The sequence below is a fragment of the Nansenia antarctica genome (assembly GCF_963989245.1).
Source record: "Nansenia antarctica genome assembly, chromosome: 5".
Classification (NCBI taxonomy): Eukaryota; Metazoa; Chordata; class Actinopteri; order Argentiniformes; family Microstomatidae; genus Nansenia; species Nansenia antarctica.
In genome coordinates, this window is record NC_137690.1 from 33835100 (window position 1) to 33907188 (window position 72089).

Genomic DNA, 72089 nt, shown 5'->3' on the forward strand with positions numbered 1-72089 from the left:
GTAGCAGTAACAGTGGATGCCATTAGGTGGTGACCGTGGGTACCAAGAGACACAACAACAACATGTCACAGCAGAGAAATTCTGATGATCATGGAAGATAACCTCAATTCAATCATGCTATTAGGATTCCCATGTGTGCCTTTTTCAGATCAAGTCCCAGTTGAATTGTTGGCACACAATTGTTCAGGCTCATGAATGTGAATCGTTAATTACACATTAGCGTGGTGATCACAGCGTATGAAACAGGGGGCGTGGCTGTTAACAACACAGCCATCAGTTTCTATCCAAAGTCATTTAAAATGAACTCTTCTCTGGTCAGAAAAGCACTTCAGTTGCACTCTTGGAGGACATTCAACTTGGAAAAGACCTCCTGGGAAAACAAGCATCATGATATAACCAGTAAGTGGCCATGTTAGAATCTGGAAAATGCAGCAATCTCTTTACTTCACAATTGGTACCCTAACCTTAGCATGGACTTGATCTTATAATGCAGTAAGTGCTACATGTTGGGGTAGTTTTAAGTGATTAATTCAACTACTACTCTTCAGAAGAGACTCTGTTTGTTGTTAGCTATGTCTCTGCAAGCAAACATGGTTTTTTAGAACACCTAGAAGTATACTTCAACTTTAGCACCTCTCTTGTATCTGGTTAAAGAAAGTGCTATCAAGTTGGGGTATGACTCTGGATGGAATGACCACAATGCTTTCAAAGCCCAACAATTACCTGTGGCAAACATCATTATGAGATGTCGTACCAGGACAGCAACTTTAACAGAAGCATTCACCAGTTGTTTGACAGTAAGTGCTTTTTGTTGGGGTAGCTGTAACTGGAATATACAACAACCATTTTTGTTTTCTTTCTTTTTTAAAGAAAAAAAACCATTTAAACAGTGTCAGTCGACCTAGCTTCACATTACAGTTACCTCAAATGGTTGCATTCATTTCTATCAATAAAGTAAGTGCTACTCTTTGGGGTAGCAGTAACAGTGGATGCCATTAGGTGGTGACCGTGGGTACCAAGAGACACAACAACAACATGTCACAGCAGAGAAATTCTGATGATCATGGAAGATAACCTCAATTCAATCATGCTATTAGGATTCCTATGTGTGCCTTTTTTCAGATCAAGTTGAATTGTTGGCACACAATTGTTCAGGCTCATGAATGTGAATCGTTAATTACACATTAGCGTGGTGATCACAGCGTATGAAACAGGGGGCGTGGCTGTTAACAACACAGCCATCAGTTTCTATCCAAAGTCATTTAAAATGAACTCTTCTCTGGTCAGAAAAGCACTTCAGTTGCACTCTTGGAGGACATTCAACTTGGAAAAGACCTCCTGGGAAAACAAGCATCATGATATAACCAGTAAGTGGCCATGTTAGAATCTGGAAAATGCAGCAATCTCTTTACTTCACAATTGGTACCCTAACCTTAGCATGGACTTGATCTTATAATGCAGTAAGTGCTACATGTTGGGGTAGTTTTAAGTGATTAATTCAACTACTACTCTTCAGAAGAGACTCTGTTTGTTGTTAGCTATGTCTCTGCAAGCAAACATGCTTTTTTAGAACACCTAGAAGTATACTTCAACTTTAGCACCTCTCTTGTATCTGGTTAAAGTAAGTGCTATCAAGTTGGGGTATGACTCTGGATGGAATGACCACAATGCTTTCAAAGCCCAACAATTACCTGTGGCAAACATCATTATGAGATGTCGTACCAGGACAGCAACTTTAACAGAAGCATTCACCAGTTGTTTGACAGTAAGTGCTTTTTGTTGGGGTAGCTGTAACTGGAATATACAACAACCATTCTTGTTTTCTTTCTTTTTTAAAGAAAAAAACCAATTTAAACAGTGTCAGTCCACCTAGCTTCACATTACAGTTACCTCAAATGGTTGCATTCATTTCTATCAATAAATTAAGTGCTACTCTTTGGGGTAGCAGTAACAGTGGATGCCATTAGGTGGTGACCGTGGGTACCAAGAGACACAACAACAACATGTCACAGCAGAGAAATTCTGATGATCATGGAAGATAACCTCAATTCAATCATGCTATTAGGATTCCCATGTGTGCCTTTTTCAGATCAAGTCCCAGTTGAATTGTTGGCACACAATTGTTCAGGCTCATGAATGTGAATCGTTAATTACACATTAGCGTGGTGATCACAGCGTATGAAACAGGGGGCGTGGCTGTTAACAACACAGCCATCAGTTTCTATCCAAAGTCATTTAAAATGAACTCTTCTCTGGTCAGAAAAGCACTTCAGTTGCACTCTTGGAGGACATTCAACTTGGAAAAGACCTCCTGGGAAAACAAGCATCATGATATAACCAGTAAGTGGCCATGTTAGAATCTGGAAAATGCAGCAATCTCTTTACTTCACAATTGGTACCCTAACCTTAGCATGGACTTGATCTTATAATGCAGTAAGTGCTACATGTTGGGGTAGTTTTAAGTGATTAATTCAACTACTACTCTTCAGAAGAGACTCTGTTTGTTGTTAGCTATGTCTCTGCAAGCAAACATGGTTTTTTAGAACACCTAGAAGTATACTTCAACTTTAGCACCTCTCTTGTATCTGGTTAAAGAAAGTGCTATCAAGTTGGGGTATGACTCTGGATGGAATGACCACAATGCTTTCAAAGCCCAACAATTACCTGTGGCAAACATCATTATGAGATGTCGTACCAGGACAGCAACTTTAACAGAAGCATTCACCAGTTGTTTGACAGTAAGTGCTTTTTGTTGGGGTAGCTGTAACTGGAATATACAACAACCATTCTTGTTTTCTTTCTTTTTTAAAGAAAAAAAACCATTTAAACAGTGTCAGTCCACCTAGCTTCACATTACAGTTACCTCAAATGGTTGCATTCATTTCTATCAATAAAGTAAGTGCTACTCTTTGGGGTAGCAGTAACAGTGGATGCCACTAGGTGGTGACCGTGGGTACCAAGAGACACAACAACAACATGTCACAGCAGAGAAATTCTGATGATCATGGAAGATAACCTCAATTCAATCATGCTATTAGGATTCCCATGTGTGCCTTTTTCAGATCAAGTTGAATTGTTGGCACACAATTGTTCAGGCTCATGAATGTGAATCGTTAATTACACATTAGCGTGGTGATCACAGCGTATGAAACAGGGGGCGTGGCTGTTAACAACACAGCCATCAGTTTCTATCCAAAGTCATTTAAAATGAACTCTTCTCTGGTCAGAAAAGCACTTCAGTTGCACTCTTGGAGGACATTCAACTTGGAAAAGACCTCCTGGGAAAACAAGCATCATGATATAACCAATAAGTGGCCATGTTAGAATCTGGAAAATGCAGCAATCTCTTTACTTCACAATTGGTACCCTAACCTTAGCATTGACTTGATCTTATAATGCAGTAAGTGCTACATGTTGGGGTAGTTTTAAGTGATTAATTCAACTACTACTCTTCAGAAGAGACTCTGTTTGTTGTTAGCTATGTCTCTGCAAGCAAACATGCTTTTTTAGAACATCTAGAAGTATACTTCAACTTTAGCAGCTCTCTTGTATCTGGTTAAAGAAAGTGCTATCAAGTTGGGGTATGACTCTGGATGGAATTACCACAATGCTTTCAAAGCCCAACAATTACCTGTGGCAAACATCATTATGAGATGTCGTACCAGGACAGCAACTTTAACAGAAGCATTCACCAGTTGTTTGACAGTAAGTGCTTTTTGTTGGGGTAGCTGTAACTGGAATATACAACAACCATTTTTGTTTTCTTTCTTTTTTAAAGAAAAAAAACCATTTAAACAGTGTCAGTCGACCTAGCTTCACATTACAGTTACCTCAAATGGTTGCATTCATTTCTATCAATAAAGTAAGTGCTACTCTTTGGGGTAGCAGTAACAGTGGATGCCATTAGGTGGTGACCGTGGGTACCAAGAGACACAACAACAACATGTCACAGCAGAGAAATTCTGATGATCATGGAAGATAACCTCAATTCAATCATGCTATTAGGATTCCTATGTGTGCCTTTTTTCAGATCAAGTTGAATTGTTGGCACACAATTGTTCAGGCTCATGAATGTGAATCGTTAATTACACATTAGCGTGGTGATCACAGCGTATGAAACAGGGGGCGTGGCTGTTAACAACACAGCCATCAGTTTCTATCCAAAGTCATTTAAAATGAACTCTTCTCTGGTCAGAAAAGCACTTCAGTTGCACTCTTGGAGGACATTCAACTTGGAAAAGACCTCCTGGGAAAACAAGCATCATGATATAACCAGTAAGTGGCCATGTTAGAATCTGGAAAATGCAGCAATCTCTTTACTTCACAATTGGTACCCTAACCTTAGCATTGACTTGATCTTATAATGCAGTAAGTGCTACATGTTGGGGTAGTTTTAAGTGATTAATTCAACTACTACTCTTCAGAAGAGACTCTGTTTGTTGTTAGCTATGTCTCTGCAAGCAAACATGCTTTTTTAGAACATCTAGAAGTATACTTCAACTTTAGCAGCTCTCTTGTATCTGGTTAAAGAAAGTGCTATCAAGTTGGGGTATGACTCTGGATGGAATGACCACAATGCTTTCAAAGCCCAACAATTACCTGTGGCAAACATCATTATGAGATGTCGTACCAGGACAGCAACTTTAACAGAAGCATTCACTAGTTGTTTGACAGTAAGTGCTTTTTGTTGGGGTAGCTGTAACTGGAATATACAACAACCATTCTTGTTTTCTTTCTTTTTTAAAGAAAAAAACCAATTTAAACAGTGTCAGTCCACCTAGCTTCACATTACAGTTACCTCAAATGGTTGCATTCATTTCTATCAATAAATTAAGTGCTACTCTTTGGGGTAGCAGTAACAGTGGATGCCATTAGGTGGTGACCGTGGGTACCAAGAGACACAACAACAACATGTCACAGCAGAGAAATTCTGATGATCATGGAAGATAACCTCAATTCAATCATGCTATTAGGATTCCCATGTGTGCCTTTTTCAGATCAAGTCCCAGTTGAATTGTTGGCACACAATTGTTCAGGCTCATGAATGTGAATCGTTAATTACACATTAGCGTGGTGATCACAGCGTATGAAACAGGGGGCGTGGCTGTTAACAACACAGCCATCAGTTTCTATCCAAAGTCATTTAAAATGAACTCTTCTCTGGTCAGAAAAGCACTTCAGTTGCACTCTTGGAGGACATTCAACTTGGAAAAGACCTCCTGGGAAAACAAGCATCATGATATAACCAGTAAGTGGCCATGTTAGAATCTGGAAAATGCAGCAATCTCTTTACTTCACAATTGGTACCCTAACCTTAGCATTGACTTGATCTTATAATGCAGTAAGTGCTACATGTTGGGGTAGTTTTAAGTGATTAATTCAACTACTACTCTTCAGAAGAGACTCTGTTTGTTGTTAGCTATGTCTCTGCAAGCAAACATGCTTTTTTAGAACATCTAGAAGTATACTTCAACTTTAGCAGCTCTCTTGTATCTGGTTAAAGAAAGTGCTATCAAGTTGGGGTATGACTCTGGATGGAATGACCACAATGCTTTCAAAGCCCAACAATTACCTGTGGCAAACATCATTATGAGATGTCGTACCAGGACAGCAACTTTAACAGAAGCATTCACCAGTTGTTTGACAGTAAGTGCTTTTTGTTGGGGTAGCTGTAACTGGAATATACAACAACCATTCTTGTTTTCTTTCTTTTTTAAAGAAAAAAACCAATTTAAACAGTGTCAGTCCACCTAGCTTCACATTACAGTTACCTCAAATGGTTGCATTCATTTCTATCAATAAATTAAGTGCTACTCTTTGGGGTAGCAGTAACAGTGGATGCCATTAGGTGGTGACCGTGGGTACCAAGAGACACAACAACAACATGTCACAGCAGAGAAATTCTGATGATCATGGAAGATAACCTCAATTCAATCATGCTATTAGGATTCCCATGTGTGCCTTTTTCAGATCAAGTCCCAGTTGAATTGTTGGCACACAATTGTTCAGGCTCATGAATGTGAATCGTTAATTACACATTAGCGTGGTGATCACAGCGTATGAAACAGGGGGCGTGGCTGTTAACAACACAGCCATCAGTTTCTATCCAAAGTCATTTAAAATGAACTCTTCTCTGGTCAGAAAAGCACTTCAGTTGCACTCTTGGAGGACATTCAACTTGGAAAAGACCTCCTGGGAAAACAAGCATCATGATATAACCAGTAAGTGGCCATGTTAGAATCTGGAAAATGCAGCAATCTCTTTACTTCACAATTGGTACCCTAACCTTAGCATGGACTTGATCTTATAATGCAGTAAGTGCTACATGTTGGGGTAGTTTTAAGTGATTAATTCAACTACTACTCTTCAGAAGAGACTCTGTTTGTTGTTAGCTATGTCTCTGCAAGCAAACATGGTTTTTTAGAACACCTAGAAGTATACTTCAACTTTAGCACCTCTCTTGTATCTGGTTAAAGAAAGTGCTATCAAGTTGGGGTATGACTCTGGATGGAATGACCACAATGCTTTCAAAGCCCAACAATTACCTGTGGCAAACATCATTATGAGATGTCGTACCAGGACAGCAACTTTAACAGAAGCATTCACCAGTTGTTTGACAGTAAGTGCTTTTTGTTGGGGTAGCTGTAACTGGAATATACAACAACCATTCTTGTTTTCTTTCTTTTTTAAAGAAAAAAAACCATTTAAACAGTGTCAGTCGACCTAGCTTCACATTACAGTTACCTCAAATGGTTGCATTCATTTCTATCAATAAAGTAAGTGCTACTCTTTGGGGTAGCAGTAACAGTGGATGCCACTAGGTGGTGACCGTGGGTACCAAGAGACACAACAACAACATGTCACAGCAGAGAAATTCTGATGATCATGGAAGATAACCTCAATTCAATCATGCTATTAGGATTCCCATGTGTGCCTTTTTCAGATCAAGTTGAATTGTTGGCACACAATTGTTCAGGCTCATGAATGTGAATCGTTAATTACACATTAGCGTGGTGATCACAGCGTATGAAACAGGGGGCGTGGCTGTTAACAACACAGCCATCAGTTTCTATCCAAAGTCATTTAAAATGAACTCTTCTCTGGTCAGAAAAGCACTTCAGTTGCACTCTTGGAGGACATTCAACTTGGAAAAGACCTCCTGGGAAAACAAGCATCATGATATAACCAATAAGTGGCCATGTTAGAATCTGGAAAATGCAGCAATCTCTTTACTTCACAATTGGTACCCTAACCTTAGCATTGACTTGATCTTATAATGCAGTAAGTGCTACATGTTGGGGTAGTTTTAAGTGATTAATTCAACTACTACTCTTCAGAAGAGACTCTGTTTGTTGTTAGCTATGTCTCTGCAAGCAAACATGCTTTTTTAGAACATCTAGAAGTATACTTCAACTTTAGCAGCTCTCTTGTATCTGGTTAAAGAAAGTGCTATCAAGTTGGGGTATGACTCTGGATGGAATTACCACAATGCTTTCAAAGCCCAACAATTACCTGTGGCAAACATCATTATGAGATGTCGTACCAGGACAGCAACTTTAACAGAAGCATTCACCAGTTGTTTGACAGTAAGTGCTTTTTGTTGGGGTAGCTGTAACTGGAATATACAACAACCATTTTTGTTTTCTTTCTTTTTTAAAGAAAAAAAACCATTTAAACAGTGTCAGTCGACCTAGCTTCACATTACAGTTACCTCAAATGGTTGCATTCATTTCTATCAATAAAGTAAGTGCTACTCTTTGGGGTAGCAGTAACAGTGGATGCCATTAGGTGGTGACCGTGGGTACCAAGAGACACAACAACAACATGTCACAGCAGAGAAATTCTGATGATCATGGAAGATAACCTCAATTCAATCATGCTATTAGGATTCCTATGTGTGCCTTTTTTCAGATCAAGTTGAATTGTTGGCACACAATTGTTCAGGCTCATGAATGTGAATCGTTAATTACACATTAGCGTGGTGATCACAGCGTATGAAACAGGGGGCGTGGCTGTTAACAACACAGCCATCAGTTTCTATCCAAAGTCATTTAAAATGAACTCTTCTCTGGTCAGAAAAGCACTTCAGTTGCACTCTTGGAGGACATTCAACTTGGAAAAGACCTCCTGGGAAAACAAGCATCATGATATAACCAGTAAGTGGCCATGTTAGAATCTGGAAAATGCAGCAATCTCTTTACTTCACAATTGGTACCCTAACCTTAGCATTGACTTGATCTTATAATGCAGTAAGTGCTACATGTTGGGGTAGTTTTAAGTGATTAATTCAACTACTACTCTTCAGAAGAGACTCTGTTTGTTGTTAGCTATGTCTCTGCAAGCAAACATGCTTTTTTAGAACATCTAGAAGTATACTTCAACTTTAGCAGCTCTCTTGTATCTGGTTAAAGAAAGTGCTATCAAGTTGGGGTATGACTCTGGATGGAATGACCACAATGCTTTCAAAGCCCAACAATTACCTGTGGCATACATCATTATGAGATGTCGTACCAGGACAGCAACTTTAACAGAAGCATTCACCAGTTGTTTGACAGTAAGTGCTTTTTGTTGGGGTAGCTGTAACTGGAATATACAACAACCATTCTTGTTTTCTTTCTTTTTTAAAGAAAAAAACCAATTTAAACAGTGTCAGTCCACCTAGCTTCACATTACAGTTACCTCAAATGGTTGCATTCATTTCTATCAATAAATTAAGTGCTACTCTTTGGGGTAGCAGTAACAGTGGATGCCATTAGGTGGTGACCGTGGGTACCAAGAGACACAACAACAACATGTCACAGCAGAGAAATTCTGATGATCATGGAAGATAACCTCAATTCAATCATGCTATTAGGATTCCCATGTGTGCCTTTTTCAGATCAAGTCCCAGTTGAATTGTTGGCACACAATTGTTCAGGCTCATGAATGTGAATCGTTAATTACACATTAGCGTGGTGATCACAGCGTATGAAACAGGGGGCGTGGCTGTTAACAACACAGCCATCAGTTTCTATCCAAAGTCATTTAAAATGAACTCTTCTCTGGTCAGAAAAGCACTTCAGTTGCACTCTTGGAGGACATTCAACTTGGAAAAGACCTCCTGGGAAAACAAGCATCATGATATAACCAGTAAGTGGCCATGTTAGAATCTGGAAAATGCAGCAATCTCTTTACTTCACAATTGGTACCCTAACCTTAGCATGGACTTGATCTTATAATGCAGTAAGTGCTACATGTTGGGGTAGTTTTAAGTGATTAATTCAACTACTACTCTTCAGAAGAGACTCTGTTTGTTGTTAGCTATGTCTCTGCAAGCAAACATGGTTTTTTAGAACACCTAGAAGTATACTTCAACTTTAGCACCTCTCTTGTATCTGGTTAAAGAAAGTGCTATCAAGTTGGGGTATGACTCTGGATGGAATGACCACAATGCTTTCAAAGCCCAACAATTACCTGTGGCAAACATCATTATGAGATGTCGTACCAGGACAGCAACTTTAACAGAAGCATTCACCAGTTGTTTGACAGTAAGTGCTTTTTGTTGGGGTAGCTGTAACTGGAATATACAACAACCATTCTTGTTTTCTTTCTTTTTTAAAGAAAAAACCCAATTTAAACAGTGTCAGTCCACCTAGCTTCACATTACAGTTACCTCAAATGGTTGCATTCATTTCTATCAATAAATTAAGTGCTACTCTTTGGGGTAGCAGTAACAGTGGATGCCATTAGGTGGTGACCGTGGGTACCAAGAGACACAACAACAACATGTCACAGCAGAGAAATTCTGATGATCATGGAAGATAACCTCAATTCAATCATGCTATTAGGATTCCCATGTGTGCCTTTTTCAGATCAAGTCCCAGTTGAATTGTTGGCACACAATTGTTCAGGCTCATGAATGTGAATCGTTAATTACACATTAGCGTGGTGATCACAGCGTATGAAACAGGGGGCGTGGCTGTTAACAACACAGCCATCAGTTTCTATCCAAAGTCATTTAAAATGAACTCTTCTCTGGTCAGAAAAGCACTTCAGTTGCACTCTTGGAGGACATTCAACTTGGAAAGACCTCCTGGGAAAACAAGCATCATGATATAACCAGTAAGTGGCCATGTTAGAATCTGGAAAATGCAGCAATCTCTTTACTTCACAATTGGTACCCTAACCTTAGCATTGACTTGATCTTATAATGCAGTAAGTGCTACATGTTGGGGTAGTTTTAAGTGATTAATGCAACTACTACTCTTCAGAAGAGACTCTGTTTGTTGTTAGCTATGTCTCTGCAAGCAAACATGCTTTTTTAGAACACCTAGAAGTATACTTCAACTTTAGCACCTCTCTTGTATCTGGTTAAAGAAAGTGCTATCAAGTTGGGGTATGACTCTGGATGGAATGACCACAATGCTTTCAAAGCCCAACAATTACCTGTGGCAAACATCATTATGAGATGTCGTACCAGGACAGCAACTTTAACAGAAGCATTCACCAGTTGTTTGACAGTAAGTGCTTTTTGTTGGGGTAGCTGTAACTGGAATATACAACAACCATTCTTGTTATTCTTTCTTTTTTAAAGAAAAAAACCCATTTAAACAGTGTCAGTCGACCTAGCTTCACATTACAGTTACCTCAAATGGTTGCATTCATTTCTATCAATAAAGTAAGTGCTATTCTTTGGGGTAGCAGTAACAGTGGATGCCATTAGGTGGTGACCGTGGGTACCAAGAGACACAACAACAACATGTCACAGCAGAGAAATTCTGATGATCATGGAAGATAACCTCAATTCAATCATGCTATTAGGATTCCTATGTGTGCCTTTTTTCAGATCAAGTTGAATTGTTGGCACACAATTGTTCAGGCTCATGAATGTGAATCGTTAATTACACATTAGCGTGGTGATCACAGCGTATGAAACAGGGGGCGTGGCTGTTAACAACACAGCCATCAGTTTCTATCCAAAGTCATTTAAAATGAACTCTTCTCTGGTCAGAAAAGCACTTCAGTTGCACTCTTGGAGGACATTCAACTTGGAAAAGACCTCCTGGGAAAACAAGCATCATGATATAACCAGTAAGTGGCCATGTTAGAATCTGGAAAATGCAGCAATCTCTTTACTTCACAATTGGTACCCTAACCTTAGCATTGACTTGATCTTATAATGCAGTAAGTGCTACATGTTGGGGTAGTTTTAAGTGATTAATGCAACTACTACTCTTCAGAAGAGACTCTGTTTGTTGTTAGCTATGTCTCTGCAAGCAAACATGCTTTTTTAGAACACCTAGAAGTATACTTCAACTTTAGCAGCTCTCTTGTATCTGGTTAAAGAAAGTGCTATCAAGTTGGGATATGACTCTGGATGGAATGACCACAATGCTTTCAAAGCCCAACAATTACCTGTGGCAAACATCATTATGAGATGTCGTACCAGGACAGCAACTTTAACAGAAGCATTCACCAGTTGTTTGACAGTAAGTGCTTTTTGTTGGGGTAGCTGTAACTGGAATATACAACAACCATTCTTGTTTTCTTTCTTTTTTAAAGAAAAAAACCAATTTAAACAGTGTCAGTCCACCTAGCTTCACATTACAGTTACCTCAAATGGTTGCATTCATTTCTATCAATAAAGTAAGTGCTACTCTTTGGGGTAGCAGTAACAGTGGATGCCATTAGGTGGTGACCGTGGGTACCAAGAGACACAACAACAACATGTCACAGCAGAGAAATTCTGATGATCATGGAAGATAACCTCAATTCAATCATGCTATTAGGATTCCCATGTGTGCCTTTTTCAGATCAAGTCCCAGTTGAATTGTTGGCACACAATTGTTCAGGCTCATGAATGTGAATCGTTAATTATACATTAGCGTGGTGATCACAGCGTATGAAACAGGGGGCGTGGCTGTTAACAACACAGCCATCAGTTTCTATCCAAAGTCATTTAAAATGAACTCTACTCTGATCAGAAAAGCACTTCAGTTGCACTCTTGGAGGACATTCAACTTGGAAAAGACCTCCTGGGAAAACAAGCATCATCATATAACCAGTAAGTGGCCATGTTAGAATCTGGAAAATGCAGCAATCTCTTTACTTCACAATTGGTACCCTAACCTTAGCATTGACTTGATCTTATAATGCAGTAAGTGCTACATGTTGGGGTAGTTTTAAGTGATTAATGCAACTACTACTCTTCAGAAGAGACTCTGTTTGTTGTTAGCTATGTCTCTGCAAGCAAACATGCTTTTTTAGAACACCTAGAAGTATACTTCAACTTTAGCACCTCTCTTGTATCTGGTTAAAGAAAGTGCTATCAAGTTGGGGTATGACTCTGGATGGAATGACCACAATGCTTTCAAAGCCCAACAATTACCTGTGGCAAACATCATTATGAGATGTCGTACCAGGACAGCAACTTTAACAGAAGCATTCACCAGTTGTTTGACAGTAAGTGCTTTTTGTTGGGGTAGCTGTAACTGGAATATACAACAACCATTCTTGTTTTCTTTCTTTTTTAAAGAAAAAAACCCATTTAAACAGTGTCAGTCCACCTAGCTTCACATTACAGTTACCTCAAATGGTTGCATTCATTTCTATCAATAAAGTAAGTGCTACTCTTTGGGGTAGCAGTAACAGTGGATGCCATTAGGTGGTGACCGTGGGTACCAAGAGACACAACAACAACATGTCACAGCAGAGAAATTCTGATGATCATGGAAGATAACCTCAATTCAATCATGCTATTAGGATTCCTATGTGTGCCTTTTTTCAGATCAAGTTGAATTGTTGGCACACAATTGTTCAGGCTCATGAATGTGAATCGTTAATTACACATTAGCGTGGTGATCACAGCGTATGAAACAGGGGGCGTGGCTGTTAACAACACAGCCATCAGTTTCTATCCAAAGTCATTTAAAATGAACTCTTCTCTGGTCAGAAAAGCACTTCAGTTGCACTCTTGGAGGACATTCAACTTGGAAAAGACCTCCTGGGAAAACAAGCATCATGATATAACCAGTAAGTGGCCATGTTAGAATCTGGAAAATGCAGCAATCTCTTTACTTCACAATTGGTACCCTAACCTTAGCATTGACTTGATCTTATAATGCAGTAAGTGCTACATGTTGGGGTAGTTTTAAGTGATTAATTCAACTACTACTCTTCAGAAGAGACTCTGTTTGTTGTTAGCTATGTCTCTGCAAGCAAACATGCTTTTTTAGAACATCTAGAAGTATACTTCAACTTTAGCAGCTCTCTTGTATCTGGTTAAAGAAAGTGCTATCAAGTTGGGGTATGACTCTGGATGGAATGACCACAATGCTTTCAAAGCCCAACAATTACCTGTGGCAAACATCATTATGAGATGTCGTACCAGGACAGCAACTTTAACAGAAGCATTCACCAGTTGTTTGACAGTAAGTGCTTTTTGTTGGGGTAGCTGTAACTGGAATATACAACAACCATTCTTGTTTTCTTTCTTTTTTAAAGAAAAAAACCAATTTAAACAGTGTCAGTCCACCTAGCTTCACATTACAGTTACCTCAAATGGTTGCATTCATTTCTATCAATAAATTAAGTGCTACTCTTTGGGGTAGCAGTAACAGTGGATGCCATTAGGTGGTGACCGTGGGTACCAAGAGACACAACAACAACATGTCACAGCAGAGAAATTCTGATGATCATGGAAGATAACCTCAATTCAATCATGCTATTAGGATTCCCATGTGTGCCTTTTTCAGATCAAGTCCCAGTTGAATTGTTGGCACACAATTGTTCAGGCTCATGAATGTGAATCGTTAATTACACATTAGCGTGGTGATCACAGCGTATGAAACAGGGGGCGTGGCTGTTAACAACACAGCCATCAGTTTCTATCCAAAGTCATTTAAAATGAACTCTTCTCTGGTCAGAAAAGCACTTCAGTTGCACTCTTGGAGGACATTCAACTTGGAAAAGACCTCCTGGGAAAACAAGCATCATGATATAACCAGTAAGTGGCCATGTTAGAATCTGGAAAATGCAGCAATCTCTTTACTTCACAATTGGTACCCTAACCTTAGCATGGACTTGATCTTATAATGCAGTAAGTGCTACATGTTGGGGTAGTTTTAAGTGATTAATTCAACTACTACTCTTCAGAAGAGACTCTGTTTGTTGTTAGCTATGTCTCTGCAAGCAAACATGGTTTTTTAGAACACCTAGAAGTATACTTCAACTTTAGCACCTCTCTTGTATCTGGTTAAAGAAAGTGCTATCAAGTTGGGGTATGACTCTGGATGGAATGACCACAATGCTTTCAAAGCCCAACAATTACCTGTGGCAAACATCATTATGAGATGTCGTACCAGGACAGCAACTTTAACAGAAGCATTCACCAGTTGTTTGACAGTAAGTGCTTTTTGTTGGGGTAGCTGTAACTGGAATATACAACAACCATTCTTGTTTTCTTTCTTTTTTAAAGAAAAAAAACCATTTAAACAGTGTCAGTCGACCTAGCTTCACATTACAGTTACCTCAAATGGTTGCATTCATTTCTATCAATAAAGTAAGTGCTACTCTTTGGGGTAGCAGTAACAGTGGATGCCACTAGGTGGTGACCGTGGGTACCAAGAGACACAACAACAACATGTCACAGCAGAGAAATTCTGATGATCATGGAAGATAACCTCAATTCAATCATGCTATTAGGATTCCCATGTGTGCCTTTTTCAGATCAAGTTGAATTGTTGGCACACAATTGTTCAGGCTCATGAATGTGAATCGTTAATTACACATTAGCGTGGTGATCACAGCGTATGAAACAGGGGGCGTGGCTGTTAACAACACAGCCATCAGTTTCTATCCAAAGTCATTTAAAATGAACTCTTCTCTGGTCAGAAAAGCACTTCAGTTGCACTCTTGGAGGACATTCAACTTGGAAAAGACCTCCTGGGAAAACAAGCATCATGATATAACCAGTAAGTGGCCATGTTAGAATCTGGAAAATGCAGCAATCTCTTTAATTCACAATTGGTACCCTAACCTTAGCATTGACTTGATCTTATAATACAGTAAGTGCTACATGTTAGGGTAGTTTTAAGTGATTAATGCAACTACTACTCTTCAGAAGAGACTCTGTTTGTTGTTAGCTATGTCTCTGCAAGCAAACATGCTTTTTTAGAACACCTAGAAGTATACTTCAACTTTAGCACCTCTCTTGTATCTGGTTAAAGAAAGTGCTATCAAGTTGGGGTATGACTCTGGATGGAATGACCACAATGCTTTCAAAGCCCAACAATTACCTGTGGCAAACATCATTATGAGATGTCGTACCAGGACAGCAACTTTAACAGAAGCATTCACCAGTTGTTTGACAGTAAGTGCTTTTTGTTGGGGTAGCTGTAACTGGAATATACAACAACCATTCTTGTTATTCTTTCTTTTTTAAAGAAAAAACCCCATTTAAACAGTGTCAGTCGACCTAGCTTCACATTACAGTTACCTCAAATGGTTGCATTCATTTCTATCAATAAAGTAAGTGCTACTCTTTGGGGTAGCAGTAACAGTGGATGCCATTAGGTGGTGACCGTGGGTACCAAGAGACACAACAACAACATGTCACAGCAGAGAAATTCTGATGATCATGGAAGATAACCTCAATTCAATCATGCTATTAGGATTCCTATGTGTGCCTTTTTTCAGATCAAGTTGAATTGTTGGCACACAATTGTTCAGGCTCATGAATGTGAATCGTTAATTACACATTAGCGTGGTGATCACAGCGTATGAAACAGGGGGCGTGGCTGTTAACAACACAGCCATCAGTTTCTATCCAAAGTCATTTAAAATGAACTCTTCTCTGGTCAGAAAAGCACTTCAGTTGCACTCTTGGAGGACATTCAACTTGGAAAAGACCTCCTGGGAAAACAAGCATCATGATATAACCAGTAAGTGGCCATGTTAGAATCTGGAAAATGCAGCAATCTCTTTACTTCACAATTGGTACCCTAACCTTAGCATTGACTTGATCTTATAATGCAGTAAGTGCTACATGTTGGGGTAGTTTTAAGTGATTAATTCAACTACTACTCTTCAGAAGAGACTCTGTTTGTTGTTAGCTATGTCTCTGCAAGCAAACATGCTTTTTTAGAACATCTAGAAGTATACTTCAACTTTAGCAGCTCTCTTGTATCTGGTTAAAGAAAGTGCTATCAAGTTGGGGTATGACTCTGGATGGAATGACCACAATGCTTTCAAAGCCCAACAATTACCTGTGGCAAACATCATTATGAGATGTCGTACCAGGACAGCAACTTTAACAGAAGCATTCACCAGTTGTTTGACAGTAAGTGCTTTTTGTTGGGGTAGCTGTAACTGGAATATACAACAACCATTCTTGTTTTCTTTCTTTTTTAAAGAAAAAAACCAATTTAAACAGTGTCAGTCCACCTAGCTTCACATTACAGTTACCTCAAATGGTTGCATTCATTTCTATCAATAAATTAAGTGCTACTCTTTGGGGTAGCAGTAACAGTGGATGCCATTAGGTGGTGACCGTGGGTACCAAGAGACACAACAACAACATGTCACAGCAGAGAAATTCTGATGATCATGGAAGATAACCTCAATTCAATCATGCTATTAGGATTCCCATGTGTGCCTTTTTCAGATCAAGTCCCAGTTGAATTGTTGGCACACAATTGTTCAGGCTCATGAATGTGAATCGTTAATTACACATTAGCGTGGTGATCACAGCGTATGAAACAGGGGGCGTGGCTGTTAACAACACAGCCATCAGTTTCTATCCAAAGTCATTTAAAATGAACTCTTCTCTGGTCAGAAAAGCACTTCAGTTGCACTCTTGGAGGACATTCAACTTGGAAAAGACCTCCTGGGAAAACAAGCATCATGATATAACCAGTAAGTGGCCATGTTAGAATCTGGAAAATGCAGCAATCTCTTTACTTCACAATTGGTACCCTAACCTTAGCATGGACTTGATCTTATAATGCAGTAAGTGCTACATGTTGGGGTAGTTTTAAGTGATTAATTCAACTACTACTCTTCAGAAGAGACTCTGTTTGTTGTTAGCTATTTCTCTGCAAGCAAACATTGTTTTTTAGAACACCTAGAAGTATACTTCAACTTTAGCACCTCTCTTGTATCTGGTTAAAGAAAGTGCTATCAAGTTGGGGTATGACTCTGGATGGAATGACCACAATGCTTTCAAAGCCCAACAATTACCTGTGGCAAACATCATTATGAGATGTCGTACCAGGACAGCAACTTTAACAGAAGCATTCACCAGTTGTTTGACAGTAAGTGCTTTTTGTTGGGGTAGCTGTAACTGGAATATACAACAACCATTCTTGTTATTCTTTCTTTTTTTAAAGAAAAAACCCCATTTAAACAGTGTCAGTCCACCTAGCTTCACATTACAGTTACCTCAAATGGTTGCATTCATTTCTATCAATAAAGTAAGTGCTACTCTTTGGGGTAGCAGTAACAGTGGATGCCATTAGGTGGTGACCGTGGGTACCAAGAGACACAACAACAACATGTCACAGCAGAGAAATTCTGATGATCATGGAAGATAACCTCAATTCAATCATGCTATTAGGATTCCCATGTGTGCCTTTTTCAGATCAAGTCCCAGTTGAATTGTTGGCACACAATTGTTCAGGCTCATGAATGTGAATCGTTAATTACACATTAGCGTGGTGATCACAGCGTATGAAACAGGGGGCGTGGCTGTTAACAACACAGCCATCAGTTTCTATCCAAAGTCATTTAAAATGAACTCTTCTCTGGTCAGAAAAGCACTTCAGTTGCACTCTTGGAGGACATTCAACTTGGAAAAGACCTCCTGGGAAAACAAGCATCATGATATAACCAGTAAGTGGCCATGTTAGAATCTGGAAAATGCAGCAATCTCTTTACTTCACAATTGGTACCCTAACCTTAGCATTGACTTGATCTTATAATGCAGTAAGTGCTACATGTTGGGGTAGTTTTAAGTGATTAATGCAACTACTACTCTTCAGAAGAGACTCTGTTTGTTGTTAGCTATGTCTCTGCAAGCAAACATGCTTTTTTAGAACACCTAGAAGTATACTTCAACTTTAGCACCTCTCTTGTATCTGGTTAAAGAAAGTGCTATCAAGTTGGGGTATGACTCTGGATGGAATGACCACAATGCTTTCAAAGCCCAACAATTACCTGTGGCAAACATCATTATGAGATGTCGTACCAGGACAGCAACTTTAACAGAAGCATTCACCAGTTGTTTGACAGTAAGTGCTTTTTGTTGGGGTAGCTGTAACTGGAATATACAACAACCATTCTTGTTTTCTTTCTTTTTTAAAGAAAAAAAACCATTTAAACAGTGTCAGTCGACCTAGCTTCACATTACAGTTACCTCAAATGGTTGCATTCATTTTTATCAATAAAGTAAGTGCTACTCTTTGGGGTAGCAGTAACAGTGGATGCCACTAGGTGGTGACCGTGGGTACCAAGAGACACAACAACAACATGTCACAGCAGAGAAATTCTGATGATCATGGAAGATAACCTCAATTCAATCATGCTATTAGGATTCCCATGTGTGCCTTTTTCAGATCAAGTTGAATTGTTGGCACACAATTGTTCAGGCTCATGAATGTGAATCGTTAATTACACATTAGCGTGGTGATCACAGCGTATGAAACAGGGGGCGTGGCTGTTAACAACACAGCCATCAGTTTCTATCCAAAGTCATTTAAAATGAACTCTTCTCTGGTCAGAAAAGCACTTCAGTTGCACTCTTGGAGGACATTCAACTTGGAAAAGACCTCCTGGGAAAACAAGCATCATGATATAACCAGTAAGTGGCCATGTTAGAATCTGGAAAATGCAGCAATCTCTTTAATTCACAATTGGTACCCTAACCTTAGCATTGACTTGATCTTATAATACAGTAAGTGCTACATGTTAGGGTAGTTTTAAGTGATTAATGCAACTACTACTCTTCAGAAGAGACTCTGTTTGTTGTTAGCTATGTCTCTGCAAGCAAACATGCTTTTTTAGAACACCTAGAAGTATACTTCAACTTTAGCACCTCTCTTGTATCTGGTTAAAGAAAGTGCTATCAAGTTGGGGTATGACTCTGGATGGAATGACCACAATGCTTTCAAAGCCCAACAATTACCTGTGGCAAACATCATTATGAGATGTCGTACCAGGACAGCAACTTTAACAGAAGCATTCACCAGTTGTTTGACAGTAAGTGCTTTTTGTTGGGGTAGCTGTAACTGGAATATACAACAACCATTCTTGTTATTCTTTCTTTTTTAAAGAAAAAACCCCATTTAAACAGTGTCAGTCGACCTAGCTTCACATTACAGTTACCTCAAATGGTTGCATTCATTTCTATCAATAAAGTAAGTGCTACTCTTTGGGGTAGCAGTAACAGTGGATGCCATTAGGTGGTGACCGTGGGTACCAAGAGACACAACAACAACATGTCACAGCAGAGAAATTCTGATGATCATGGAAGATAACCTCAATTCAATCATGCTATTAGGATTCCTATGTGTGCCTTTTTTCAGATCAAGTTGAATTGTTGGCACACAATTGTTCAGGCTCATGAATGTGAATCGTTAATTACACATTAGCGTGGTGATCACAGCGTATGAAACAGGGGGCGTGGCTGTTAACAACACAGCCATCAGTTTCTATCCAAAGTCATTTAAAATGAACTCTTCTCTGGTCAGAAAAGCACTTCAGTTGCACTCTTGGAGGACATTCAACTTGGAAAAGACCTCCTGGGAAAACAAGCATCATGATATAACCAGTAAGTGGCCATGTTAGAATCTGGAAAATGCAGCAATCTCTTTACTTCACAATTGGTACCCTAACCTTAGCATTGACTTGATCTTATAATGCAGTAAGTGCTACATGTTGGGGTAGTTTTAAGTGATTAATTCAACTACTACTCTTCAGAAGAGACTCTGTTTGTTGTTAGCTATGTCTCTGCAAGCAAACATGCTTTTTTAGAACATCTAGAAGTATACTTCAACTTTAGCAGCTCTCTTGTATCTGGTTAAAGAAAGTGCTATCAAGTTGGGGTATGACTCTGGATGGAATTACCACAATGCTTTCAAAGCCCAACAATTACCTGTGGCAAACATCATTATGAGATGTCGTACCAGGACAGCAACTTTAACAGAAGCATTCACCAGTTGTTTGACAGTAAGTGCTTTTTGTTGGGGTAGCTGTAACTGGAATATACAACAACCATTTTTGTTTTCTTTCTTTTTTAAAGAAAAAAAACCATTTAAACAGTGTCAGTCGACCTAGCTTCACATTACAGTTACCTCAAATGGTTGCATTCATTTCTATCAATAAAGTAAGTGCTACTCTTTGGGGTAGCAGTAACAGTGGATGCCATTAGGTGGTGACCGTGGGTACCAAGAGACACAACAACAACATGTCACAGCAGAGAAATTCTGATGATCATGGAAGATAACCTCAATTCAATCATGCTATTAGGATTCCCATGTGTGCCTTTTTCAGATCAAGTCCCAGTTGAATTGTTGGCACACAATTGTTCAGGCTCATGAATGTGAATCGTTAATTATACATTAGCGTGGTGATCACAGCGTATGAAACAGGGGGCGTGGCTGTTAACAACACAGCCATCAGTTTCTATCCAAAGTCATTTAAAATGAACTCTTCTCTGATCAGAAAAGCACTTCAGTTGCACTCTTGGAGGACATTCAACTTGGAAAAGACCTCCTGGGAAAACAAGCATCATCATATAACCAGTAAGTGGCCATGTTAGAATCTGGAAAATGCAGCAATCTCTTTACTTCACAATTGGTACCCTAACCTTAGCATTGACTTGATCTTATAATGCAGTAAGTGCTACATGTTGGGGTAGTTTTAAGTGATTAATGCAACTACTACTCTTCAGAAGAGACTCTGTTTGTTGTTAGCTATGTCTCTGCAAGCAAACATGCTTTTTTAGAACACCTAGAAGTATACTTCAACTTTAGCACCTCTCTTGTATCTGGTTAAAGAAAGTGCTATCAAGTTGGGGTATGACTCTGGATGGAATGACCACAATGCTTTCAAAGCCCAACAATTACCTGTGGCAAACATCATTATGAGATGTCGTACCAGGACAGCAACTTTAACAGAAGCATTCACCAGTTGTTTGACAGTAAGTGCTTTTTGTTGGGGTAGCTGTAACTGGAATATACAACAACCATTCTTGTTTTCTTTCTTTTTTAAAGAAAAAAAACCATTTAAACAGTGTCAGTCCACCTAGCTTCACATTACAGTTACCTCAAATGGTTGCATTCATTTCTATCAATAAAGTAAGTGCTACTCTTTGGGGTAGCAGTAACAGTGGATGCCATTAGGTGGTGACCGTGGGTACCAAGAGACACAACAACAACATGTCACAGCAGAGAAATTCTGATGATCATGGAAGATAACCTCAATTCAATCATGCTATTAGGATTCCCATGTGTGCCTTTTTCAGATCAAGTTGAATTGTTGGCACACAATTGTTCAGGCTCATGAATGTGAATCGTTAATTACACATTAGCGTGGTGATCACAGCGTATGAAACAGGGGGCGTGGCTGTTAACAACACAGCCATCAGTTTCTATCCAAAGTCATTTAAAATGAACTCTTCTCTGGTCAGAAAAGCACTTCAGTTGCACTCTTGGAGGACATTCAACTTGGAAAAGACCTCCTGGGAAAACAAGCATCATGATATAACCAGTAAGTGGCCATGTTAGAATCTGGAAAATGCAGCAATCTCTTTAATTCACAATTGGTACCCTAACCTTAGCATTGACTTGATCTTATAATGCAGTAAGTGCTACATGTTGGGGTAGTTTTAAGTGATTAATGCAACTACTACTCTTCAGAAGAGACTCTGTTTGTTGTTAGCTATGTCTCTGCAAGCAAACATGCTTTTTTAGAACACCTAGAAGTATACTTCAACTTTAGCACCTCTCTTGTATCTGGTTAAAGAAAGTGCTATCAAGTTGGGGTATGACTCTGGATGGAATGACCACAATGCTTTCAAAGCCCAACAATTACCTGTGGCAAACATCATTATGAGATGTCGTACCAGGACAGCAACTTTAACAGAAGCATTCACCAGTTGTTTGACAGTAAGTGCTTTTTGTTGGGGTAGCTGTAACTGGAATATACAACAACCATTCTTGTTATTCTTTCTTTTTTAAAGAAAAAAACCCATTTAAACAGTGTCAGTCGACCTAGCTTCACATTACAGTTACCTCAAATGGTTGCATTCATTTCTATCAATAAAGTAAGTGCTACTCTTTGGGGTAGCAGTAACAGTGGATGCCATTAGGTGGTGACCGTGGGTACCAAGAGACACAACAACAACATGTCACAGCAGAGAAATTCTGATGATCATGGAAGATAACCTCAATTCAATCATGCTATTAGGATTCCCATGTGTGCCTTTTTCAGATCAAGTCCCAGTTGAATTGTTGGCACACAATTGTTCAGGCTCATGAATGTGAATCGTTAATTACACATTAGCGTGGTGATCACAGCGTATGAAACAGGGGGCGTGGCTGTTAACAACACAGCCATCAGTTTCTATCCAAAGTCATTTAAAATGAACTCTTCTCTGGTCAGAAAAGCACTTCAGTTGCACTCTTGGAGGACATTCAACTTGGAAAAGACCTCCTGGGAAAACAAGCATCATGATATAACCAGTAAGTGGCCATGTTAGAATCTGGAAAATGCAGCAATCTCTTTACTTCACAATTGGTACCCTAACCTTAGCATTGACTTGATCTTATAATGCAGTAAGTGCTACATGTTGGGGTAGTTTTTAAGTGATTAATTCAACTACTACTCTTCAGAAGAGACTCTGTTTGTTGTTAGCTATGTCTCTGCAAGCAAACATGCTTTTTTAGAACACCTAGAAGTATACTTCAACTTTAGCACCTTTCTTGTATCTGGTTAAAGAAAGTGCTATCAAGTTGGGGTATGACTCTGGATGGAATGACCACAATGCTTTCAAAGCCCAACAATTACCTGTGGCAAACATCATTATGAGATGTCGTACCAGGACAGCAACTTTAACAGAAGCATTCACCAGTTGTTTGACAGTAAGTGCTTTTTGTTGGGGTAGCTGTAACTGGAATATACAACAACCATTCTTGTTTTCTTTCTTTTTTAAAGAAAAAACCCAATTTAAACAGTGTCAGTCCACCTAGCTTCACATTACAGTTACCTCAAATGGTTGCATTCATTTCTATCAATAAAGTAAGTGCTACTCTTTGGGGTAGCAGTAACAGTGGATGCCATTAGGTGGTGACCGTGGGTACCAAGAGACACAACAACAACATGTCACAGCAGAGAAATTCTGATGATCATGGAAGATAACCTCAATTCAATCATGCTATTAGGATTCCCATGTGTGCCTTTTTCAGATCAAGTCCCAGTTGAATTGTTGGCACACAATTGTTCAGGCTCATGAATGTGAATCGTTAATTATACATTAGCGTGGTGATCACAGCGTATGAAACAGGGGGCGTGGCTGTTAACAACACAGCCATCAGTTTCTATCCAAAGTCATTTAAAATGAACTCTTCTCTGATCAGAAAAGCACTTCAGTTGCACTCTTGGAGGACATTCAACTTGGAAAAGACCTCCTGGGAAAACAAGCATCATGATATAACCAGTAAGTGGCCATGTTAGAATCTGGAAAATGCAGCAATCTCTTTACTTCACAATTGGTACCCTAACCTTAGCATTGACTTGATCTTATAATGCAGTAAGTGCTACATGTTGGGGTAGTTTTAAGTGATTAATGCAACTACTACTCTTCAGAAGAGACTCTGTTTGTTGTTAGCTATGTCTCTGCAAGTAAACATGCTTTTTTAGAACACCTAGAAGTATACTTCAACTTTAGCACCTCTCTTGTATCTGGTTAAAGAAAGTGCTATCAAGTTGGGGTATGACTCTGGATGGAATGACCACAATGCTTTCAAAGCCCAACAATTACCTGTGGCAAACATCATTATGAGATGTCGTACCAGGACAGCAACTTTAACAGAAGCATTCACCAGTTGTTTGACAGTAAGTGCTTTTTGTTGGGGTAGCTGTAACTGGAATATACAACAACCATTCTTGTTTTCTTTCTTTTTTAAAGAAAAAAAACAATTTAAACAGTGTCAGTCGACCTAGCTTCACATTACAGTTACCTCAAATGGTTGCATTCATTTCTATCAATAAAGTAAGTGCTACTCTTTGGGGTAGCAGTAACAGTGGATGCCACTAGGTGGTGACCGTGGGTACCAAGAGACACAACAACAACATGTCACAGCAGAGAAATTCTGATGATCATGGAAGATAACCTCAATTCAATCATGCTATTAGGATTCCCATGTGTGCCTTTTTCAGATCAAGTTGAATTGTTGGCACACAATTGTTCAGGCTCATGAATGTGAATCGTTAATTACACATTAGCGTGGTGATCACAGCGTATGAAACAGGGGGCGTGGCTGTTAACAACACAGCCATCAGTTTCTATCCAAAGTCATTTAAAATGAACTCTTCTCTGGTCAGAAAAGCACTTCAGTTGCACTCTTGGAGGACATTCAACTTGGAAAAGACCTCCTGGGAAAACAAGCATCATGATATAACCAGTAAGTGGCCATGTTAGAATCTGGAAAATGCAGCAATCTCTTTAATTCACAATTGGTACCCTAACCTTAGCATTGACTTGATCTTATAATGCAGTAAGTGCTACATGTTGGGGTAGTTTTAAGTGATTAATGCAACTACTACTCTTCAGAAGAGACTCTGTTTGTTGTTAGCTATGTCTCTGCAAGCAAACATGCTTTTTTAGAACACCTAGAAGTATACTTCAACTTTAGCACCTCTCTTGTATCTGGTTAAAGAAAGTGCTATCAAGTTGGGGTATGACTCTGGATGGAATGACCACAATGCTTTCAAAGCCCAACAATTACCTGTGGCAAACATCATTATGAGATGTCGTACCAGGACAGCAACTTTAACAGAAGCATTCACCAGTTGTTTGACAGTAAGTGCTTTTTGTTGGGGTAGCTGTAACTGGAATATACAACAACCATTCTTGTTTTCTTTCTTTTTTAAAGAAAAAAACCCATTTAAACAGTGTCAGTCGACCTAGCTTCACATTACAGTTACCTCAAATGGTTGCATTCATTTCTATCAATAAAGTAAGTGCTACTCTTTGGGGTAGCAGTAACAGTGGATGCCATTAGGTGGTGACCGTGGGTACCAAGAGACACAACAACAACATGTCACAGCAGAGAAATTCTGATGATCATGGAAGATAACCTCAATTCAATCATGCTATTAGGATTCCTATGTGTGCCTTTTTTCAGATCAAGTTGAATTGTTGGCACACAATTGTTCAGGCTCATGAATGTGAATCGTTAATTACACATTAGCGTGGTGATCACAGCGTATGAAACAGGGGGCGTGGCTGTTAACAACACAGCCATCAGTTTCTATCCAAAGTCATTTAAAATGAACTCTTCTCTGGTCAGAAAAGCACTTCAGTTGCACTCTTGGAGGACATTCAACTTGGAAAAGACCTCCTGGGAAAACAAGCATCATGATATAACCAGTAAGTGGCCATGTTAGAATCTGGAAAATGCAGCAATCTCTTTACTTCACAATTGGTACCCTAACCTTAGCATTGACTTGATCTTATAATGCAGTAAGTGCTACATGTTGGGGTAGTTTTAAGTGATTAATTCAACTACTACTCTTCAGAAGAGACTCTGTTTGTTGTTAGCTATGTCTCTGCAAGCAAACATGCTTTTTTAGAACATCTAGAAGTATACTTCAACTTTAGCAGCTCTCTTGTATCTGGTTAAAGAAAGTGCTATCAAGTTGGGGTATGACTCTGGATGGAATGACCACAATGCTTTCAAAGCCCAACAATTACCTGTGGCAAACATCATTATGAGATGTCGTACCAGGACAGCAACTTTAACAGAAGCATTCACCAGTTGTTTGACAGTAAGTGCTTTTTGTTGGGGTAGCTGTAACTGGAATATACAACAACCATTCTTGTTATTCTTTCTTTTTTAAAGAAAAAACCCCATTTAAACAGTGTCAGTCGACCTAGCTTCACATTACAGTTACCTCAAATGGTTGCATTCATTTCTATCAATAAAGTAAGTGCTACTCTTTGGGGTAGCAGTAACAGTGGATGCCATTAGGTGGTGACCGTGGGTACCAAGAGACACAACAACAACATGTCACAGCAGAGAAATTCTGATGATCATGGAAGATAACCTCAATTCAATCATGCTATTAGGATTCCTATGTGTGCCTTTTTTCAGATCAAGTTGAATTGTTGGCACACAATTGTTCAGGCTCATGAATGTGAATCGTTAATTACACATTAGCGTGGTGATCACAGCGTATGAAACAGGGGGCGTGGCTGTTAACAACACAGCCATCAGTTTCTATCCAAAGTCATTTAAAATGAACTCTTCTCTGGTCAGAAAAGCACTTCAGTTGCACTCTTGGAGGACATTCAACTTGGAAAAGACCTCCTGGGAAAACAAGCATCATGATATAACCAGTAAGTGGCCATGTTAGAATCTGGAAAATGCAGCAATCTCTTTACTTCACAATTGGTACCCTAACCTTAGCATTGACTTGATCTTATAATGCAGTAAGTGCTACATGTTGGGGTAGTTTTAAGTGATTAATTCAACTACTACTCTTCAGAAGAGACTCTGTTTGTTGTTAGCTATGTCTCTGCAAGCAAACATGCTTTTTTAGAACATCTAGAAGTATACTTCAACTTTAGCAGCTCTCTTGTATCTGGTTAAAGAAAGTGCTATCAAGTTGGGGTATGACTCTGGATGGAATTACCACAATGCTTTCAAAGCCCAACAATTACCTGTGGCAAACATCATTATGAGATGTCGTACCAGGACAGCAACTTTAACAGAAGCATTCACCAGTTGTTTGACAGTAAGTGCTTTTTGTTGGGGTAGCTGTAACTGGAATATACAACAACCATTTTTGTTTTCTTTCTTTTTTAAAGAAAAAAAACCATTTAAACAGTGTCAGTCGACCTAGCTTCACATTACAGTTACCTCAAATGGTTGCATTCATTTCTATCAATAAAGTAAGTGCTACTCTTTGGGGTAGCAGTAACAGTGGATGCCATTAGGTGGTGACCGTGGGTACCAAGAGACACAACAACAACATGTCACAGCAGAGAAATTCTGATGATCATGGAAGATAACCTCAATTCAATCATGCTATTAGGATTCCCATGTGTGCCTTTTTCAGATCAAGTCCCAGTTGAATTGTTGGCACACAATTGTTCAGGCTCATGAATGTGAATCGTTAATTATACATTAGCGTGGTGATCACAGCGTATGAAACAGGGGGCGTGGCTGTTAACAACACAGCCATCAGTTTCTATCCAAAGTCATTTAAAATGAACTCTTCTCTGATCAGAAAAGCACTTCAGTTGCACTCTTGGAGGACATTCAACTTGGAAAAGACCTCCTGGGAAAACAAGCATCATCATATAACCAGTAAGTGGCCATGTTAGAATCTGGAAAATGCAGCAATCTCTTTACTTCACAATTGGTACCCTAACCTTAGCATTGACTTGATCTTATAATGCAGTAAGTGCTACATGTTGGGGTAGTTTTAAGTGATTAATGCAACTACTACTCTTCAGAAGAGACTCTGTTTGTTGTTAGCTATGTCTCTGCAAGCAAACATGCTTTTTTAGAACACCTAGAAGTATACTTCAACTTTAGCACCTCTCTTGTATCTGGTTAAAGAAAGTGCTATCAAGTTGGGGTATGACTCTGGATGGAATGACCACAATGCTTTCAAAGCCCAACAATTACCTGTGGCAAACATCATTATGAGATGTCGTACCAGGACAGCAACTTTAACAGAAGCATTCACCAGTTGTTTGACAGTAAGTGCTTTTTGTTGGGGTAGCTGTAACTGGAATATACAACAACCATTCTTGTTTTCTTTCTTTTTTAAAGAAAAAAAACCATTTAAACAGTGTCAGTCCACCTAGCTTCACATTACAGTTACCTCAAATGGTTGCATTCATTTCTATCAATAAAGTAAGTGCTACTCTTTGGGGTAGCAGTAACAGTGGATGCCATTAGGTGGTGACCGTGGGTACCAAGAGACACAACAACAACATGTCACAGCAGAGAAATTCTGATGATCATGGAAGATAACCTCAATTCAATCATGCTATTAGGATTCCCATGTGTGCCTTTTTCAGATCAAGTTGAATTGTTGGCACACAATTGTTCAGGCTCATGAATGTGAATCGTTAATTACACATTAGCGTGGTGATCACAGCGTATGAAACAGGGGGCGTGGCTGTTAACAACACAGCCATCAGTTTCTATCCAAAGTCATTTAAAATGAACTCTTCTCTGGTCAGAAAAGCACTTCAGTTGCACTCTTGGAGGACATTCAACTTGGAAAAGACCTCCTGGGAAAACAAGCATCATGATATAACCAGTAAGTGGCCATGTTAGAATCTGGAAAATGCAGCAATCTCTTTAATTCACAATTGGTACCCTAACCTTAGCATTGACTTGATCTTATAATGCAGTAAGTGCTACATGTTGGGGTAGTTTTAAGTGATTAATGCAACTACTACTCTTCAGAAGAGACTCTGTTTGTTGTTAGCTATGTCTCTGCAAGCAAACATGCTTTTTTAGAACACCTAGAAGTATACTTCAACTTTAGCACCTCTCTTGTATCTGGTTAAAGAAAGTGCTATCAAGTTGGGGTATGACTCTGGATGGAATGACCACAATGCTTTCAAAGCCCAACAATTACCTGTGGCAAACATCATTATGAGATGTCGTACCAGGACAGCAACTTTAACAGAAGCATTCACCAGTTGTTTGACAGTAAGTGCTTTTTGTTGGGGTAGCTGTAACTGGAATATACAACAACCATTCTTGTTATTCTTTCTTTTTTAAAGAAAAAAACCCATTTAAACAGTGTCAGTCGACCTAGCTTCACATTACAGTTACCTCAAATGGTTGCATTCATTTCTATCAATAAAGTAAGTGCTACTCTTTGGGGTAGCAGTAACAGTGGATGCCATTAGGTGGTGACCGTGGGTACCAAGAGACACAACAACAACATGTCACAGCAGAGAAATTCTGATGATCATGGAAGATAACCTCAATTCAATCATGCTATTAGGATTCCCATGTGTGCCTTTTTCAGATCAAGTCCCAGTTGAATTGTTGGCACACAATTGTTCAGGCTCATGAATGTGAATCGTTAATTATACATTAGCGTGGTGATCACAGCGTATGAAACAGGGGGCGTGGCTGTTAACAACACAGCCATCAGTTTCTATCCAAAGTCATTTAAAATGAACTCTTCTCTGATCAGAAAAGCACTTCAGTTGCACTCTTGGAGGACATTCAACTTGGAAAAGACCTCCTGGGAAAACAAGCATCATGATATAACCAGTAAGTGGCCATGTTAGAATCTGGAAAATGCAGCAATCTCTTTACTTCACAATTGGTACCCTAACCTTAGCATTGACTTGATCTTATAATGCAGTAAGTGCTACATGTTGGGGTAGTTTTAAGTGATTAATTCAACTACTACTCTTCAGAAGAGACTCTGTTTGTTGTTAGCTATGTCTCTGCAAGCAAACATGCTTTTTTAGAACACCTAGAAGTATACTTCAACTTTAGCACCTCTCTTGTATCTGATTAAAGAAAGTGCTATCAAGTTGGGGTATGACTCTGGATGGAATGACCACAATGCTTTCAAAGCCCAACAATTACCTGTGGCAAACATCATTATGAGATGTCGTACCAGGACAGAAACTTTAACAGAAGCATTCACCAGTTGTTTGACAGTAAGTGCTTTTTGTTGGGGTAGCTGTAACTGGAATATACAACAACCATTCTTGTTTTCTTTCTTTTTTAAAGAAAAAAACCAATTTAAACAGTGTCAGTCCACCTAGCTTCACATTACAGTTACCTCAAATGGTTGCATTCATTTCTATCAATAAATTAAGTGCTACTCTTTGGGGTAGCAGTAACAGTGGATGCCATTAGGTGGTGACCGTGGGTACCAAGAGACACAACAACAACATGTCACAGCAGAGAAATTCTGATGATCATGGAAGATAACCTCAATTCAATCATGCTATTAGGATTCCCATGTGTGCCTTTTTCAGATCAAGTCCCAGTTGAATTGTTGGCACACAATTGTTCAGGCTCATGAATGTGAATCGTTAATTACACATTAGCGTGGTGATCACAGCGTATGAAACAGGGGGCGTGGCTGTTAACAACACAGCCATCAGTTTCTATCCAAAGTCATTTAAAATGAACTCTTCTCTGGTCAGAAAAGCACTTCAGTTGCACTCTTGGAGGACATTCAACTTGGAAAAGACCTCCTGGGAAAACAAGCATCATGATATAACCAGTAAGTGGCCATGTTAGAATCTGGAAAATGCAGCAATCTCTTTACTTCACAATTGGTACCCTAACCTTAGCATTGACTTGATCTTATAATGCAGTAAGTGCTACATGTTGGGGTAGTTTTTAAGTGATTAATTCAACTACTACTCTTCAGAAGAGACTCTGTTTGTTGTTAGCTATGTCTCTGCAAGCAAACATGCTTTTTTAGAACACCTAGAAGTATACTTCAACTTTAGCACCTCTCTTGTATCTGGTTAAAGAAAGTGCTATCAAGTTGGGGTATGACTCTGGATGGAATGACCACAATGCTTTCAAAGCCCAACAATTACCTGTGGCAAACATCATTATGAGATGTCGTACCAGGACAGCAACTTTAACAGAAGCATTCACCAGTTGTTTGACAGTAAGTGCTTTTTGTTGGGGTAGCTGTAACTGGAATATACAACAACCATTCTTGTTTTCTTTCTTTTTTAAAGAAAAAACCCAATTTAAACAGTGTCAGTCCACCTAGCTTCACATTACAGTTACCTCAAATGGTTGCATTCATTTCTATCAATAAAGTAAGTGCTACTCTTTGGGGTAGCAGTAACAGTGGATGCCATTAGGTGGTGACCGTGGGTACCAAGAGACACAACAACAACATGTCACAGCAGAGAAATTCTGATGATCATGGAAGATAACCTCAATTCAATCATGCTATTAGGATTCCCATGTGTGCCTTTTTCAGATCAAGTCCCAGTTGAATTGTTGGCACACAATTGTTCAGGCTCATGAATGTGAATCGTTAATTATACATTAGCGTGGTGATCACAGCGTATGAAACAGGGGGCGTGGCTGTTAACAACACAGCCATCAGTTTCTATCCAAAGTCATTTAAAATGAACTCTTCTCTGATCAGAAAAGCACTTCAGTTGCACTCTTGGAGGACATTCAACTTGGAAAAGACCTCCTGGGAAAACAAGCATCATGATATAACCAGTAAGTGGCCATGTTAGAATCTGGAAAATGCAGCAATCTCTTTACTTCACAATTGGTACCCTAACCTTAGCATTGACTTGATCTTATAATGCAGTAAGTGCTACATGTTGGGGTAGTTTTAAGTGATTAATGCAACTACTACTCTTCAGAAGAGACTCTGTTTGTTGTTAGCTATGTCTCTGCAAGCAAACATGCTTTTTTAGAACACCTAGAAGTATACTTCAACTTTAGCACCTCTCTTGTATCTGGTTAAAGAAAGTGCTATCAAGTTGGGGTATGACTCTGGATGGAATGACCACAATGCTTTCAAAGCCCAACAATTACCTGTGGCAAACATCATTATGAGATGTCGTACCAGGACAGCAACTTTAACAGAAGCATTCACCAGTTGTTTGACAGTAAGTGCTTTTTGTTGGGGTAGCTGTAACTGGAATATACAACAACCATTCTTGTTTTCTTTCTTTTTTAAAGAAAAAAAACAATTTAAACAGTGTCAGTCGACCTAGCTTCACATTACAGTTACCTCAAATGGTTGCATTCATTTCTATCAATAAAGTAAGTGCTACTCTTTGGGGTAGCAGTAACAGTGGATGCCACTAGGTGGTGACCGTGGGTACCAAGAGACACAACAACAACATGTCACAGCAGAGAAATTCTGATGATCATGGAAGATAACCTCAATTCAATCATGCTATTAGGATTCCCATGTGTGCCTTTTTCAGATCAAGTTGAATTGTTGGCACACAATTGTTCAGGCTCATGAATGTGAATCGTTAATTACACATTAGCGTGGTGATCACAGCGTATGAAACAGGGGGCGTGGCTGTTAACAACACAGCCATCAGTTTCTATCCAAAGTCATTTAAAATGAACTCTTCTCTGGTCAGAAAAGCACTTCAGTTGCACTCTTGGAGGACATTCAACTTGGAAAAGACCTCCTGGGAAAACAAGCATCATGATATAACCAGTAAGTGGCCATGTTAGAATCTGGAAAATGCAGCAATCTCTTTAATTCACAATTGGTACCCTAACCTTAGCATTGACTTGATCTTATAATGCAGTAAGTGCTACATGTTGGGGTAGTTTTAAGTGATTAATGCAACTACTACTCTTCAGAAGAGACTCTGTTTGTTGTTAGCTATGTCTCTGCAAGCAAACATGCTTTTTTAGAACACCTAGAAGTATACTTCAACTTTAGCACCTCTCTTGTATCTGGTTAAAGAAAGTGCTATCAAGTTGGGGTATGACTCTGGATGGAATGACCACAATGCTTTCAAAGCCCAACAATTACCTGTGGCAAACATCATTATGAGATGTCGTACCAGGACAGCAACTTTAACAGAAGCATTCACCAGTTGTTTGACAGTAAGTGCTTTTTGTTGGGGTAGCTGTAACTGGAATATACAACAACCATTCTTGTTTTCTTTCTTTTTTAAAGAAAAAAACCCATTTAAACAGTGTCAGTCGACCTAGCTTCACATTACAGTTACCTCAAATGGTTGCATTCATTTCTATCAATAAAGTAAGTGCTACTCTTTGGGGTAGCAGTAACAGTGGATGCCATTAGGTGGTGACCGTGGGTACCAAGAGACACAACAACAACATGTCACAGCAGAGAAATTCTGATGATCATGGAAGATAACCTCAATTCAATCATGCTATTAGGATTCCTATGTGTGCCTTTTTTCAGATCAAGTTGAATTGTTGGCACACAATTGTTCAGGCTCATGAATGTGAATCGTTAATTACACATTAGCGTGGTGATCACAGCGTATGAAACAGGGGGCGTGGCTGTTAACAACACAGCCATCAGTTTCTATCCAAAGTCATTTAAAATGAACTCTTCTCTGGTCAGAAAAGCACTTCAGTTGCACTCTTGGAGGACATTCAACTTGGAAAAGACCTCCTGGGAAAACAAGCATCATGATATAACCAGTAAGTGGCCATGTTAGAATCTGGAAAATGCAGCAATCTCTTTACTTCACAATTGGTACCCTAACCTTAGCATTGACTTGATCTTATAATGCAGTAAGTGCTACATGTTGGGGTAGTTTTAAGTGATTAATTCAACTACTACTCTTCAGAAGAGACTCTGTTTGTTGTTAGCTATGTCTCTGCAAGCAAACATGCTTTTTTAGAACATCTAGAAGTATACTTCAACTTTAGCAGCTCTCTTGTATCTGGTTAAAGAAAGTGCTATCAAGTTGGGGTATGACTCTGGATGGAATGACCACAATGCTTTCAAAGCCCAACAATTACCTGTGGCAAACATCATTATGAGATGTCGTACCAGGACAGCAACTTTAACAGAAGCATTCACCAGTTGTTTGACAGTAAGTGCTTTTTGTTGGGGTAGCTGTAACTGGAATATACAACAACCATTCTTGTTTTCTTTCTTTTTTAAAGAAAAAAACCAATTTAAACAGTGTCAGTCCACCTAGCTTCACATTACAGTTACCTCAAATGGTTGCATTCATTTCTATCAATAAATTAGGTGCTACTCTTTGGGGTAGCAGTAACAGTGGATGCCATTAGGTGGTGACCGTGGGTACCAAGAGACACAACAACAACATGTCACAGCAGAGAAATTCTGATGATCATGGAAGATAACCTCAATTCAATCATGCTATTAGGATTCCCATGTGTGCCTTTTTCAGATCAAGTCCCAGTTGAATTGTTGGCACACAATTGTTCAGGCTCATGAATGTGAATCGTTAATTACACATTAGCGTGGTGATCACAGCGTATGAAACAGGGGGCGTGGCTGTTAACAACACAGCCATCAGTTTCTATCCAAAGTCATTTAAAATGAACTCTTCTCTGGTCAGAAAAGCACTTCAGTTGCACTCTTGGAGGACATTCAACTTGGAAAAGACCTCCTGGGAAAACAAGCATCATGATATAACCAGTAAGTGGCCATGTTAGAATCTGGAAAATGCAGCAATCTCTTTAATTCACAATTGGTACCCTAACCTTAGCATTGACTTGATCTTATAATACAGTAAGTGCTACATGTTAGGGTAGTTTTAAGTGATTAATGCAACTACTACTCTTCAGAAGAGACTCTGTTTGTTGTTAGCTATGTCTCTGCAAGCAAACATGCTTTTTTAGAACACCTAGAAGTATACTTCAACTTTAGCACCTCTCTTGTATCTGGTTAAAGAAAGTGCTATCAAGTTGGGGTATGACTCTGGATGGAATGACCACAATGCTTTCAAAGCCCAACAATTACCTGTGGCAAACATCATTATGAGATGTCGTACCAGGACAGCAACTCTAACAGAAGCATTCACCAGTTGTTTGACAGTAAGTGCTTTTTGTTGGGGTAGCTGTAACTGGAATATACAACAACCATTCTTGTTATTCTTTCTTTTTTAAAGAAAAAAACCCATTTAAACAGTGTCAGTCGACCTAGCTTCACATTACAGTTACCTCAAATGGTTGCATTCATTTCTATCAATAAAGTAAGTGCTACTCTTTGGGGTAGCAGTAACAGTGGATGCCATTAGGTGGTGACCGTGGGTACCAAGAGACACAACAACAACATGTCACAGCAGAGAAATTCTGATGATCATGGAAGATAACCTCAATTCAATCATGCTATTAGGATTCCTATGTGTGCCTTTTTTCAGATCAAGTTGAATTGTTGGCACACAATTGTTCAGGCTCATGAATGTGAATCGTTAATTACACATTAGCGTGGTGATCACAGCGTATGAAACAGGGGGCGTGGCTGTTAACAACACAGCCATCAGTTTCTATCCAAAGTCATTTAAAATGAACTCTTCTCTGGTCAGAAAAGCACTTCAGTTGCACTCTTGGAGGACATTCAACTTGGAAAAGACCTCCTGGGAAAACAAGCATCATGATATAACCAGTAAGTGGCCATGTTAGAATCTGGAAAATGCAGCAATCTCTACTTCACAATTGGTACCCTAACCTTAGCATTGACTTGATCTTATAATGCAGTAAGTGCTACATGTTGGGGTAGTTTTAAGTGATTAATTCAACTACTACTCTTCAGAAGAGACTCTGTTTGTTGTTAGCTATGTCTCTGCAAGCAAACATGCTTTTTTAGAACATCTAGAAGTATACTTCAACTTTAGCAGCTCTCTTGTATCTGGTTAAAGAAAGTGCTATCAAGTTGGGGTATGACTCTGGATGGAATGACCACAATGCTTTCAAAGCCCAACAATTACCTGTGGCAAACATCATTATGAGATGTCGTACCAGGACAGCAACTTTAACAGAAGCATTCACCAGTTGTTTGACAGTAAGTGCTTTTTGTTGGGGTAGCTGTAACTGGAATATACAACAACCATTCTTGTTTTCTTTCTTTTTTAAAGAAAAAACCCCATTTAAACAGTGTCAGTCCACCTAGCTTCACATTACAGTTACCTCAAATGGTTGCATTCATTTCTATCAATAAAGTAAGTGCTACTCTTTGGGGTAGCAGTAACAGTGGATGCCATTAGGTGGTGACCGTGGGTACCAAGAGACACAACAACAACATGTCACAGCAGAGAAATTCTGATGATCATGGAAGATAACCTCAATTCAATCATGCTATTAGGATTCCCATGTGTGCCTTTTTCAGATCAAGTCCCAGTTGAATTGTTGGCACACAATTGTTCAGGCTCATGAATGTGAATCGTTAATTATACATTAGCGTGGTGATCACAGCGTATGAAACAGGGGGCGTGGCTGTTAACAACACAGCCATCAGTTTCTATCCAAAGTCATTTAAAATGAACTCTTCTCTGATCAGAAAAGCACTTCAGTTGCACTCTTGGAGGACATTCAACTTGGAAAAGACCTCCTGGGAAAACAAGCATCATGATATAACCAGTAAGTGGCCATGTTAGAATCTGGAAAATGCAGCAATCTCTTTACTTCACAATTGGTACCCTAACCTTAGCATTGACTTGATCTTATAATGCAGTAAGTGCTACATGTTGGGGTAGTTTTAAGTGATTAATGCAACTACTACTCTTCAGAAGAGACTCTGTTTGTTGTTAGCTATGTCTCTGCAAGCAAACATGCTTTTTTAGAACACCTAGAAGTATACTTCAACTTTAGCACCTCTCTTGTATCTGGTTAAAGAAAGTGCTATCAAGTTGGGGTATGACTCTGGATGGAATGACCACAATGCTTTCAAAGCCCAACAATTACCTGTGGCAAACATCATTATGAGATGTCGTACCAGGACAGCAACTTTAACAGAAGCATTCACCAGTTGTTTGACAGTAAGTGCTTTTTGTTGGGGTAGCTGTAACTGGAATATACAACAACCATTCTTGTTATTCTTTCTTTTTTAAAGAAAAAAACCCATTTAAACAGTGTCAGTCGACCTAGCTTCACATTACAGTTACCTCAAATGGTTGCATTCATTTCTATCAATAAAGTAAGTGCTACTCTTTGGGGTAGCAGTAACAGTGGATGCCATTAGGTGGTGACCGTGGGTACCAAGAGACACAACAACAACATGTCACAGCAGAGAAATTCTGATGATCATGGAAGATAACCTCAATTCAATCATGCTATTAGGATTCCTATGTGTGCCTTTTTTCAGATCAAGTTGAATTGTTGGCACACAATTGTTCAGGCTCATGAATGTGAATCGTTAATTACACATTAGCGTGGTGATCACAGCGTATGAAACAGGGGGCGTGGCTGTTAACAACACAGCCATCAGTTTCTATCCAAAGTCATTTAAAATGAACTCTTCTCTGGTCAGAAAAGCACTTCAGTTGCACTCTTGGAGGACATTCAACTTGGAAAAGACCTCCTGGGAAAACAAGCATCATGATATAACCAGTAAGTGGCCATGTTAGAATCTGGAAAATGCAGCAATCTCTTTACTTCACAATTGGTACCCTAACCTTAGCATTGACTTGATCTTATAATGCAGTAAGTGCTACATGTTGGGGTAGTTTTAAGTGATTAATTCAACTACTACTCTTCAGAAGAGACTCTGTTTGTTGTTAGCTATGTCTCTGCAAGCAAACATGCTTTTTTAGAACATCTAGAAGTATACTTCAACTTTAGCAGCTCTCTTGTATCTGGTTAAAGAAAGTGCTATCAAGTTGGGGTATGACTCTGGATGGAATGACCACAATGCTTTCAAAGCCCAACAATTACCTGTGGCAAACATCATTATGAGATGTCGTACCAGGACAGCAACTTTAACAGAAGCATTCACCAGTTGTTTGACAGTAAGTGCTTTTTGATGGGGTAGCTGTAACTGGAATATACAACAACCATTTTTGTTTTCTTTCTTTTTTAAAGAAAAAAAACCATTTAAACAGTGTCAGTCGACCTAGCTTCACATTACAGTTACCTCAAATGGTTGCATTCATTTCTATCAATAAAGTAAGTGCTACTCTTTGGGGTAGCAGTAACAGTGGATGCCATTAGGTGGTGACCGTGGGTACCAAGAGACACAACAACAACATGTCACAGCAGAGAAATTCTGATGATAATGGAAGATAACCTCAATTCAATCATGCTATTAGGATTCCCATGTGTGCCTTTTTCAGATCAAGTCCCAGTTGAATTGTTGGCACACAATTGTTCAGGCTCATGAATGTGAATCGTTAATTATACATTAGCGTGGTGATCACAGCGTATGAAACAGGGGGCGTGGCTGTTAACAACACAGCCATCAGTTTCTATCCAAAGTAATTTAAAATGAACTCTTCTCTGATCAGAAAAGCACTTCAGTTGCACTCTTGGAGGACATTCAACTTGGAAAAGACCTCCTGGGAAAACAAGCATCATGATATAACCAGTAAGTGGCCATGTTAGAATCTGGAAAATGCAGCAATCTCTTTACTTCACAATTGGTACCCTAACCTTAGCATTGACTTGATCTTATAATGCAGTAAGTGCTACATGTTGGGGTAGTTTTAAGTGATTAATGCAACTACTACTCTTCAGAAGAGACTCTGTTTGTTGTTAGCTATGTCTCTGCAAGCAAACATGCTTTTTTAGAACACCTAGAAGTATACTTCAACTTTAGCACCTCTCTTGTATCTGGTTAAAGAAAGTGCTATCAAGTTGGGGTATGACTCTGGATGGAATGACCACAATGCTTTCAAAGCCCAACAATTACCTGTGGCAAACATCATTATGAGATGTCGTACCAGGACAGCAACTTTAACAGAAGCATTCACCAGTTGTTTGACAGTAAGTGCTTTTTGTTGGGGTAGCTGTAACTGGAATATACAACAACCATTCTTGTTTTCTTTCTTTTTTAAAGAAAAAAAACCATTTAAACAGTGTCAGTCCACCTAGCTTCACATTACAGTTACCTCAAATGGTTGCATTCATTTCTATCAATAAAGTAAGTGCTACTCTTTGGGGTAGCAGTAACAGTGGATGCCACTAGGTGGTGACCGTGGGTACCAAGAGACACAACAACAACATGTCACAGCAGAGAAATTCTGATGATCATGGAAGATAACCTCAATTCAATCATGCTATTAGGATTCCCATGTGTGCCTTTTTCAGATCAAGTTGAATTGTTGGCACACAATTGTTCAGGCTCATGAATGTGAATCGTTAATTACACATTAGCGTGGTGATCACAGCGTATGAAACAGGGGGCGTGGCTGTTAACAACACAGCCATCAGTTTCTATCCAAAGTCATTTAAAATGAACTCTTCTCTGGTCAGAAAAGCACTTCAGTTGCACTCTTGGAGGACATTCAACTTGGAAAAGACCTCCTGGGAAAACAAGCATCATGATATAACCAGTAAGTGGCCATGTTAGAATCTGGAAAATGCAGCAATCTCTTTAATTCACAATTGGTACCCTAACCTTAGCATTGACTTGATCGTATAATACAGTAAGTGCTACATGTTAGGGTAGTTTTAAGTGATTAATGCAACTACTACTCTTCAGAAGAGACTCTGTTTGTTGTTAGCTATGTCTCTGCAAGCAAACATGCTTTTTTAGAACACCTAGAAGTATACTTCAACTTTAGCACCTCTCTTGTATCTTGTTAAAGAAAGTGCTATCAAGTTGGGGTATGACTCTGGATGGAATGACCACAATGCTTTCAAAGCCCAACAATTACCTGTGGCAAACATCATTATGAGATGTCGTACCAGGACAGCAACTTTAACAGAAGCATTCACCAGTTGTTTGACAGTAAGTGCTTTTTGTTGGGGTAGCTGTAACTGGAATATACAACAACCATTCTTGTTATTCTTTCTTTTTTAAAGAAAAAAACCCATTTAAACAGTGTCAGTCGACCTAGCTTCACATTACAGTTACCTCAAATGGTTGCATTCATTTCTATCAATAAAGTAAGTGCTACTCTTTGGGGTAGCAGTAACAGTGGATGCCATTAGGTGGTGACCGTGGGTACCAAGAGACACAACAACAACATGTCACAGCAGAGAAATTCTGATGATCATGGAAGATAACCTCAATTCAATCATGCTATTAGGATTCCTATGTGTGCCTTTTTTCAGATCAAGTTGAATTGTTGGCACACAATTGTTCAGGCTCATGAATGTGAATCGTTAATTACACATTAGCGTGGTGATCACAGCGTATGAAACAGGGGGCGTGGCTGTTAACAACACAGCCATCAGTTTCTATCCAAAGTCATTTAAAATGAACTCTTCTCTGGTCAGAAAAGCACTTCAGTTGCACTCTTGGAGGACATTCAACTTGGAAAAGACCTCCTGGGAAAACAAGCATCATGATATAACCAGTAAGTGGCCATGTTAGAATCTGGAAAATGCAGCAATCTCTTTACTTCACAATTGGTACCCTAACCTTAGCATTGACTTGATCTTATAATGCAGTAAGTGCTACATGTTGGGGTAGTTTTAAGTGATTAATTCAACTACTACTCTTCAGAAGAGACTCTGTTTGTTGTTAGCTATGTCTCTGCAAGCAAACATGCTTTTTTAGAACATCTAGAAGTATACTTCAACTTTAGCAGCTCTCTTGTATCTGGTTAAAGAAAGTGCTATCAAGTTGGGGTATGACTCTGGATGGAATGACCACAATGCTTTCAAAGCCCAACAATTACCTGTGGCAAACATCATTATGAGATGTCGTACCAGGACAGCAACTTTAACAGAAGCATTCACCAGTTGTTTGACAGTAAGTGCTTTTTGTTGGGGTAGCTGTAACTGGAATATACAACAACCATTCTTGTTTTCTTTCTTTTTTAAAGAAAAAAACCAATTTAAACAGTGTCAGTCCACCTAGCTTCACATTACAGTTACCTCAAATGGTTGCATTCATTTCTATCAATAAAGTAAGTGCTACTCTTTGGGGTAGCAGTAACAGTGGATGCCATTAGGTGGTGACCGTGGGTACCAAGAGACACAACAACAACATGTCACAGCAGAGAAATTCTGATGATCATGGAAGATAACCTCAATTCAATCATGCTATTAGGATTCCCATGTGTGCCTTTTTCAGATCAAGTCCCAGTTGAATTGTTGGCACACAATTGTTCAGGCTCATGAATGTGAATCGTTAATTATACATTAGCGTGGTGATCACAGCGTATGAAACAGGGGGCGTGGCTGTTAACAACACAGCCATCAGTTTCTATCCAAAGTCATTTAAAATGAACTCTTCTCTGATCAGAAAAGCACTTCAGTTGCACTCTTGGAGGACATTCAACTTGGAAAAGACCTCCTGGGAAAACAAGCATCATGATATAACCAGTAAGTGGCCATGTTAGAATCTGGAAAATGCAGCAATCTCTTTACTTCACAATTGGTACCCTAACCTTAGCATTGACTTGATCTTATAATGCAGTAAGTGCTACATGTTGGGGTAGTTTTAAGTGATTAATTCAACTACTACTCTTCAGAAGAGACTCTGTTTGTTGTTAGCTATGTCTCTGCAAGCAAACATGCTTTTTTAGAACACCTAGAAGTATACTTCAACTTTAGCACCTCTCTTGTATCTGGTTAAAGAAAGTGCTGTAGTGCCGGAGGAAAAAGGAAAGACGTAGGCAACGTAATGATAACTGTTTAATCAAAATAACAACTTGTACTCTCAGTACAGGACCAGAAAATAGATCACCAAAACTGTTGTGTCTAAACAGGAAGTTGCAACGTTAATAATCCTCCCCTCTGCCCCTAGTGCCAGAACTGGTTCCCTCCCACTACACAACCAACAGTAAGAGGAGAACATGAACCCATAATGTAGTCACTACACCAGCCCCCCCAGTGTTCACCTCAATATTGGAAATCCTCACGGCGAGGAGGGCGTATGGCCCGGCCCCTACGATCGTAGGTAAAGTCAGGAGGTGCGGGAGGAGGTGTGACATCGCCCATCACGTCCTCCTGCAGGGAAGGACGGGGGGCAGTGACGACCGGAGGCTCGCGAGCTGCGGGGGGTTGTCGGGGTCGGAGGGGGGAATGGCCAGGGCGCGGCAGGGGAGGTAGGACTGGAGGCCGGCCTCTGCGCGGTGGCAGGGCCAAGTCCAGGGGCAGTTCAAGGTCCAAGTGGGCCGGTTTGAGGCGATCAACGGACACACACTCAGGCCTACCCCCCATGTCAACCATGAAGTTCTTGGCTCCGGCCTCGATGACACGGAAAGGCCCGTCATAAGGAGGACGTAGTGGAGTCCTGTGGCCATCATGACGAATGAAAACGAACCTCGCTGAGTGCAGCTCCGGGGGCACCCTCGAAGTAGGGACACCATGCTGCGTAGTCGGGACCGGGACGAAGGTCCTGGCGCTGTCCAGCAGGGAGGCGCGCTGAGCGGCGGCGGACCAGGGCTCCGTTGACTTGGGAATGAAGTCACCGGGGACCCGCAGCGGCTGTCCAAACACCAGCTCAGCGGACGACGACTGGAGGTCCTCCTTAGGCGCTGTCCTGAGCCCCAGCATGACCCACGGCAGCTTGTCAAGCCAGTCGCTGTCCGTGAGGCTGGCTCGAAGGGCGGCCTTCATGGATCGATGGAAACGCTCACAGAGCCCGTTCGCCTGCGGGTGATAGGCGGTTGTGCGGTGGAGCTTGACCCCCAGATTCTCCGCCACCGCTGCCCACAGCTCTGAAGTAAACTGTGAGCCACGGTCAGAGGAGAGATCAGCAGGGGTGCCGTAGCGGGAGACCCACACCGCGATGAACGCCCGGGCCAGGTCGGGGGCTGTCGTTGAGGAGAGCGGAACTGCCTCCGGCCAGCGAGTCGTCCTGTCCACCATGGTAAAGAGATAGGTGTATCCGTGCGAGGGGGGCAGCGGCCCTACCAGGTCCACGTTTACATGATCGAACCTCCGCTCAGGCACAGAGAACTGCTCCAGGGGGGCCTTGACGTGTCGATGCACCTTGGCGCGCTGGCAGGCGATGCACGTGTCTACCCAGGCCCTCACATCCCTCTTGAGCCCATGCCAGACGAATTTCTCTGACACCAGCCGTGAGGACGGTTTCCTACCAGGGTGAGACAAGCCGTGTATCGCCTCGAAGGCGGGGCGCCTCCAGTTGGCGGGGACCACCGGTCGTGGCTGACCCATGGAGACGTCGCACAGGAGCGTGGCCCCTGCGTCACCGAAAACCACCTCTTCTAGGCGCAGTCCTGTGTCCGACAACTTGAGAGCCTGGACGGCGGGGTCGGCGGCCTGGTCTGCAGCCATGCGCGCGTAGTCCAAACCCAGTTGGACCGCACCAACCACCGCCCTGGAGAGACAATCCGCGACCTGGTTGGACTTCCCAGCAACGTGCTGGATGTCTGTGGTGAACTCGGATATGTAGGCGAGCTGGCGCTGTTGGCGGTCGGACCACGGCTCCGCCACCTTGGACATGGCGTGCGTGAGTGGCTTGTGGTCCACGTAGGCCGTAAACTCGCGGCCCTCCAGTAAAAAACGGAAGTGTCTGACAGCAAGCCACAGCCCGAGGAGCTCCCTGTCGAATGTGCTGTACCTTTGCTCTCTGGGAGACAGCTGGCGGCTGAAGAATGCAAGAGGCTGCCAGGCGTCCCCAACCCACTGTTCGTACACCGCTCCCACAGCAAAGTCAGAGGCGTCCGTGGTGAGAGCAGTGGGTGCCGAGGGCGAGGGGTGGGCCAACATGGCAGCGCGGGCCAGGGCCGCCTTGGTGTCCTGAAAGGCTTTGACACGCTCCGCCGTCCAGTCCACCGGCTGCTTCAGAGTCTTGCCCTTCTGGGCATCGTACAGAGGCCGCAGGATGTGAGCGATGTGGTGGAGGAAGCGATAGTAGAAGGTTACCATCCCGATGAACCCCTTGAGCTCGCTGATTGTGCTGGGGCGCGGGAAAGCAGCGACAGCTTCCACCTTCGAGGGGAGGGGGGTCACCCCCTCTGCGGAGACCCGGTGCCCGAGAAAGTCGATGGTGTTCCGTCCGAACTCACACTTCGCCGGATTGACAATCAGCCCATGTTGGCTGAGCCGTGTGAAAAGGGCCCGGAGGTGGGACAGGTGCTCCTCCTCCGTGGTGCTTGCGACGAGGATGTCATCCAAGTAGACGAAGAGGAATGGTAGGTCCCGGAGCACCGAGTGCATGAGGCGTTGGAAGGTCTGCGCCGCGTTCTTCAGGCCGAACGGCATCCGCAGAAACTCGAAGAGTCCAAATGGCGTGATTACGGCCGTCTTAGGGACGTCCTCGGGGTGCACCGGCACCTGATGGTACCCCCGTACCAGGTCCACTTTGGAGAAGAAGCGTTTGCCTGCCAGGTTCGCTGAAAAGTCCTGGACATGTGGGACCGGGTAGCGGTCAGGCTTGGACGCGTCGTTGAGGCGGCGGTAGTCCCCACATGGGCGCCACCCGCCGTCTGACTTAGGGACGATGTGCAGGGGAGACGCCCAGGGGCTGCTCGAGCGCCGAACGATGCCCACCTGCTCCATATGCGCAAACTCCGCCCTGGCGATGGCCAGCTTCTCCGGGTTGAGGCGCCTGGCCCTGGCGTGGAGGGGAGGCCCCTCGGTCTCGATGTGGTGCTCCACTCCGTGTTTCACCGTGGGCGCGGAGAAGGTGGGCTTGGTAAGGTCGGGGAATTCGGCGAGCAGCCGAAGGTACTGGTCACTTTCGGCGAGCGTATTGGACCACCCGCTGTAGACCGCCTCCCCCTGCGTACAGGCGAAGGAAGCGAAAGTCTGTGAGTTGACCAGGCGCCTGTTCCCCACGTCCACCAACAGGTTGTGGGCGCACAGAAAATCCGCACCAAGGAGGGGAAATGTGACAGCCGCTATGACAAAATCCCACGAAAAGCATTGCCCTCCGAAGCACACGTCCACCGCCCTAGTGCCATAAGAGCAGATAGGTGTGCCGTCCGCGCCTGCCAACTGCGGACCACGCTCCTCCTTCGCCACATCCGATCTCTCTGCCGGAATGATGCTCCACTGGGCACCTGTGTCACAAAGGAAACTGCGACCAGAGGCGGTGTCTTGTATGAAGAGCAGCCTGTTGGTGACGCCAGCGCTCAGGGCCACTACTGAGTGCCGGCCCCGCCGTTTCCCGTCGGTCCGAAGGTGCAGGGTGAGCGGCACCGTTTGGCCTTGGCGCCAAAAGTGGCGTGGTAGAAACAATGGCCCGCAGCGTTACCCTGCTGGCCAGAAGGTCTGGCGTCATCCTTCGCTCTCCTGCGACGGTCGGGTGGCGGGGCGGCCGCGGGAGCGAGCAGGTCGGGGGACCGTTGAGGCATGGCCAAGACGAACCGGTCCGCCTCCCTGGCCAGGGCGCGGGGCTCCATGATGGCGGTGTTGGCCAGCGCCATCCTAACTTGAGCTGGCAATGTGCGCATGAACAGCTCTGTGAAGAGGATCATGGGGTCTTCTGTACCGAGCAGGTTTAGCATCCTCTCCATGCGCGCAGAAGGCCTCTCGTCACCCAAGTCCGACATGGCAAATAGGCGACGCACCCTCTCCGCAGTGGACAGTTCAAATGTCTCTAGAAGCAGGGCCTTGAGGCGCTCATATTTGTTCGTCGTCGGGGGAGCAGACAAAAAACCTACCACTCGAGCTGCGGTGGAGCTGCCCAACATTGCCACAGCATGGTTGTACCGGTCGTCGTCGTCATCGATGTCACTTTTGTTGAAATGTGCCTCTACAATAGCAAACCATGCAGCAGGCGTTGAGTCCCAGAACTCTGGTAGCTTGAGAGTGGGAGTGTGCGCACCACGCGTTACCCTGACAGGGGATGGTGATGGCTGCCGCTGGTTTGAACGGCTTCCTCGCCCGGACATTTTGCAGGATTGTAACGTTCGTTCGCTGGTTTTTGTACACAATTACGTTAACAAAAATCCACGTCGGGGTCACCAGTGTAGTGCCGGAGGAAAAAGGAAAAACGTAGGCAACGTAATGATAACTGTTTAATCAAAATAACAACTTGTACTCTCAGTACAGGACCAGAAAATAGATCACCAAAACTGTTGTGTCTAAACAGGAAGTTGCAACGTTAATAATCCTCCCCTCTGCCCCTAGTGCCAGAACTGGTTCCCTCCCACTACACAACCAACAGTAAGAGGAGAACATGAACCCATAATGTAGTCACTACAGTGCTATCAAGTTGGGGTATGACTCTGGATGGAATGACCACAATGCTTTCAAAGCCCAACAATTACCTGTGGCAAACATCATTATGAGATGTCGTACCAGGACAGCAACTTTAACAGAAGCATTCACCAGTTGTTTGACAGTAAGTGCTTTTTGTTGGGGTAGCTGTAACTGGAATATACAACAACCATTCTTGTTATTCTTTCTTTTTTAAAGAAAAAAACCAATTTAAACAGTGTCAGTCGACCTAGCTTCACATTACAGTTACCTCAAATGGTTGCATTCATTTCTATCAATAAAGTAAGTGCTACTCTTTGGGGTAGCAGTAACAGTGGATGCCATTAGGTGGTGACCGTGGGTACCAAGAGACACAACAACAACATGTCACAGCAGAGAAATTCTGATGATCATGGAAGATAACCTCAATTCAATCATGCTATTAGGATTCCTATGTGTGCCTTTTTTCAGATCAAGTTGAATTGTTGGCACACAATTGTTCAGGCTCATGAATGTGAATCGTTAATTACACATTAGCGTGGTGATCACAGCGTATGAAACAGGGGGCGTGGCTGTTAACAACACAGCCATCAGTTTCTATCCAAAGTCATTTAAAATGAACTCTTCTCTGGTCAGAAAAGCACTTCAGTTGCACTCTTGGAGGACATTCAACTTGGAAAAGACCTCCTGGGAAAACAAGCATCATGATATAACCAGTAAGTGGCCATGTTAGAATCTGGAAAATGCAGCAATCTCTTTACTTCACAATTGGTACCCTAACCTTAGCATTGACTTGATCTTATAATGCAGTAAGTGCTACATGTTGGGGTAGTTTTAAGTGATTAATTCAACTACTACTCTTCAGAAGAGACTCTGTTTGTTGTTAGCTATGTCTCTGCAAGCAAACATGGTTTTTTAGAACACCTAGAAGTATACTTCAACTTTAGCACCTCTCTTGTATCTGGTTAAAGAAAGTGCTATCAAGTTGGGGTATGACTCTGGATGGAATGACCACAATGCTTTCAAAGCCAAACAATTACCTGTGGCAAACATCATTATGAGATGTCGTACCAGGACAGCAACTTTAACAGAAGCATTCACCAGTTGTTTGACAGTAAGTGCTTTTTGTTGGGGTAGCTGTAACTGGAATATACAACAACCATTCTTGTTTTCTTTCTTTTTTAAAGAAAAAAACCAATTTAAACAGTGTCAGTCCACCTAGCTTCACATTACAGTTACCTCAAATGGTTGCATTCATTTCTATCAATAAATTAAGTGCTACTCTTTGGGGTAGCAGCAGGCCCGGATTAACCCCCTAGGGTGCCCTAGGGTGACCAGACTTGATGTGTGCCCCCCCCCCCCCCCCCCCCCCCCCAACACACACACCCTCCTACTTTGCAAGTGAAAGTGTGATATTTACTATGGTTACAAAACCCTAAGTAAAAGATTTACAAGAGCATATAACTACAGTACAGGCTGATGCTCAAATCTGAATGCAACTCACATCACAATGCAACACGACTTTCTAAATATAGGCTAATTATTTCCATCATAAATGGCCTGAGACTACATGCTAAACCATAACAAAGGGGGAAAATGCACATACTGTATACTACAATAAAACAAGCTCAATACCAACCAAGTCCAATAACGACTGTTGCAGGCATATAAGAATAAGAACATATTTTCTGTCCGCATTAATGAAGCGTACTACAGGTAGGCCTATTATGGAAATAAACAGCGCCTCTCTCTTTGCCGCTCTGCTCACCTTCGTGATGCTGTATCAGACGTAGGCTATAGCCCTGTGCATCACACAGCCTGCCCAAATCAGCCACAGCCTCATATTAACCCGAAATAATCTTAAGTAAGCCTTACCTTTAGCAGAACTTATTTTTTCTTGATTTTACGCAGGCAAAGTCGTTTACTAAATCCTCAAAGTCCATTTCTTTGACCAACTCGGATTCAATTGCCAGCAGGGAATCTTATTCTTATCAGGCCTCTCTTATTGCACTAGTTCTCTCTCAACGCTTTGGTAGAGTCAGTCCTACAACTCCATCCAGTACTGGACAGTGGTTTTAGAGTCCTGCTGATGTTCACATCCTTATTTTTAAATATCCGGCTCCATCGGTGAGGGGATGCTGCACAAAACGCATACAATGACTGAAGTAGGTCAAAGAAATCACTCGCATCCTTACAGCTATTAATGTGGTGTTTACACCGACAACATTAAGGGAATGTCCAGCACAGGGCACGTAATGAATCAGGGGGTTTGCTTTTTTAAGATGCGCCTGGAGGCCGTTATATTTACCCGACATGTTACTGGCGTTGTCGTAACTTTGTCCCCGGCAATTCGACAAGTCTAACCCCAGGTCATGACATGAACCATTCTTACTCCACATTCAGCAAGACTTGCTCCAGTGTGGCTGTGAATGGGCTCGCTCCCTCGCTCGCTCTGCTGCCCCCCCCCCCCCCACACTGTTAACTTCGGTGCTAATTTTAGGCCTAGGTGAAATTTAAAAAATCCCAATTGTTGGGACATTTTTAAGAGTGGCCGTATGTCTGGAGTCTTTGCCTTGCTTAATTTTTCGCTTGGCAGAGCCACTCAGTTGTCGCCTGTACATTTTGATTTCTTCGTTGATAGTTTGGCGGCACTGCGTCATCGCGCACTTGTCTGTGACTGGGGGGGGGGGGGGGGCACTTACACCGAACTCGCAATTATTTATCTTTTTATACACGATAGCCGAAATATAACCGTTAGTTTTGTACCTGTGTGGATGTCTTCCAGTAAATATAGCCTATATTTTAAAAATGTGCCCAAAATATTTTAAAGGTCTATTCATTGTCCGAATAATTTGGTGCCCCCCCATTGGCTGGTGCCCCAGGGCGTTCACCCGATGCAATATATGGATAATCCGGGCTTGGGTAGCAGTAACAGTGGATGCCATTAGGTGGTGACCGTGGGTACCAAGAGACACAACAACAACATGTCACAGCAGAGAAATTCTGATGATCATGGAAGATAACCTCAATTCAATCATGCTATTAGGATTCCCATGTGTGCCTTTTTCAGATCAAGTTGAATTGTTGGCACACAATTGTTCAGGCTCATGAATGTGAATCGTTAATTACACATTAGCGTGGTGATCACAGCGTATGAAACAGGGGGCGTGGCTGTTAACAACACAGCCATCAGTTTCTATCCAAAGTCATTTAAAATGAACTCTTCTCTGGTCAGAAAAGCACTTCAGTTGCACTCTTGGAGGACATTCAACTTGGAAAAGACCTCCTGGGAAAACAAGCATCATGATATAACCAGTAAGTGGCCATGTTAGAATCTGGAAAATGCAGCAATCTCTTTACTTCACAATTGGTACCCTAACCTTAGCATTGACTTGATCTTATAATGCAGTAAGTGCTACATGTTGGGGTAGTTTTAAGTGATTAATTCAACTACTACTCTTCAGAAGAGACTCTGTTTGTTGTTAGCTATGTCTCTGCAAGCAAACATGGTTTTTTAGAACACCTAGAAGTATACTTCAACTTTAGCACCTCTCTTGTATCTGGTTAAAGAAAGTGCTATCAAGTTGGGGTATGACTCTGGATGGAATGACCACAATGCTTTCAAAGCCAAACAATTACCTGTGGCAAACATCATTATGAGATGTCGTACCAGGACAGCAACTTTAACAGAAGCATTCACCAGTTGTTTGACAGTAAGTGCTTTTTGTTGGGGTAGCTGTAACTGGAATATACAACAACCATTCTTGTTTTCTTTCTTTTTTAAAGAAAAAAACCAATTTAAACAGTGTCAGTCCACCTAGCTTCACATTACAGTTACCTCAAATGGTTGCATTCATTTCTATCAATAAATTAAGTGCTACTCTTTGGGGTAGCAGTAACAGTGGATGCCACTAGGTGGTGACCGTGGGTACCAAGAGACACAACAACAACATGTCACAGCAGAGAAATTCTGATGATCATGGAAGATAACCTCAATTCAATCATGCTATTAGGATTCCCATGTGTGCCTTTTTCAGATCAAGTTGAATTGTTGGCACACAATTGTTCAGGCTCATGAATGTGAATCGTTAATTACACATTAGCGTGGTGATCACAGCGTATGAAACAGGGGGCGTGGCTGTTAACAACACAGCCATCAGTTTCTATCCAAAGTCATTTAAAATGAACTCTTCTCTGGTCAGAAAAGCACTTCAGTTGCACTCTTGGAGGACATTCAACTTGGAAAAGACCTCCTGGGAAAACAAGCATCATGATATAACCAGTAAGTGGCCATGTTAGAATCTGGAAAATGCAGCAATCTCTTTAATTCACAATTGGTACCCTAACCTTAGCATTGACTTGATCGTATAATACAGTAAGTGCTACATGTTAGGGTAGTTTTAAGTGATTAATGCAACTACTACTCTTCAGAAGAGACTCTGTTTGTTGTTAGCTATGTCTCTGCAAGCAAACATGCTTTTTTAGAACACCTAGAAGTATACTTCAACTTTAGCACCTCTCTTGTATCTGGTTAAAGAAAGTGCTATCAAGTTGGGGTATGACTCTGGATGGAATGACCACAATGCTTTCAAAGCCCAACAATTACCTGTGGCAAACATCATTATGAGATGTCGTACCAGGACAGCAACTTTAACAGAAGCATTCACCAGTTGTTTGACAGTAAGTGCTTTTTGTTGGGGTAGCTGTAACTGGAATATACAACAACCATTCTTGTTATTCTTTCTTTTTTAAAGAAAAAAACCCATTTAAACAGTGTCAGTCGACCTAGCTTCACATTACAGTTACCTCAAATGGTTGCATTCATTTCTATCAATAAAGTAAGTGCTACTCTTTGGGGTAGCAGTAACAGTGGATGCCACTAGGTGGTGACCGTGGGTACCAAGAGACACAACAACAACATGTCACAGCAGAGAAATTCTGATGATCATGGAAGATAACCTCAATTCAATCATGCTATTAGGATTCCTATGTGTGCCTTTTTTCAGATCAAGTTGAATTGTTGGCACACAATTGTTCAGGCTCATGAATGTGAATCGTTAATTACACATTAGCGTGGTGATCACAGCGTATGAAACAGGGGGCGTGGCTGTTAACAACACAGCCATCAGTTTCTATCCAAAGTCATTTAAAATGAACTCTTCTCTGGTCAGAAAAGCACTTCAGTTGCACTCTTGGAGGACATTCAACTTGGAAAAGACCTCCTGGGAAAACAAGCATCATGATATAACCAGTAAGTGGCCATGTTAGAATCTGGAAAATGCAGCAATCTCTTTACTTCACAATTGGTACCCTAACCTTAGCATTGACTTGATCTTATAATGCAGTAAGTGCTACATGTTGGGGTAGTTTTAAGTGATTAATTCAACTACTACTCTTCAGAAGAGACTCTGTTTGTTGTTAGCTATGTCTCTGCAAGCAAACATGCTTTTTTAGAACATCTAGAAGTATACTTCAACTTTAGCAGCTCTCTTGTATCTGGTTAAAGAAAGTGCTATCAAGTTGGGGTATGACTCTGGATGGAATGACCACAATGCTTTCAAAGCCAAACAATTACCTGTGGCAAACATCATTATGAGATGTCGTACCAGGACAGCAACTTTAACAGAAGCATTCACCAGTTGTTTGACAGTAAGTGCTTTTTGTTGGGGTAGCTGTAACTGGAATATACAACAACCATTTTTGTTTTCTTTCTTTTTTAAAGAAAAAAAACCATTTAAACAGTGTCAGTCCACCTAGCTTCACATTACAGTTACCTCAAATGGTTGCATTCATTTCTATCAATAAAGTAAGTGCTACTCTTTGGGGTAGCAGTAACAGTGGATGCCATTAGGTGGTGACCGTGGGTACCAAGAGACACAACAACAACATGTCACAGCAGAGAAATTCTGATGATCATGGAAGATAACCTCAATTCAATCATGCTATTAGGATTCCCATGTGTGCCTTTTTCAGATCAAGTTGAATTGTTGGCACACAATTGTTCAGGCTCATGAATGTGAATCGTTAATTACACATTAGCGTGGTGATCACAGCGTATGAAACAGGGGGCGTGGCTGTTAACAACACAGCCATCAGTTTCTATCCAAAGTCATTTAAAATGAACTCTTCTCTGGTCAGAAAAGCACTTCAGTTGCACTCTTGGAGGACATTCAACTTGGAAAAGACCTCCTGGGAAAACAAGCATCATGATATAACCAGTAAGTGGCCATGTTAGAATCTGGAAAATGCAGCAATCTCTTTACTTCACAATTGGTACCCTAACCTTAGCATTGACTTGATCTTATAATGCAGTAAGTGCTACATGTTGGGGTAGTTTTAAGTGATTAATTCAACTACTACTCTTCAGAAGAGACTCTGTTTGTTGTTAGCTATGTCTCTGCAAGCAAACATGCTTTTTTAGAACACCTAGAAGTATACTTCAACTTTAGCACCTCTCTTGTATCTGGTTAAAGAAAGTGCTATCAAGTTGGGGTATGACTCTGGATGGAATGACCACAATGCTTTCAAAGCCAAACAATTACCTGTGGCAAACATCATTATGAGATGTCGTACCAGGACAGCAACTTTAACAGAAGCATTCACCAGTTGTTTGACAGTAAGTGCTTTTTGTTGGGGTAGCTGTAACTGGAATATACAACAACCATTCTTGTTTTCTTTCTTTTTTAAAGAAAAAAACCAATTTAAACAGTGTCAGTCGACCTAGCTTCACATTACAGTTACCTCAAATGGTTGCATTCATTTCTATCAATAAAGTAAGTGCTACTCTTTGGGGTAGCAGTAACAGTGGATGCCACTAGGTGGTGACCGTGGGTACCAAGAGACACAACAACAACATGTCACAGCAGAGAAATTCTGATGATCATGGAAGATAACCTCAATTCAATCATGCTATTAGGATTCCTATGTGTGCCTTTTTTCAGATCAAGTTGAATTGTTGGCACACAATTGTTCAGGCTCATGAATGTGAATCGTTAATTACACATTAGCGTGGTGATCACAGCGTATGAAACAGGGGGCGTGGCTGTTAACAACACAGCCATCAGTTTCTATCCAAAGTCATTTAAAATGAACTCTTCTCTGGTCAGAAAAGCACTTCAGTTGCACTCTTGGAGGACATTCAACTTGGAAAAGACCTCCTGGGAAAACAAGCATCATGATATAACCAGTAAGTGGCCATGTTAGAATCTGGAAAATGCAGCAATCTCTTTACTTCACAATTGGTACCCTAACCTTAGCATTGACTTGATCTTATAATGCAGTAAGTGCTACATGTTGGGGTAGTTTTAAGTGATTAATTCAACTACTACTCTTCAGAAGAGACTCTGTTTGTTGTTAGCTATGTCTCTGCAAGCAAACATGCTTTTTTAGAACATCTAGAAGTATACTTCAACTTTAGCAGCTCTCTTGTATCTGGTTAAAGAAAGTGCTATCAAGTTGGGGTATGACTCTGGATGGAATGACCACAATGCTTTCAAAGCCCAACAATTACCTGTGGCAAACATCATTATGAGATGTCGTACCAGGACAGCAACTTTAACAGAAGCATTCACCAGTTGTTTGACAGTAAGTGCTTTTTGTTGGGGTAGCTGTAACTGGAATATACAACAACCATTTTTGTTTTCTTTCTTTTTTAAAGAAAAAACCCCATTTAAACAGTGTCAGTCCACCTAGCTTCACATTACAGTTACCTCAAATGGTTGCATTCATTTCTATCAATAAAGTAAGTGCTACTCTTTGGGGTAGCAGTAACAGTGGATGCCATTAGGTGGTGACCGTGGGTACCAAGAGACACAACAACAACATGTCACAGCAGAGAAATTCTGATGATCATGGAAGATAACCTCAATTCAATCATGCTATTAGGATTCCCATGTGTGCCTTTTTCAGATCAAGTCCCAGTTGAATTGTTGGCACACAATTGTTCAGGCTCATGAATGTGAATCGTTAATTATACATTAGCGTGGTGATCACAGCGTATGCAACAGGGGGCGTGGCTGTTAACAACACAGCCATCAGTTTCTATCCAAAGTCATTTAAAATGAACTCTTCTCTGATCAGAAAAGCACTTCAGTTGCACTCTTGGAGGACATTCAACTTGGAAAAGACCTCCTGGGAAAACAAGCATCATGATATAACCAGTAAGTGGCCATGTTAGAATCTGGAAAATGCAGCAATCTCTTTACTTCACAATTGGTACCCTAACCTTAGCATTGACTTGATCTTATAATGCAGTAAGTGCTACATGTTGGGGTAGTTTTAAGTGATTAATGCAACTACTACTCTTCAGAAGAGACTCTGTTTGTTGTTAGCTATGTCTCTGCAAGCAAACATGCTTTTTTAGAACACCTAGAAGTATACTTCAACTTTAGCACCTCTCTTGTATCTGGTTAAAGAAAGTGCTATCAAGTTGGGGTATGACTCTGGATGGAATGACCACAATGCTTTCAAAGCCCAACAATTACCTGTGGCAAACATCATTATGAGATGTCGTACCAGGACAGCAACTTTAACAGAAGCATTCACCAGTTGTTTGACAGTAAGTGCTTTTTGTTGGGGTAGCTGTAACTGGAATATACAACAACCATTCTTGTTTTCTTTCTTTTTTAAAGAAAAAAAACCATTTAAACAGTGTCAGTCCACCTAGCTTCACATTACAGTTACCTCAAATGGTTGCATTCATTTCTATCAATAAATTAAGTGCTACTCTTTGGGGTAGCAGTAACAGTGGATGCCATTAGGTGGTGACCGTGGGTACCAAGAGACACAACAACAACATGTCACAGCAGAGAAATTCTGATGATCATGGAAGATAACCTCAATTCAATCATGCTATTAGGATTCCCATGTGTGCCTTTTTCAGATCAAGTCCCAGTTGAATTGTTGGCACACAATTGTTCAGGCTCATGAATGTGAATCGTTAATTACACATTAGCGTGGTGATCACAGCGTATGAAACAGGGGGCGTGGCTGTTAACAACACAGCCATCAGTTTCTATCCAAAGTCATTTAAAATGAACTCTTCTCTGGTCAGAAAAGCACTTCAGTTGCACTCTTGGAGGACATTCAACTTGGAAAAGACCTCCTGGGAAAACAAGCATCATGATATAACCAGTAAGTGGCCATGTTAGAATCTGGAAAATGCAGCAATCTCTTTACTTCACAATTGGTACCCTAACCTTAGCATTGACTTGATCTTATAATGCAGTAAGTGCTACATGTTGGGGTAGTTTTAAGTGATTAATTCAACTACTACTCTTCAGAAGAGACTCTGTTTGTTGTTAGCTATGTCTCTGCAAGCAAACATGCTTTTTTAGAACATCTAGAAGTATACTTCAACTTTAGCAGCTCTCTTGTATCTGGTTAAAGAAAGTGCTATCAAGTTGGGGTATGACTCTGGATGGAATGACCACAATGCTTTCAAAGCCCAACAATTACCTGTGGCAAACATCATTATGAGATGTCGTACCAGGACAGCAACTTTAACAGAAGCATTCACCAGTTGTTTGACAGTAAGTGCTTTTTGTTGGGGTAGCTGTAACTGGAATATACAACAACCATTCTTGTTTTCTTTCTTTTTTAAAGAAAAAAACCAATTTAAACAGTGTCAGTCCACCTAGCTTCACATTACAGTTACCTCAAATGGTTGCATTCATTTCTATCAATAAATTAAGTGCTACTCTTTGGGGTAGCAGTAACAGTGGATGCCATTAGGTGGTGACCGTGGGTACCAAGAGACACAACAACAACATGTCACAGCAGAGAAATTCTGATGATCATGGAAGATAACCTCAATTCAATCATGCTATTAGGATTCCCATGTGTGCCTTTTTCAGATCAAGTCCCAGTTGAATTGTTGGCACACAATTGTTCAGGCTCATGAATGTGAATCGTTAATTACACATTAGCGTGGTGATCACAGCGTATGAAACAGGGGGCGTGGCTGTTAACAACACAGCCATCAGTTTCTATCCAAAGTCATTTAAAATGAACTCTTCTCTGGTCAGAAAAGCACTTCAGTTGCACTCTTGGAGGACATTCAACTTGGAAAAGACCTCCTGGGAAAACAAGCATCATGATATAACCAGTAAGTGGCCATGTTAGAATCTGGAAAATGCAGCAATCTCTTTACTTCACAATTGGTACCCTAACCTTAGCATTGACTTGATCTTATAATGCAGTAAGTGCTACATGTTGGGGTAGTTTTAAGTGATTAATTCAACTACTACTCTTCAGAAGAGACTCTGTTTGTTGTTAGCTATGTCTCTGCAAGCAAACATGCTTTTTTAGAACACCTAGAAGTATACTTCAACTTTAGCACCTCTCTTGTATCTGGTTAAAGAAAGTGCTATCAAGTTGGGGTATGACTCTGGATGGAATGACCACAATGCTTTCAAAGCCAAACAATTACCTGTGGCAAACATCATTATGAGATGTCGTACCAGGACAGCAACTTTAACAGAAGCATTCACCAGTTGTTTGACAGTAAGTGCTTTTTGTTGGGGTAGCTGTAACTGGAATATACAACAACCATTCTTGTTTTCTTTCTTTTTTAAAGAAAAAAACCAATTTAAACAGTGTCAGTCCACCTAGCTTCACATTACAGTTACCTCAAATGGTTGCATTCATTTCTATCAATAAATTAAGTGCTACTCTTTGGGGTAGCAGTAACAGTGGATGCCATTAGGTGGTGACCGTGGGTACCAAGAGACACAACAACAACATGTCACAGCAGAGAAATTCTGATGATCATGGAAGATAACCTCAATTCAATCATGCTATTAGGATTCCCATGTGTGCCTTTTTCAGATCAAGTCCCAGTTGAATTGTTGGCACACAATTGTTCAGGCTCATGAATGTGAATCGTTAATTACACATTAGCGTGGTGATCACAGCGTATGAAACAGGGGGCGTGGCTGTTAACAACACAGCCATCAGTTTCTATCCAAAGTCATTTAAAATGAACTCTTCTCTGGTCAGAAAAGCACTTCAGTTGCACTCTTGGAGGACATTCAACTTGGAAAAGACCTCCTGGGAAAACAAGCATCATGATATAACCAGTAAGTGGCCATGTTAGAATCTGGAAAATGCAGCAATCTCTTTACTTCACAATTGGTACCCTAACCTTAGCATTGACTTGATCTTATAATGCAGTAAGTGCTACATGTTGGGGTAGTTTTAAGTGATTAATGCAACTACTACTCTTCAGAAGAGACTCTGTTTGTTGTTAGCTATGTCTCTGCAAGCAAACATGCTTTTTTAGAACACCTAGAAGTATACTTCAACTTTAGCACCTCTCTTGTATCTGGTTAAAGAAAGTGCTATCAAGTTGGGGTATGACTCTGGATGGAATGACCACAATGCTTTCAAAGCCCAACAATTACCTGTGGCAAACATCATTATGAGATGTCGTACCAGGACAGCAACTTTAACAGAAGCATTCACCAGTTGTTTGACAGTAAGTGCTTTTTGTTGGGGTAGCTGTAACTGGAATATACAACAACCATTCTTGTTTTCTTTCTTTTTTAAAGAAAAAAAACCATTTAAACAGTGTCAGTCGACCTAGCTTCACATTACAGTTACCTCAAATGGTTGCATTCATTTCTATCAATAAAGTAAGTGCTACTCTTTGGGGTAGCAGTAACAGTGGATGCCACTAGGTGGTGACCGTGGGTACCAAGAGACACAACAACAACATGTCACAGCAGAGAAATTCTGATGATCATGGAAGATAACCTCAATTCAATCATGCTATTAGGATTCCCATGTGTGCCTTTTTCAGATCAAGTTGAATTGTTGGCACACAATTGTTCAGGCTCATGAATGTGAATCGTTAATTACACATTAGCGTGGTGATCACAGCGTATGAAACAGGGGGCGTGGCTGTTAACAACACAGCCATCAGTTTCTATCCAAAGTCATTTAAAATGAACTCTTCTCTGGTCAGAAAAGCACTTCAGTTGCACTCTTGGAGGACATTCAACTTGGAAAAGACCTCCTGGGAAAACAAGCATCATGATATAACCAGTAAGTGGCCATGTTAGAATCTGGAAAATGCAGCAATCTCTTTAATTCACAATTGGTACCCTAACCTTAGCATTGACTTGATCTTATAATGCAGTAAGTGCTACATGTTGGGGTAGTTTTAAGTGATTAATGCAACTACTACTCTTCAGAAGAGACTCTGTTTGTTGTTAGCTATGTCTCTGCAAGCAAACATGCTTTTTTAGAACACCTAGAAGTATACTTCAACTTTAGCAGCTCTCTTGTATCTGGTTAAAGAAAGTGCTATCAAGTTGGGGTATGACTCTGGATGGAATGACCACAATGCTTTCAAAGCCCAACAATTACCTGTGGCAAACATCATTATGAGATGTCGTACCAGGACAGCAACTTTAACAGAAGCATTCACCAGTTGTTTGACAGTAAGTGCTTTTTGTTGGGGTAGCTGTAACTGGAATATACAACAACCATTTTTGTTTTCTTTCTTTTTTAAAGAAAAAAAACCATTTAAACAGTGTCAGTCGACCTAGCTTCACATTACAGTTACCTCAAATGGTTGCATTCATTTCTATCAATAAAGTAAGTGCTACTCTTTGGGGTAGCAGTAACAGTGGATGCCATTAGGTGGTGACCGTGGGTACCAAGAGACACAACAACAACATGTCACAGCAGAGAAATTCTGATGATCATGGAAGATAACCTCAATTCAATCATGCTATTAGGATTCCCATGTGTGCCTTTTTCAGATCAAGTCCCAGTTGAATTGTTGGCACACAATTGTTCAGGCTCATGAATGTGAATCGTTAATTACACATTAGCGTGGTGATCACAGCGTATGAAACAGGGGGCGTGGCTGTTAACAACACAGCCATCAGTTTCTATCCAAAGTCATTTAAAATGAACTCTTCTCTGGTCAGAAAAGCACTTCAGTTGCACTCTTGGAGGACATTCAACTTGGAAAAGACCTCCTGGGAAAACAAGCATCATGATATAACCAGTAAGTGGCCATGTTAGAATCTGGAAAATGCAGCAATCTCTTTACTTCACAATTGGTACCCTAACCTTAGCATTGACTTGATCTTATAATGCAGTAAGTGCTACATGTTGGGGTAGTTTTTAAGTGATTAATTCAACTACTACTCTTCAGAAGAGACTCTGTTTGTTGTTAGCTATGTCTCTGCAAGCAAACATGCTTTTTTAGAACACCTAGAAGTATACTTCAACTTTAGCACCTCTCTTGTATCTGGTTAAAGAAAGTGCTATCAAGTTGGGGTATGACTCTGGATGGAATGACCACAATGCTTTCAAAGCCCAACAATTACCTGTGGCAAACATCATTATGAGATGTCGTACCAGGACAGCAACTTTAACAGAAGCATTCACCAGTTGTTTGACAGTAAGTGCTTTTTGTTGGGGTAGCTGTAACTGGAATATACAACAACCATTCTTGTTTTCTTTCTTTTTTAAAGAAAAAAACCAATTTAAACAGTGTCAGTCCACCTAGCTTCACATTACAGTTACCTCAAATGGTTGCATTCATTTCTATCAATAAATTAAGTGCTACTGTTTGGGGTAGCAGTAACAGTGGATGCCATTAGGTGGTGACCGTGGGTACCAAGAGACACAACAACAACATGTCACAGCAGAGAAATTCTGATGATCATGGAAGATAACCTCAATTCAATCATGCTATTAGGATTCCCATGTGTGCCTTTTTCAGATCAAGTCCCAGTTGAATTGTTGGCACACAATTGTTCAGGCTCATGAATGTGAATCGTTAATTACACATTAGCGTGGTGATCACAGCGTATGAAACAGGGGGCGTGGCTGTTAACAACACAGCCATCAGTTTCTATCCAAAGTCATTTAAAATGAACTCTTCTCTGGTCAGAAAAGCACTTCAGTTGCACTCTTGGAGGACATTCAACTTGGAAAAGACCTCCTGGGAAAACAAGCATCATGATATAACCAGTAAGTGGCCATGTTAGAATCTGGAAAATGCAGCAATCTCTTTACTTCACAATTGGTACCCTAACCTTAGCATTGACTTGATCTTATAATGCAGTAAGTGCTACATGTTGGGGTAGTTTTAAGTGATTAATTCAACTACTAATCTTCAGAAGAGACTCTGTTTGTTGTTAGCTATGTCTCTGCAAGCAAACATGGTTTTTTAGAACACCTAGAAGTATACTTCAACTTTAGCACCTCTCTTGTATCTGGTTAAAGAAAGTGCTATCAAGTTGGGGTATGACTCTGGATGGAATGACCACAATGCTTTCAAAGCCCAACAATTACCTGTGGCAAACATCATTATGAGATGTCGTACCAGGACAGCAACTTTAACAGAAGCATTCACCAGTTGTTTGACAGTAAGTGCTTTTTGTTGGGGTAGCTGTAACTGGAATATACAACAACCATTCTTGTTTTCTTTCTTTTTTAAAGAAAAAAACCAATTTAAACAGTGTCAGTCCACCTAGCTTCACATTACAGTTACCTCAAATGGTTGCATTCATTTCTATCAATAAATTAAGTGCTACTCTTTGGGGTAGCAGTAACAGTGGATGCCATTAGGTGGTGACCGTGGGTACCAAGAGACACAACAACAACATGTCACAGCAGAGAAATTCTGATGATCATGGAAGATAACCTCAATTCAATCATGCTATTAGGATTCCCATGTGTGCCTTTTTCAGATCAAGTCCCAGTTGAATTGTTGGCACACAATTGTTCAGGCTCATGAATGTGAATCGTTAATTACACATTAGCGTGGTGATCACAGCGTATGAAACAGGGGGCGTGGCTGTTAACAACACAGCCATCAGTTTCTATCCAAAGTCATTTAAAATGAACTCTTCTCTGGTCAGAAAAGCACTTCAGTTGCACTCTTGGAGGACATTCAACTTGGAAAAGACCTCCTGGGAAAACAAGCATCATGATATAACCAGTAAGTGGCCATGTTAGAATCTGGAAAATGCAGCAATCTCTTTACTTCACAATTGGTACCCTAACCTTAGCATTGACTTGATCTTATAATGCAGTAAGTGCTACATGTTGGGGTAGTTTTAAGTGATTAATGCAACTACTACTCTTCAGAAGAGACTCTGTTTGTTGTTAGCTATGTCTCTGCAAGCAAACATGCTTTTTTAGAACACCTAGAAGTATACTTCAACTTTAGCACCTCTCTTGTATCTGGTTAAAGAAAGTGCTATCAAGTTGGGGTATGACTCTGGATGGAATGACCACAATGCTTTCAAAGCCCAACAATTACCTGTGGCAAACATCATTATGAGATGTCGTACCAGGACAGCAACTTTAACAGAAGCATTCACCAGTTGTTTGACAGTAAGTGCTTTTTGTTGGGGTAGCTGTAACTGGAATATACAACAACCATTCTTGTTTTCTTTCTTTTTTAAAGAAAAAAAACCATTTAAACAGTGTCAGTCGACCTAGCTTCACATTACAGTTACCTCAAATGGTTGCATTCATTTCTATCAATAAAGTAAGTGCTACTCTTTGGGGTAGCAGTAACAGTGGATGCCACTAGGTGGTGACCGTGGGTACCAAGAGACACAACAACAACATGTCACAGCAGAGAAATTCTGATGATCATGGAAGATAACCTCAATTCAATCATGCTATTAGGATTCCCATGTGTGCCTTTTTCAGATCAAGTTGAATTGTTGGCACACAATTGTTCAGGCTCATGAATGTGAATCGTTAATTACACATTAGCGTGGTGATCACAGCGTATGAAACAGGGGGCGTGGCTGTTAACAACACAGCCATCAGTTTCTATCCAAAGTCATTTAAAATGAACTCTTCTCTGGTCAGAAAAGCACTTCAGTTGCACTCTTGGAGGACATTCAACTTGGAAAAGACCTCCTGGGAAAACAAGCATCATGATATAACCAGTAAGTGGCCATGTTAGAATCTGGAAAATGCAGCAATCTCTTTAATTCACAATTGGTACCCTAACCTTAGCATTGACTTGATCTTATAATGCAGTAAGTGCTACATGTTGGGGTAGTTTTAAGTGATTAATGCAACTACTACTCTTCAGAAGAGACTCTGTTTGTTGTTAGCTATGTCTCTGCAAGCAAACATGCTTTTTTAGAACACCTAGAAGTATACTTCAACTTTAGCAGCTCTCTTGTATCTGGTTAAAGAAAGTGCTATCAAGTTGGGGTATGACTCTGGATGGAATGACCACAATGCTTTCAAAGCCCAACAATTACCTGTGGCAAACATCATTATGAGATGTCGTACCAGGACAGCAACTTTAACAGAAGCATTCACCAGTTGTTTGACAGTAAGTGCTTTTTGTTGGGGTAGCTGTAACTGGAATATACAACAACCATTTTTGTTTTCTTTCTTTTTTAAAGAAAAAAAACCATTTAAACAGTGTCAGTCGACCTAGCTTCACATTACAGTTACCTCAAATGGTTGCATTCATTTCTATCAATAAAGTAAGTGCTACTCTTTGGGGTAGCAGTAACAGTGGATGCCATTAGGTGGTGACCGTGGGTACCAAGAGACACAACAACAACATGTCACAGCAGAGAAATTCTGATGATCATGGAAGATAACCTCAATTCAATCATGCTATTAGGATTCCCATGTGTGCCTTTTTCAGATCAAGTCCCAGTTGAATTGTTGGCACACAATTGTTCAGGCTCATGAATGTGAATCGTTAATTACACATTAGCGTGGTGATCACAGCGTATGAAACAGGGGGCGTGGCTGTTAACAACACAGCCATCAGTTTCTATCCAAAGTCATTTAAAATGAACTCTTCTCTGGTCAGAAAAGCACTTCAGTTGCACTCTTGGAGGACATTCAACTTGGAAAAGACCTCCTGGGAAAACAAGCATCATGATATAACCAGTAAGTGGCCATGTTAGAATCTGGAAAATGCAGCAATCTCTTTAATTCACAATTGGTACCCTAACCTTAGCATTGACTTGATCTTATAATGCAGTAAGTGCTACATGTTGGGGTAGTTTTAAGTGATTAATGCAACTACTACTCTTCAGAAGAGACTCTGTTTGTTGTTAGCTATGTCTCTGCAAGCAAACATGCTTTTTTAGAACACCTAGAAGTATACTTCAACTTTAGCAGCTCTCTTGTATCTGGTTAAAGAAAGTGCTATCAAGTTGGGGTATGACTCTGGATGGAATGACCACAATGCTTTCAAAGCCCAACAATTACCTGTGGCAAACATCATTATGAGATGTCGTACCAGGACAGCAACTTTAACAGAAGCATTCACCAGTTGTTTGACAGTAAGTGCTTTTTGTTGGGGTAGCTGTAACTGGAATATACAACAACCATTTTTGTTTTCTTTCTTTTTTAAAGAAAAAAAACCATTTAAACAGTGTCAGTCGACCTAGCTTCACATTACAGTTACCTCAAATGGTTGCATTCATTTCTATCAATAAAGTAAGTGCTACTCTTTGGGGTAGCAGTAACAGTGGATGCCATTAGGTGGTGACCGTGGGTACCAAGAGACACAACAACAACATGTCACAGCAGAGAAATTCTGATGATCATGGAAGATAACCTCAATTCAATCATGCTATTAGGATTCCCATGTGTGCCTTTTTCAGATCAAGTCCCAGTTGAATTGTTGGCACACAATTGTTCAGGCTCATGAATGTGAATCGTTAATTACACATTAGCGTGGTGATCACAGCGTATGAAACAGGGGGCGTGGCTGTTAACAACACAGCCATCAGTTTCTATCCAAAGTCATTTAAAATGAACTCTTCTCTGGTCAGAAAAGCACTTCAGTTGCACTCTTGGAGGACATTCAACTTGGAAAAGACCTCCTGGGAAAACAAGCATCATGATATAACCAGTAAGTGGCCATGTTAGAATCTGGAAAATGCAGCAATCTCTTTACTTCACAATTGGTACCCTAACCTTAGCATTGACTTGATCTTATAATGCAGTAAGTGCTACATGTTGGGGTAGTTTTTAAGTGATTAATTCAACTACTACTCTTCAGAAGAGACTCTGTTTGTTGTTAGCTATGTCTCTGCAAGCAAACATGCTTTTTTAGAACACCTAGAAGTATACTTCAACTTTAGCACCTCTCTTGTATCTGGTTAAAGAAAGTGCTATCAAGTTGGGGTATGACTCTGGATGGAATGACCACAATGCTTTCAAAGCCCAACAATTACCTGTGGCAAACATCATTATGAGATGTCGTACCAGGACAGCAACTTTAACAGAAGCATTCACCAGTTGTTTGACAGTAAGTGCTTTTTGTTGGGGTAGCTGTAACTGGAATATACAACAACCATTCTTGTTTTCTTTCTTTTTTAAAGAAAAAAACCAATTTAAACAGTGTCAGTCCACCTAGCTTCACATTACAGTTACCTCAAATGGTTGCATTCATTTCTATCAATAAATTAAGTGCTACTGTTTGGGGTAGCAGTAACAGTGGATGCCATTAGGTGGTGACCGTGGGTACCAAGAGACACAACAACAACATGTCACAGCAGAGAAATTCTGATGATCATGGAAGATAACCTCAATTCAATCATGCTATTAGGATTCCCATGTGTGCCTTTTTCAGATCAAGTCCCAGTTGAATTGTTGGCACACAATTGTTCAGGCTCATGAATGTGAATCGTTAATTACACATTAGCGTGGTGATCACAGCGTATGAAACAGGGGGCGTGGCTGTTAACAACACAGCCATCAGTTTCTATCCAAAGTCATTTAAAATGAACTCTTCTCTGGTCAGAAAAGCACTTCAGTTGCACTCTTGGAGGACATTCAACTTGGAAAAGACCTCCTGGGAAAACAAGCATCATGATATAACCAGTAAGTGGCCATGTTAGAATCTGGAAAATGCAGCAATCTCTTTACTTCACAATTGGTACCCTAACCTTAGCATTGACTTGATCTTATAATGCAGTAAGTGCTACATGTTGGGGTAGTTTTAAGTGATTAATTCAACTACTAATCTTCAGAAGAGACTCTGTTTGTTGTTAGCTATGTCTCTGCAAGCAAACATGCTTTTTTAGAACACCTAGTAGTATACTTCAACTTTAGCACCTCTCTTGTATCTGGTTAAAGAAAGTGCTATCAAGTTGGGGTATGACTCTGGATGGAATGACCACAATGCTTTCAAAGCCCAACAATTACCTGTGGCAAACATCATTATGAGATGTCGTACCAGGACAGCAACTTTAACAGAAGCATTCACCAGTTGTTTGACAGTAAGTGCTTTTTGTTGGGGTAGCTGTAACTGGAATATACAACAACCATTCTTGTTTTCTTTCTTTTTTAAAGAAAAAAACCAATTTAAACAGTGTCAGTCCACCTAGCTTCACATTACAGTTACCTCAAATGGTTGCATTCATTTCTATCAATAAATTAAGTGCTACTCTTTGGGGTAGCAGTAACAGTGGATGCCATTAGGTGGTGACCGTGGGTACCAAGAGACACAACAACAACATGTCACAGCAGAGAAATTCTGATGATCATGGAAGATAACCTCAATTCAATCATGCTATTAGGATTCCCATGTGTGCCTTTTTCAGATCAAGTCCCAGTTGAATTGTTGGCACACAATTGTTCAGGCTCATGAATGTGAATCGTTAATTACACATTAGCGTGGTGATCACAGCGTATGAAACAGGGGGCGTGGCTGTTAACAACACAGCCATCAGTTTCTATCCAAAGTCATTTAAAATGAACTCTTCTCTGGTCAGAAAAGCACTTCAGTTGCACTCTTGGAGGACATTCAACTTGGAAAAGACCTCCTGGGAAAACAAGCATCATGATATAACCAGTAAGTGGCCATGTTAGAATCTGGAAAATGCAGCAATCTCTTTACTTCACAATTGGTACCCTAACCTTAGCATTGACTTGATCTTATAATGCAGTAAGTGCTACATGTTGGGGTAGTTTTAAGTGATTAATGCAACTACTACTCTTCAGAAGAGACTCTGTTTGTTGTTAGCTATGTCTCTGCAAGCAAACATGCTTTTTTAGAACACCTAGAAGTATACTTCAACTTTAGCACCTCTCTTGTATCTGGTTAAAGAAAGTGCTATCAAGTTGGGGTATGACTCTGGATGGAATGACCACAATGCTTTCAAAGCCCAACAATTACCTGTGGCAAACATCATTATGAGATGTCGTACCAGGACAGCAACTTTAACAGAAGCATTCACCAGTTGTTTGACAGTAAGTGCTTTTTGTTGGGGTAGCTGTAACTGGAATATACAACAACCATTCTTGTTTTCTTTCTTTTTTAAAGAAAAAAAACCATTTAAACAGTGTCAGTCGACCTAGCTTCACATTACAGTTACCTCAAATGGTTGCATTCATTTCTATCAATAAAGTAAGTGCTACTCTTTGGGGTAGCAGTAACAGTGGATGCCACTAGGTGGTGACCGTGGGTAACAAGAGACACAACAACAACATGTCACAGCAGAGAAATTCTGATGATCATGGAAGATAACCTCAATTCAATCATGCTATTAGGATTCCCATGTGTGCCTTTTTCAGATCAAGTTGAATTGTTGGCACACAATTGTTCAGGCTCATGAATGTGAATCGTTAATTACACATTAGCGTGGTGATCACAGCGTATGAAACAGGGGGCGTGGCTGTTAACAACACAGCCATCAGTTTCTATCCAAAGTCATTTAAAATGAACTCTTCTCTGGTCAGAAAAGCACTTCAGTTGCACTCTTGGAGGACATTCAACTTGGAAAAGACCTCCTGGGAAAACAAGCATCATGATATAACCAGTAAGTGGCCATGTTAGAATCTGGAAAATGCAGCAATCTCTTTAATTCACAATTGGTACCCTAACCTTAGCATTGACTTGATCTTATAATGCAGTAAGTGCTACATGTTGGGGTAGTTTTAAGTGATTAATGCAACTACTACTCTTCAGAAGAGACTCTGTTTGTTGTTAGCTATGTCTCTGCAAGCAAACATGCTTTTTTAGAACACCTAGAAGTATACTTCAACTTTAGCAGCTCTCTTGTATCTGGTTAAAGAAAGTGCTATCAAGTTGGGGTATGACTCTGGATGGAATGACCACAATGCTTTCAAAGCCCAACAATTACCTGTGGCAAACATCATTATGAGATGTCGTACCAGGACAGCAACTTTAACAGAAGCATTCACCAGTTGTTTGACAGTAAGTGCTTTTTGTTGGGGTAGCTGTAACTGGAATATACAACAACCATTTTTGTTTTCTTTCTTTTTTAAAGAAAAAAAACCATTTAAACAGTGTCAGTCGACCTAGCTTCACATTACAGTTACCTCAAATGGTTGCATTCATTTCTATCAATAAAGTAAGTGCTACTCTTTGGGGTAGCAGTAACAGTGGATGCCATTAGGTGGTGACCGTGGGTACCAAGAGACACAACAACAACATGTCACAGCAGAGAAATTCTGATGATCATGGAAGATAACCTCAATTCAATCATGCTATTAGGATTCCCATGTGTGCCTTTTTCAGATCAAGTCCCAGTTGAATTGTTGGCACACAATTGTTCAGGCTCATGAATGTGAATCGTTAATTACACATTAGCGTGGTGATCACAGCGTATGAAACAGGGGGCGTGGCTGTTAACAACACAGCCATCAGTTTCTATCCAAAGTCATTTAAAATGAACTCTTCTCTGGTCAGAAAAGCACTTCAGTTGCACTCTTGGAGGACATTCAACTTGGAAAAGACCTCCTGGGAAAACAAGCATCATGATATAACCAGTAAGTGGCCATGTTAGAATCTGGAAAATGCAGCAATCTCTTTACTTCACAATTGGTACCCTAACCTTAGCATTGACTTGATCTTATAATGCAGTAAGTGCTACATGTTGGGGTAGTTTTTAAGTGATTAATTCAACTACTACTCTTCAGAAGAGACTCTGTTTGTTGTTAGCTATGTCTCTGCAAGCAAACATGCTTTTTTAGAACACCTAGAAGTATACTTCAACTTTAGCACCTCTCTTGTATCTGGTTAAAGAAAGTGCTATCAAGTTGGGGTATGACTCTGGATGGAATGACCACAATGCTTTCAAAGCCCAACAATTACCTGTGGCAAACATCATTATGAGATGTCGTACCAGGACAGCAACTTTAACAGAAGCATTCACCAGTTGTTTGACAGTAAGTGCTTTTTGTTGGGGTAGCTGTAACTGGAATATACAACAACCATTCTTGTTTTCTTTCTTTTTTAAAGAAAAAAACCAATTTAAACAGTGTCAGTCCACCTAGCTTCACATTACAGTTACCTCAAATGGTTGCATTCATTTCTATCAATAAATTAAGTGCTACTGTTTGGGGTAGCAGTAACAGTGGATGCCATTAGGTGGTGACCGTGGGTACCAAGAGACACAACAACAACATGTCACAGCAGAGAAATTCTGATGATCATGGAAGATAACCTCAATTCAATCATGCTATTAGGATTCCCATGTGTGCCTTTTTCAGATCAAGTCCCAGTTGAATTGTTGGCACACAATTGTTCAGGCTCATGAATGTGAATCGTTAATTACACATTAGCGTGGTGATCACAGCGTATGAAACAGGGGGCGTGGCTGTTAACAACACAGCCATCAGTTTCTATCCAAAGTCATTTAAAATGAACTCTTCTCTGGTCAGAAAAGCACTTCAGTTGCACTCTTGGAGGACATTCAACTTGGAAAAGACCTCCTGGGAAAACAAGCATCATGATATAACCAGTAAGTGGCCATGTTAGAATCTGGAAAATGCAGCAATCTCTTTACTTCACAATTGGTACCCTAACCTTAGCATTGACTTGATCTTATAATGCAGTAAGTGCTACATGTTGGGGTAGTTTTAAGTGATTAATTCAACTACTAATCTTCAGAAGAGACTCTGTTTGTTGTTAGCTATGTCTCTGCAAGCAAACATGCTTTTTTAGAACACCTAGTAGTATACTTCAACTTTAGCACCTCTCTTGTATCTGGTTAAAGAAAGTGCTATCAAGTTGGGGTATGACTCTGGATGGAATGACCACAATGCTTTCAAAGCCCAACAATTACCTGTGGCAAACATCATTATGAGATGTCGTACCAGGACAGCAACTTTAACAGAAGCATTCACCAGTTGTTTGACAGTAAGTGCTTTTTGTTGGGGTAGCTGTAACTGGAATATACAACAACCATTCTTGTTTTCTTTCTTTTTTAAAGAAAAAAACCAATTTAAACAGTGTCAGTCCACCTAGCTTCACATTACAGTTACCTCAAATGGTTGCATTCATTTCTATCAATAAATTAAGTGCTACTCTTTGGGGTAGCAGTAACAGTGGATGCCATTAGGTGGTGACCGTGGGTACCAAGAGACACAACAACAACATGTCACAGCAGAGAAATTCTGATGATCATGGAAGATAACCTCAATTCAATCATGCTATTAGGATTCCCATGTGTGCCTTTTTCAGATCAAGTCCCAGTTGAATTGTTGGCACACAATTGTTCAGGCTCATGAATGTGAATCGTTAATTACACATTAGCGTGGTGATCACAGCGTATGAAACAGGGGGCGTGGCTGTTAACAACACAGCCATCAGTTTCTATCCAAAGTCATTTAAAATGAACTCTTCTCTGGTCAGAAAAGCACTTCAGTTGCACTCTTGGAGGACATTCAACTTGGAAATGACCTCCTGGGAAAACAAGCATCATGATATAACCAGTAAGTGGCCATGTTAGAATCTGGAAAATGCAGCAATCTCTTTAATTCACAATTGGTACCCTAACCTTAGCATTGACTTGATCTTATAATGCAGTAAGTGCTACATGTTGGGGTAGTTTTAAGTGATTAATGCAACTACTACTCTTCAGAAGAGACTCTGTTTGTTGTTAGCTATGTCTCTGCAAGCAAACATGCTTTTTTAGAACACCTAGAAGTATACTTCAACTTTAGCAGCTCTCTTGTATCTGGTTAAAGAAAGTGCTATCAAGTTGGGGTATGACTCTGGATGGAATGACCACAATGCTTTCAAAGCCCAACAATTACCTGTGGCATACATCATTATGAGATGTCGTACCAGGACAGCAACTTTAACAGAAGCATTCACCAGTTGTTTGACAGTAAGTGCTTTTTGTTGGGGTAGCTGTAACTGGAATATACAACAACCATTTTTGTTTTCTTTCTTTTTTAAAGAAAAAAAACCATTTAAACAGTGTCAGTCGACCTAGCTTCACATTACAGTTACCTCAAATGGTTGCATTCATTTCTATCAATAAAGTAAGTGCTACTCTTTGGGGTAGCAGTAACAGTGGATGCCACTAGGTGGTGACCGTGGGTACCAAGAGACACAACAACAACATGTCACAGCAGAGAAATTCTGATGATCATGGAAGATAACCTCAATTCAATCATGCTATTAGGATTCCCATGTGTGCCTTTTTCAGATCAAGTCCCAGTTGAATTGTTGGCACACAATTGTTCAGGCTCATGAATGTGAATCGTTAATTACACATTAGCGTGGTGATCACAGCGTATGAAACAGGGGGCGTGGCTGTTAACAACACAGCCATCAGTTTCTATCCAAAGTCATTTAAAATGAACTCTTCTCTGGTCAGAAAAGCACTTCAGTTGCACTCTTGGAGGACATTCAACTTGGAAAAGACCTCCTGGGAAAACAAGCATCATGATATAACCAGTAAGTGGCCATGTTAGAATCTGGAAAATGCAGCAATCTCTTTACTTCACAATTGGTACCCTAACCTTAGCATTGACTTGATCTTATAATGCAGTAAGTGCTACATGTTGGGGTAGTTTTTAAGTGATTAATTCAACTACTACTCTTCAGAAGAGACTCTGTTTGTTGTTAGCTATGTCTCTGCAAGCAAACATGCTTTTTTAGAACACCTAGAAGTATACTTCAACTTTAGCACCTCTCTTGTATCTGGTTAAAGAAAGTGCTATCAAGTTGGGGTATGACTCTGGATGGAATGACCACAATGCTTTCAAAGCCCAACAATTACCTGTGGCAAACATCATTATGAGATGTCGTACCAGGACAGCAACTTTAACAGAAGCATTCACCAGTTGTTTGACAGTAAGTGCTTTTTGTTGGGGTAGCTGTAACTGGAATATACAACAACCATTCTTGTTTTCTTTCTTTTTTAAAGAAAAAAACCAATTTAAACAGTGTCAGTCCACCTAGCTTCACATTACAGTTACCTCAAATGGTTGCATTCATTTCTATCAATAAATTAAGTGCTACTGTTTGGGGTAGCAGTAACAGTGGATGCCATTAGGTGGTGACCGTGGGTACCAAGAGACACAACAACAACATGTCACAGCAGAGAAATTCTGATGATCATGGAAGATAACCTCAATTCAATCATGCTATTAGGATTCCCATGTGTGCCTTTTTCAGATCAAGTCCCAGTTGAATTGTTGGCACACAATTGTTCAGGCTCATGAATGTGAATCGTTAATTACACATTAGCGTGGTGATCACAGCGTATGAAACAGGGGGCGTGGCTGTTAACAACACAGCCATCAGTTTCTATCCAAAGTCATTTAAAATGAACTCTTCTCTGGTCAGAAAAGCACTTCAGTTGCACTCTTGGAGGACATTCAACTTGGAAAAGACCTCCTGGGAAAACAAGCATCATGATATAACCAGTAAGTGGCCATGTTAGAATCTGGAAAATGCAGCAATCTCTTTACTTCACAATTGGTACCCTAACCTTAGCATTGACTTGATCTTATAATGCAGTAAGTGCTACATGTTGGGGTAGTTTTAAGTGATTAATTCAACTACTACTCTTCAGAAGAGACTCTGTTTGTTGTTAGCTATGTCTCTGCAAGCAAACATGCTTTTTTAGAACATCTAGAAGTATACTTCAACTTTAGCAGCTCTCTTGTATCTGGTTAAAGAAAGTGCTATCAAGTTGGGGTATGACTCTGGATGGAATGACCACAATGCTTTCAAAGCCCAACAATTACCTGTGGCAAACATCATTATGAGATGTCGTACCAGGACAGCAACTTTAACAGAAGCATTCACCAGTTGTTTGACAGTAAGTGCTTTTTGTTGGGGTAGCTGTAACTGGAATATACAACAACCATTCTTGTTATTCTTTCTTCTTTAAAGAAAAAAACCCA